We start from the raw sequence: 72,089 nt of genomic DNA on the forward strand, positions 1-72,089 counted from the left end.
GGCAAGGACACTTTCCTAAGAGTGGTCTGTTACTTCCAAAGACAGGGTGAGGCCTCAGAAAAACTGGAAGAAGGAAAAGGCAAAGTAGAGACTGGAAACCAGTGCAGTATCTGACCTCTGATAATGGAGCATCAAAGGTGAAACTCTGTTTTCCTTGGAAGCACACTCTCAAGCGGGCAGCATGCATGGGATTGAAGGTGATGTGCTGAGTATTAGCAGAGTGCACAGAAGATGCTTGGCTGACAGAACTCAAAGAAATCAGCTCAAAATATCCCCACAATTGAATCTGAGACCAACATCCGAGCTGCCAAATCTGAGCTAGCAGAGGCAGCGGAAAAAGTGGGATAGGGCTACGGATGATGGCCCTAGCAGAACTCAGGGATCTAGAGTTCATTGTGGGTTTTGGTGGGTACTTTCAAGGGAGCAAAGTGAAATGTGACCTCAGGGATACATCAAAAGCACTGGCGCGTTAGATTGAGTTTATCGATATGTCCTATGGCCACATCCACTGCATCTGCAGGACCAGGGTCCAATTTGACATTTTGCCAATAGAGCACATGTGGGGCTCAATCAGATGTATGATGCATCTGGACTGAGGGTTCCTTTGGAAGTTGGGTTTGAAATCAGTATTAAAAGTTTTAGGATTTGCTACATTCATAACGTGGATTTGGAATACAGTCAATCTTGAGGCAGACGATGCGGAACAGCTCTGTGGTTGCCTTCGTGAACCCATAAATCAAGAATGAGAGAACTAGGAAGAGTGGTCAAAGTCCACAGCATGAGAAGATGAAGCATTTCTTACAGCATTATCACCCAAAAGCAGATGCTACATTTTGGACGGCACTGACAGCGTACTGCAGCGAGGACACATAGGTCGGGCTTCGGGATCATCCCAGCAGGCCCTGAAGTATGACATCCATACATATACTTCCACTGTTGTTCCTGTAGACAGAGAAGTTCTGGGAAGTACCGGTAACATTGGGACATTCCCATGGCAGTAGAAAGTACAAGCGCACTCTATGTTGGCTGCTTTGGAGACATTTCAAAATGTCATACAGAAGAATGCAGAGCTGAAAACCTATAGAAGCTTCATTTACACTAGAGGAAGTGCCCTGTGCCCTTTCAGAATTGTGAGATTAGTGTAATAAAAATGAGGTTCTACTAACTGAAACAGTATGGTGTGTTCATCAAAACAAAGGCAACACCAGGATTTAGAGATATACCAGACAACACACACAGGAACAGGGCATGGCATCAAGGTCTAGGGAAAATTGTCCTCACAGAAATACCATGGAATTGGGTACACCAAAGAGTCTAAAATTTGCAATTAACCAAGCCCAATAAGTGTATATTACATACATGATAGTACCTGAAATGTAGAGTAAAAGAAGTATAGTAAAAGAAACAGGAAGTACCATTTTCAGTTCCAAAGAGATTGAAGGCCCAAAAAATAAGCTTTCAATCAACTAGACTGCAGAACGATACCAGAGGAAGCTCTGAAAATGGAGGTGAGGAAAACACTGATGAACCACAGTGCCTCAGAATCACAAAAGTCAGAATACCAGAAAAGGGGAAGCGAAACTCTAAAGAAGAACCAAATAGTATCAGAAAACTCAATGGATGAGATAAAAACTGGGCTAAAGTCAATCCTAAGCAGACTAAATAATGCAGAGGGACTCGTGAATGACTGTGAGGACAGGGGAACTGAAATCCCTCCATCAGAAGAAGACACAGAAAAGCAAGTGCAAACCAACGCTAACATCATTTTGAATCCTGGGTTAAGAAAATGCAGGTAAGAATAGGACTCATAGGATTTCCAAATGGAAAAGCAAGAGATAAGATAATAAATTCTGAAAAGGGATTTGTAGAAAAATCAGAATGAAACTTGCTGAAAGCCAAGAAATTATCATCTATATGTATTCAGGAAGTACACACCGTCCAAAAGAGGTGGAATACCAATAGACCAACAAGCAGCTGTAGAATTCAAATAAACAAAGTTCATGATCATCCCAGTGATGTAAAATGCACCTCGAGGAAAGCAACTTAGTCACAACAGAACCTCCAGACGGGTTTCAGCTGATATCTCGGCAGAAATTTTGCAGCACGGGGAGGAGTGCCAGGACATAGACCATATCCTGAATGAGAAAAAGCTGCAATCTAGGGTAGCCTATGCCAAATGACCGCCGTTTATAACAACGGCAGAGCTAGGGAATTTCACTGACCGGCAAACCTGAAAAGAATTCAGCAGTTTGAGACTGATAATAAAACAAAAATTGAGAATCCTACCCTGAGAAGAAAAGTAGCAAGATGAAATGGAAATAACAAAACCATTATTGCAAATGCAAGAAGAGCCTGAGTTGCAAAGAAGTAAGAAGAAGAAGGCAAGGAGGACATCAAAATCCTAAAGATGGGAGAGGGTAGCAGGAATTCATAGGTGATTTTAAGCAGTGTCTTTTGTGAATCAGCTTACATGACTATCTGAAGCAAATAGAGAGATGCATGGCCTAATGTGTTTGCAAAACAAACAATCAGACAAACAAACAAACACCAAAAGGTTACAGTTGGCTGACATATACCAAACAACCATGATTATTCAAGACAAAATACTCAAAGTGATGTCAAGGATCATTCAGCACGCATCGACCTATTATCGCTGTTAGCATGTACTCAAAACACTTGTATTCCGAAAACAGACGCGTGCATTACTATTCATAGATACTGATCCAGAAGTGCATATCGTGAGCCAAACAAAATGACGGTTTTGAATAAGAGTGGTTCATAGAACTGGATATAGACTCACAAGTCTTCCAACAGAATGAACAAATGCCTTATACTACGCTACGTAGTGAAGAAATGGCATAAGCCTATAACAAAGACAAGTAGCTCTGCAAAACTGTACTAAGTGCAAAAGAGACAGACAGGAAAGTGCACGTTGGGATTGGTTTCATTTCTAGGAATTTCAGCCCCCATGAAAAAAATGGATCCATGTTCTGAGAATGTGGGTGTTTCAGCAGAAAGCAACAGACGGATATGTAATCTGGGTGAATGGATAATACACAAACATGAGTTTCCTTGACTGGGTCTCTGTGTACTGTGAACTGTTAGAAAGTTTAAATAGGTGTGAATCCATAAACTGATCATGGACACTCTTCCCTCCGTTTGCACTGTTTATACAGAACTGAACGAAAGAAAAGTGGGAAGAGAAAAGGACCATGGGACCCTTGTGGATAGAATCACATTTCCCTTAGGAAACTCTCGTCTAATGCAGCATCACCCCCAACACTGACTTGATGCATCAACCACTGGGGATGGCAGTTACCGGATGGATTCCAAGTGGAATGTTGGTGTGTACCACGAAGCTTGTTGCGGCTGGTGGATCCAAGGTAACTGGGCAGAATTCTGTGGGTGGATCAGTTTGATGGTGGTTCTGCTGCCCTGTGTGGAGATTGGCTTAGGTTTTTGTTCGGGAAGCTGAGTAAGTTCGAGAAACTCTTGCTGCCCAAAGACCTGAGTTCACGGGTCAGTTTCCAGAATCTGAAAGGGCAGACAGTGGAAGATCTGCCTGTCATCAGCTTACTGGTGAGGCTCCGAGTTATTTTCAGACTTGCCCAGTCCTGTTGACATCGACTTTATGGGAGACACGAAGAGAAGCTGGCAGAAAAACTGGCTACATAGATTGAGGAGATGTGCGAACACATTGATGAGAGTTGTTCTGCTACAGTGGAGAATATCGGCATGGAGACATCTCTAGAGCATACCAGGCTCGAAAGACATTCATGAGACCTACTGAACCTCGGTGATACTGGCAGAAACATACGGAGAGTCAACGTGCCCTTGAGAAAGTTACTCGATTCTCTGCTCCAAGAACGGGTCCAAAATTCCTGACGTCTAAAAGAGAAGAAATGGCAGAGATGATAAAAGCGCTCATGTTCTTGGAAGAGGTCGTGAGAATCCACACATCCCAAGGGGCATTTACGAATCATTCAGACCGAAATGCACCAAGCCCAGGTAAGCCTATTCCCAGGTTTGTGCCTAGCTATCAATCACATGCTCTTCCCTCCACTCCACTCAGGCATCCATTTCAAATCATCAGAACCTGAGCTGCAATGAATCCAGAAGGAGGAGAACAAGCCCCTAATAGAATCAGAGTTCCTCCTCCTTCACACTCGGTGAACAACAGTGAAAACCTTAAAGGTCAAATACTCTCGACTATAATAGATAGGAATTGAATACTTAGCTCACACAAAGAAATGATGACCTTCCCCTAGATTCAGGAAATGTTGGGGTTATGTATTCTTTGGCTGTAAGTAGTGTGGGAAGTGAGGGGAATCTTTGAATGAACTTGAATATGTAGTAGGCCTCAGATATTCAAGACAGTACAGGAAAATATTAGAAGTCAGATAGTGAACTGAACTGTAAAATTCGCCAAACACATTAAACACACAGGTTATGTGGACAGTCATTCACTTCCGTCAAGCCCCGGGTGCACTATATCTTGGAGGTGCAGTCTTGGTTGTGTCAAATTGCTTTCCCCAACATGATCGGATGATTAAGACTTCTCAGCACTGATAGAAGAGCACCTTGTTCTCAATAGCCTAGCATAGCTGCAGCAGGTTTCTCATAGTTAAATGCCTCTAGGTGCTTTTGGAATCAAGCCTAAATTTATATATTCTGTTTAGATTTTCTTGTATATACCTAGAGAGGAATGTTACCCCTTGAAATGCCAACATTGCCTAGTATGTGTCATTGGGAGTATAGGGCACCAGGTGCACAAGGGAAAACCCAGGTTGGGGGTTATATCATGGTTCCAATAGGTATTTCATGGTTCCTTTTGTTGTTGGAGGCTTCAAGAGAAAAGAGTTGGCATGTCCCCTTCAAACTTTTGGACTGCTATTTTACATTGAGACTGTCTGTTTTTTCCTTAGAGCTGACAAAATCTTACACAAATTGTCAAGTCTGGCTTCTAGGTTGATTTAGTAATTTTCAAAAACTAACTTCACTTTCATATAAATCCCAAAACACGTAAATCGATACTATTAACCTTCTTAAAGACTGCAACTGCTTTATCAACATAATGTCAAAGCTGGGGTCTTCGGACAATCCCTCCGACCATGGCTGTAAAGAAAATGGAGCGAAACAAATATCAAATTTCTGTGAATTATTTGTGAAAAGTGTTGATTTGTTGATGCCCAGTAGGAAGAGAACCAGTGCAAACTGCTCTCACTAGCTACCATACACAAAATATTGTAAACACACACTCACCCAGCCCTTGGCACAAGACACTTGCCTAAGAGTGGTCTGTTACTTCCAAAGACAGGATGAGGCCTCAGAAAACCTGGGAGAAGGAGAAGGCAAAGTAGAGAATGGAAACCAGTGCAGGATCTGACCTCTGGTAATGGAGCATCAAAGGTGAAACTCTGTTTTACTTGGAAGCACACTCTCAAGCCGGCAGCAGGCATGGGATTGAAGGTGATGCGCTGAGTGTTAGCAGAGTGCACAGAAGATGCTTGGCTGACAGACCTCAAAGAAATCAGCTCAAAATATCCCCACAATTGAATCTGAGACCAAGATCCGAGCTGCCAAATCTGAGCTAGCAGAGGCAGCGGAAAAAGAGGTGTAGGGCTACGGATGATGGCTCTCGCAGAACTCAGGGTTCTAGAGTGCGTTGTGGGTTTTGGTGGGTACTTTCAAGAGAGCAAAGAGAACTGTGACCTCAGTGAGACAGCAACCGCACTGGCGCGTGAGGTTGAGTTTATCGATATGTCCTATGGCCACATCCACTGCATCTGCAGGACCAGGGTCCAATTTGACATTTTGACAATAGAGCACGTGTGGGGCTCAATCAGAGTTATCATGCATCTGGACTGTGTGTTCCAGGGGGCGTTGGGTTTGAAATCAGTATTAAAAGATTTAGGATCTTCTATATTCATAACCTGGATTTGGATTACAGTCTGGTTTGAGGCAGAGGATGCGGAACAGCTTTGTGGTTGCCTTCGTGAACCCATTACTCAAGAATGAGAAAACTAGGAAGAGTGGTCAAAGTCCACAGCATGAGAAGATGAAGCATTTCTTACAGCATTATCACCCAAATGCAGATGCTACATTTTGGATGGCACTGACAGGGTACTGCACCGAGGACACATAAGTCGGTCTGCGGGATCATCCCAGCAGGCCCTGAAGTATGACATCCATACATATGCTTCCACTGGTGTTTCTCTAGACAGAGAAGCTCTGGGAAGAACTGGTAACATTGGGACATTCCCATGGCAGTAGAAAGTACAAGTGCACTCTATGTTGGCTGTTTTGGAGACACTTCAAAATGACATACAGAAGAATGCAGAGCTGAAAACCTATAGAAGCTTCATTTCCACTAGAGGAAGTGTCCTGTGCCCTTTCAGAATTGTGAGATAAGTGTAATAAAATGAGGTTCTACTAACTGAAACAGTATGGTGTGTTCATCCCAACAAATGCAACACCATCAATTAGAGATATAAAAGAAAACACACACAGGAACAGGACATGGCGTCAATGTCTTGGGAAAATTGTCCTCACAGAAATATCATGGAATTGCGTACACCAAAGATTCTAAAGTTTTCACTTAACCAAGCCTTATAAGTCTATATTAGATACCTGATTTTACTTGACCAATAGAGAAAAAGAAGTATAGTAAAAGAAACAGGAAGTACCATTTCAGTTCCAAAGATATTGAAGTCCCAAACTATAAGCTTTCAAGCAACTAGATGCAAAACTCTACCAGAGCAAGCATTGATAACGGAGGTGAGAAAAACACTGTAGAACAACAGAGTCTCAGAATCACAAAAGGCAGAATACCAGAATAGGGGAAGGGAAATTCTAGAGAAGACCCAAATAATATCAGAAAACTCAATGGATGAGATAATAACTGTGCTTAAGTCAGTCCTAAGCAGACTAGATAATGCAGAGTGACTCGTGAATGACTGTGAAGACACGGGAAAAGAAATCCCTCGATCAGAAAAAGACATGGAAAAGCAAGTGCAAACGAACGCAAACATCACTGTTGAAACCTGGTGTAAGACAAAGCATGAAAGAATAGGATTCATAAGAGTCCCAAAATGAAAAGCAAGAAATAAAATAAAAAATTCTGAAAAGGTGTTTGTAGAAGAATCACAATGAATCATGCTGAAAGCCAAGAAAGGATCATCTATACAAATTCAGGAAGTACACAGCGTCCAAAGGAGGTGAAATCCCAATACACCAACAAGCAGCTGTAGAATTCAAATAAACAAAGTTCATGATCATCCCAGTGATCTAAAATGCACCCCGAGGAAAGCAACTTATTCACAATAGAACCTCCAGTGGGGTTTCAGCTCATATCTCGGCAGAAATTTTGCAGGACAGGGAGGAGTGCCAGGACATAGGCCGTACCTTCAATGAGAAAAAGCTGCAATCTAGGGTAGCCAATGCCAAATGACCGCCGTTTCTAAGAACGGCAGAGCTAGGGAATTTCACTGACCAGCAAATCTTAAAAGAATTCAGCAGTTTGAATCTGATCCTAAAACACAAGTTGAGAATCCTTCCCTGAGTAGAAAAGTAGCAAGATGAAATGGAAATAAGAAAACCACTATTGGAAATGCAAGAAGAGCATGAGTTGCAATGAAGAAACAAGAAGAAGGCAAGGAGGACATCAAAATCCTAAAGATGGGAGACGGTAGCTGGAAATCAAAGTTGATTTTAAGCACTATCTTAAATGAATCAGCTTATATGGTTGTCTGTCTGAAGCAAAAGGAGAGATGCATGGCCTAATGTGTTTGCAAAACAAACAAACAATCAAACAAACAAACAAACACCAAAAGGTTACAGTTGGCTGACATATACCAAAAACCATGATTATTCGATACAAAATACACAAAGTGATGTCAAGGATCATTCAGCACGCATCGACCCAGTATGGCGGCTATCATGTACTCAACACACTTGTATTCAGAAAACAGATGCGTGCATTCATATTCATAAAAATTGATTCATAAGTGCATATCGTGACCCAAACCAAATGACGGTTTTGAATATGATTGGTTCATAGAACGTGATATAGACTTACAAGTCTTCCAACAGAATGAACGAATGTCATATTCTACCCTACGTAGAGAAGAAACGGCATAAGCCTATAGCAAAGAAAAGTAGCTCTGCCAAGCTGTACTAAGAGCAAAATAGTAAGACTTGAAAGGGCACATTGGGATTGGTTTCACTTCGAGGAATTTCTGCCCCCATGAAACAAATGGATCCATGTTCTGAGAGTGTGGATGTTTCAGCAGAAAGCAACAGACGGATATGTATTCTGGGTGAATGGACATTACACAAACATGACTTTATTTAGTGGGTCTCCATGTACTGTGAACTGTTAGAAAGTATCAAGACGTGTGAAAACATAAACTAAAAATGGACACACTTCCCTCCGTTTGTACTGTGTATACAGTCTGGACCAAAGGAAAGCGGGAAGAAAAAAGGACGATTGGACGCCAGTGGATTGAATCACATTTCCCTTAGGAACCTCTAGTCTAATGCAGCCCCTCCCCCAACACTGAAAAAATGCAGCAACCATTGGGGATGGCAGTTACCGGATGGAATTCCAGATGGAATGTTGCTGTGTACCGCGAGGCTTGTTGTGGCTGGTGGAACCAAGGTACCTGGGCAGAATTCTATGGGTGGATCAGTGTGATGGAGGGTCTGCCGCCCTCTGTGGAGCTTGGCTTTGGTCTTTTGCTCGGGAAGCTGTGCAAGTTCTAGTTACTGCTGCTGCACAAAGACCTGAGTTCACGGGTCAGTTTCCAGAATCTGAAAGGCAGACAGTGGAAGATCTGCCTGTCATCAGCTTACTGGTGAGGCTCAGAGTTACTTCCAGACTTGCCCAGTCCTGTTGACGTCGACTTTATGGGAGACACGAAGAGAAGCTGGCAGAAAAGCTGGCTGGACGGATTGAGCTGAGATGCGAACATATTGATGAGAGTTGTTCTGCTACAATGGAGAATACCGGCATGGAGGCTTCTCTAGAGAATTCCAGGCTCGAAATTCTTTCATGAGACCTACTGAACCTCGGTGATACTGGTAGAAATATAAGGAGTGTCAACGTGCACTTGAGAAAGTTACTCAATTCCCTGCTTCAAGAATGGGTCCAAGATTTCTGACGTCTATAAGAGAAGAGATGGTGGAGATGATAAAAGCGCTCATGTTCTTGGAAGAGGTCATGAGAATCCACAGGTCCCAAGGGGCATTTACAAACCATTCAGACCAAAATGCACCAAGCCCAGGTAAGCCTTTTCCCAGGTTTGGGTATAGATATCAGGCACTTGCAATTCCCACCCCTCCACTTAGTCATCTATTTTAAAGAATCAGATCCTGAGCTGCAATGAAGCCAGTAGGAGAAGAGCAAGCCCCTCCTAGAATCAGAGTTCCTCCAACTTCACACTCTGTGAAGAATGGTGAATTCCTTAAAGGTCAAATACTCTCGACTAAAATAGATAGGAATTTAATACTCAGCTCACACAAAGAAATGATGACCTTCCCGTAGATTCAGCAAATGCTGTGGTTAAGTCTTTTTCAGGTGAAGGGAGTGTGGTAGGTGAGGGGAATCTTTGACTGAACTTGAATATGTATTAGGCCTCAGTATTTCAAGACAGTATAGTCAAATATTATAAGTCAGATAGTGAACTGAACTGTAAAAGTCGTGAAAGACATTAAAGACACAGGTTATGTGGGGCGTCTTTCCCTTCAGACAAGCCCCGGGTGCACGATATCATGGTGGTGCACACTTGGTTGTGTGAAATTTATTTACCCAATATGATCAGATGATTAAGCGTTCTCATCAATGATAGAAGAACACCTGGTTCTCAATTGCCTAGCATAGCTGCAGCAGGGTTCTCATAGCTAAAATGCCTCTAGGTGCTTTGGAATCAAGCCTAAATGTATAATTTTGTTTGGTTTTTCTTGTATTTTCCTAAAGAGGAATGTTACACATTGAAATGCCAACATTGGCCAGTATGTGTCATTGTGAGTAAAGGGAACCACATGCACAAGGGAAACCCAGGTTCTCGGTTATTTTGTGGTTCCAATAGGTACTTCATGGTTCCGGTTGGTGTTGGAGGCTTCAACAGTAAAGAGTTGACATATCACCTTCAACATATTGGACAGCGATTTTACTTTATAACCGTCTATATTTTTCTTATAGTTGACATAATGTTACAAAATTGACAGGTCTGGCATCTAGGTGGATTTGGTATGTTTCAAAATCTACCTTCATTTTCTTATAAATCCCAAAACATGTAAATCAATTCTATTAACCTTCTTAAAAACTGCAACTGAGTTATCAACACAATGTGAAAATTGGAGGCTAAGGACAAACCCTCCCACCATGGCTGCATATTAAACAGAGCTAAACAAACATCATAATTCTGTGAATTATATCTGTAAAGTGTTGTTTTATCGATGCCCAGTTGGCAGAGAACCAGTGCAACCTGCGCTCACTCCCACCCATGTACACAGCAATGTAAACATCCACTCACCCAGCCCTTGGCACAGGACACTTTCCGAAGTGTGGTCTGTTACTTCCAAAGACAGGATGAGGCCTCAGAAAACCTGGAAGCAGGAGAAGGCAAATTAGAGAATGGAAATCTGTGCAGGATCTGACCTCTGCTGATGGAGCAGCAAAGTGAAACTCTGTTTTACTTGGATGCACACTCTCAAGCGGACAGCACACATAGGATTGTAGATAATGCGCTGAGTGTTAGAAGAGTGCACAGCAGATGCTTGGCTGACATAACTCATAGAAATCAGCACAAAATATCCCCACAATTGATTCTGAGACAAAGATCCGATCTGCCAAATTTGAGCCAGCAGAGGCAGCGGAAATTAAGGTATAGAGCTACAGATAATGGCACATGCTGTGTCTCAGGGATCTGGAGTGCATTGTGGGTTGTGGTGGGTTCTATCAAGAGAGCAAACCGACCTGTTAACCCATTAAGAAAGCAACCACATTGGCGTGTGAGGTTGAGTTTTTCGATATGTGCCATGGCCACATCCACTGCATCTTGCAGGCCCAGGATCAATTTGGCATTTTGCCAATAGAGCACGTGTGGGGCTCAATCAGAGATGTCGTGCATCTGGTCTGAGGGATTCAGTGGCCCTTGGGTTTGAAATCAGTATTAAAAGCTTTAGGATCTGCTACAGTCATAACATGGACAGGGATTATGGATTGGTTTGAGGAAGAGAATTCGGTACAGCTCTGTGGTTGCATTTGTGCACCCATGACCCAAGGATGAGGGATCAAGGAAGAGTGGTCAAATTCCACAACGTGAGAAGTTGAAGCATTTCCTTCAGCATTATCTCCCAAATGCAGATGCTACATTTTGGATGGCACTGACATGGTACTGCCCAGAGGACACAAAGATCGGTCTGTGGGATCATTCCAGCAGGCCCTGATGTATGACATCCATACATATGTTTCCACTGGTGTTTCTGTAGACAGAGGAGCTCTGGGAAGAACTGGTAACGTTAGGACATTCCCATGGCAATAGAAAGCACAAGCGCACTCTCAGTTTGCTGTTTTGGAAAGACTCCAATATGACATACAGCAGAATGCCGAGCTGAAAACCTTTAAGCTTCATTTCCAGAACAGGAAGTGTACTCTGCACTTTCAGAATTGTGAGGTAAGTGCAATAAAACGAAGTTTTACTAATTGAAAAAATATTGTGTGTTCATCACAACAAAGGCAACAGCAGCAATTAGAGGTATACCAGACAACACACACAGGAACAGGACATGGTATCAATGCCTAGGGAAAATTGTCCTCACAGAAATATCATGGAACTTTGTACACCGAATGGTCTAAAATTTTCACTTAACAAAGCCCTATAAATCTATATTAGATACCTGATATTACTTGACCAGTAGAGATAAAGAAGTATAGTAAAAGAAACAGGAAGTACCATTTTCAGTTCCAAAGAGTTTGAAGGCCCAAAAAATAAGCTTTCAAACATCTAGACTGCAAAACGCTACCAGAGCATGTATTGAAAATGGAGGTGAGGAAAACATGAAGTACAACAGTGTCTCAGAATCACAAAAGGTAGTTATCCAGGAAAGGGGAAGAGAAACTCTAAAAAAGAGCCAAATAATATCAGGAAACTCAAGGATGAGATAATATCAGTGCTAAAGTCAGTCCATAGCAGACTTGATAATGCAGACGGACTCGTGAAATACTGTGAAGACAGGGGAACAGAAATCCTTCGATCAGAAGAAGACATAGAAAAAGAAGTGCAACCCAATGCAAACATTGCTGTTGAAGCCTGGGGTAAGACAAAGCATGAAAGAGTAAGATTCTTAAGAGTCCCAGATGGAAAAGCAAGATTAACAAAAAAAGTCTGAAAAGATATTTGTAGAAAAATCAGACTGTAACTTGCTGAAACACAAGAAAGAATGAGGTATACGAAATCAGAAAGTACACATACCAAAGTAGTTGGAAACCCAATACACCTACATTCAGCAGTATTATTCAAATCAACAAAGTTCATGATCAACCGAGTGATTTTAAATGCATCTAGAGGAAAACAACTTAGTCACAACACTACCTCCAGAGGGGTTTCAGCTTATATTTCGAGAGGAATATTGCAGGATAGAAGGAGTGACAGGACATAGACCAAATCCTGAATAAGAAAAAGCTGCAATCTATGGTAGCCTATGCTACAAGACTGCCATTCCTATTAAAGGCAGATCTAGATCATTTCACAGACCGGCAAAACTTAGAAGAATTCAGCAGTTAGGAACTTATCCTTAAAGGAAGATTGAGAATTCCACCCTGAATCAAAAAGTAGCAAGTAGAAATGTAAATAAGAAAACCATTATTGGAAATGCAAGAAGAGCAATGAGTTGCAAAGAATAAACAAGAAGGCAATGAGGAAATCAAAATCCTGAAGTTGGAAGTGGGGAGCAGGAAATCATAGGTGATTTTCAGCACTATACTAAGTAAATCAGCTTACATAACTCTCTGAAGCAAACGGAGAGATTCATGGCGTAATGTGTTTGCAAAACAAACAACAAGCAAACAATCAAACAAATAAACACAAAAAGTGTACGGTTGGCTGACATCTATCCAAAGGAAACATGATAATTCAAAATAAATTACTCAAAGTGATGTCAAGGATAATTCAGCCTGCATTGACCCAGTATCGAGGCTTGCATGTAATCAACACACATGTATTCAGAACACAGACGCGTGCATTAATATTCATAAATATTGATTCAAAATAGCATATCGTGACCTAACCCAAATGCCGATTTTGAATAAGATGGAGTCATAGTCCGTGATATAGGATTACAAGTCTTCCAACAGGATCAATGAATGGCATATTCAACCCTACGTAGAGAATAAATGGCATACACCTATAACAAAGACAAGTAGCTCTGCAAAACTGTACTAAGAGCAAAAGAGACAGACAGGAAAGTGCACATTGGGATTGGTTTCACTTCTAGGAATTTCAGCCCCCATGAAACAAATGGATCCATGTTCTGAGAGAGTGTGTATTTCAGCAGAAAAGCAACAGACGGATATGCATTGTGGGTGAATGGATATTACACAAACAAAAGATTCTTATAGTGGGTCTCTGTGTACTGTGAACTGTTAGAAAGTTTAAATAGGTGTGAATCCATAAACTTAACATGGACAGAATTCCCTCCGTTTGTACTGTGTATACAGATCTATACAAAAGGATAGAGGGAAGAAAAAACTGATCATGGGACGCTAATGGAGAGAATCACATTTATCTTTGGAACCTCTCGTCTGATGCAGCCCCTCCCCCAACACTGACAAATGCAGCAACCATTGGGGATGGCAGTTACCGGTTGGATTCCAGGTGGAATCTTGGTGTGTTCCACCAGGATTGTTGTGGCTGGTGGATCCAATGTAACTGGGCAGAATTCTGTGGGTGGATCAGTGTCATGGAGGCGGTACCGCCCTCTATGGAGCTTGGCTTAAGTCTCTTTTTCTGGAATCTGTGTAAGTTCGAGATACTCGTGCTGCGCAATGGCCTGAGTTCACGGGTCAGTTTCCAGAATCTGAAAGGGCAGATAGTGGAAGATCTGCCTGTCATCAGCTTACAGGTGAGGCTCCGAGGTACTTTCAGACTTGCCCTGTCCTTTAGAATTTGACTTTATAGGAGACATGAAGGAAGTTGGCAGAAAAGCTGGCTGCACGAATTGAGGTGAGATGCGAACACATTGATGAGAGTTGTTCTGCTACAATGGAGAATACCGGCATGGAGGCATCTCTAGAGAATACCAGGCTCAAAAGACATTCATGAGACATATTGAACCTCGCTGATACTGGCAGAAACATATGGAGTGTCAACGTGCACTTTAGGAAGGTACTCAATTCTCTGCTCCAAGAACGGGTCCAAGATTACTGACGTCTAAAAGAGAAGAGATGGCAGAGATGATAAAAGCGCTCATGTTCTTGGAAGAGGTCGTGAGAATCCACACGTCCCAAGGGGCATTTATAAACCACTCAGACGACCAAGCACGAAGCCCAGGTAAGCCTTTTCCCAGGGTTGGCCCTTGGTACCAAGCACTTGCTCTTCCCTCCCCTCCCCTCATGTATCCATTTCAAAGAATCAGCACTTGAGTTGCAATGAAGCCAGTAGGAGCTGAGCAAGCCCCTCCTTGTATCAGAGTTCCTCTTCCTTCACATTCTGTGCACAACAGTGAACTCCTCCATTGTCAACTACTCTCGACTAAAATAGATTGGTATTGAATTCTACGCTCACACCTTGAAATGATGATCTTCCCCTAGATTCAGCAAATGCTGGGCTTATATCTACTTTGGTGTGAAGGGAGTTTTGTAAGTGAGTGAATTTTTTGCCTGAATTTGGATATTTATTTATCCTCATTTTTTCAAAACAGTATTTGTAACTATTATAATTCAGTTATTGAAATGAAGTGTAATTGTTGGGATAGATATGTAGTGACACTTCTTTTGTGGACCGTCTTTTCCCTTTTGTCAAGTCCCAGGAGCAGGATATAATGTGATTGCTGTATTTTTTGGGTTAAATTGCTTTTCTCAACATAATTAGTCGATTAAACATTCTCATCTTTGATAGAAGAGCACATGATTGTCAATAGCCTAGCAAAGCTGCGGCAGTGTTCTCATATCTATAATATCTCTAAGTGCTATTGAAACCAAGCCTATGTAAAAATACATTGTTTGGGTTTCTTTGTGGTTTCCTAAATAATAATTTTTCCCCTTGAATCGCCAACATTGACCAGTATGTGTCATTATTCGGAAAGGGCACCACATGCACAATGGAAACCAAGGGTTGTGGTTGTTAATGGTTCTAAGAATTATTTCATTGTTTCTGTTAGTGCTGGAGGCACCAAGAGAAAACTGTTGACCTGCCTCCTTCATGACTTTTGGCTGCTAATTTATATTTTCTGTGCATTTTTCTTATTTGGATATTTCAAGCTGGTACCTAAATTTGGCAACTCTGTCTTATAGTTAGATATAGTATGTTTCTAAAACTGTATTTATTTTGATACATTTCCCATGTATGTAATTTAATTCTGTTTATTATTTGAAAGTCTGCAATGAGGTATGAACACATTGTCAGACCTGGAGTTTTCGGACACATCCTCCCACAATTGATAGACAGAAAAATAGCTAAACAAGAATCAAGTGTCTGTGAGTTATGACTAAATTGTGTTAATTTATCCATGCCAAACTGGCAGAGTACCAGTGCAAACTTTGCTCACTCTCTCCCATGTATACAGCAAAATAAACATACACTCTCCCAGCCCTTGGCTCAGGAACCCTGCTGAATAATGCCCAAACATCTCTTACTTCAAAAGTCAGAAAGAATTCTCACATAACCTGGAAAGAGTAGAAGGCAAATTAGAGAATGGAAATCAGTGCAGGACCTGACCTTTGGTGAGGGAGCAGTAAAGGGGAAACTGTGTTTTACTGGAATGCACACTCTAAAGTGGACAGGTCATTTGAGATGGAAGAAAATGTGCTGAGGGTTAAAAGAGTGCATAGTGGACGTTTGGTTGACATATCTGAAAGCAATAATCACAAAATTTCTCTGCAATTCATTCCCAGACCAATACTCCACCTGTTAATTTTGAGCTAGGAGTGCCTGTGGAATCTGTGTGTTAGGGCTGTGGCTGATGTCACAAATTTATTCCCAGGTGTTTGGAGATTGTTTTGGGCTGTGGTTGGTACTATCTAGAGAACAGATCTGCCTGGGTCGTCTCTTAATATTAAATCTGCTGGCATATGTGTTGTGGATTAGCTTAGTAACCCAGGGCCTTAGTCACAGTCTTTCCACATCCACGGTATAATTGCTCATTTTCTCCATAAAGGAGAAATGGGTCTCATTCAGAGCCATCTTCATCTAGTTTCTAGAATCCAGGGCAATTTATTGTTGAAATCAGATTCTATAGCCCAAGTATCTGCAACTTTCATAGGCAGGATTGAAATTTCTTATTGTCCAAAGCAGAGGTTTTTGAAATGCCCCATGCTTGCCTTTGAGTTCCAATGCCTTATTGCAAGAGTTCTTGGAGCAGAGATCTGCTGAACAATATGTGAATTTGAAGCCTTTCCATCAGACTTGACTACCACATGCTAATGCAACAATAGTTGTGGTGCTGACCCAGTACTACACTAAGGACCCAACTGTGGCACTGCACGCTTCAACAGGTTCTAATGTGTGACGTCATTAGATTTGTTTCCACTTTTGTTTTTGTTTGCAGAGAACCTGAGGGAACCCATTATAAAATTTTGACTTTTCCGTGGCAATAGTAAGGATGAATGCACTTTCATGAGAGTGTATTGGAACAATTCCCTATCCACATATCCAGCTGGCAGCCCAGAAACCATTTGGAAGCCTCTATTCCAGCAAAAATTACTAGTTCCAGCACTGTCAGAGCTATGATAAGCATTTAAGCAAAATGACACTCTGCTAACTTTACTAGAATAGGTTGATTCACCACAACAAAAACCACACTAGCAATCATAGATATAACAGGCAACAGACACAGAAGGAATGCATGGCATCATTACATACCAAAAACAATCCTCACAGCATTAATACTAAATGTGCACAGAAATGATTTCACTTACAAAAGCTGTTCAAGTCTATAATAGATAACTGATAATCCTTAACCCATAGCGATAGAGAGATATAATAAAGTTAAAAGAACCATTGCAAATTTTCAAAAGACAGGAGTCTCCTGAAAGAACATCCAATGTATTAGACCACCAAAATTTACTAGAACATGACTTGAAAAGGGAGGACATAAAAACACTGAAGGAAATCTTGAGTCAATGAATACAAATGCAGGCTAGTATAAATGGAAAGAGAAACACTTTAGATGAGCCAAATACAATCAGAAAACTCAACGGTGAGAATAGCTAAGCTAAAGACAGTCCAAATCGGACTAGATAATGCAGAGGAACAAATAAGTGACTTCGAAAGCAGGATAACCGCAATCACTCAGTCAGAACACGACATAGAAAAGCAAGTGAAAACCAATGCAAGCAATGCAACTGAAACCTGGGATAAGAGAAAACATACCAGTCTATGACTCATAGGGATCCCACATGGAAAAGAAGAAAGACAAATGGTTTGAAGAGATATTTGAAGAAATCAGACTGAAATTTTCTTAAACCAAAGATAGAACCAGCTATCTTAACACAGGAAGCACAGAGGGTCCAAGCATAATGAACCCCAGTAGGCCTACAACAATATATATTCTAATTTAAATGGCCAAAGTTGATAATAAAGAAATGATTCTAAATGCACCAAAATAGAAACAAGTGCATTGCAAGAGAACTTTCTAATGTCTTCAGCTGATTTCTTAATAGATAGATTGGTAATTTTTTCTTCCCTCTTTCATTTTGTGTTGATCTCTATTCCAAGAACTGATGAAAGGCAGATTCCTTCAGTCTAAACAAGATGAGTTGGCAGAGATTCTATAAGTGTTCAAGTTCTTGGAAGAGGTCATCAGAATCAACACATCTCAAGGGGCTATTTCAGACAATACAAGAGACCATGCACCAAGCCATGTTTATACTTTTCCCAGGAGTGGGCCAATGTATTAAGACTTGCTGTTCCTTCACACTAAACCAGCCATGCACGTATACCTTCAGTCTGCTACTGCAGTTGAATTGGAGCCAGGTCCAATTTTACCAACACTGTAGGGAGAACCTGAGCCTGCTACTGCAGGAGACACAGCACTGTGTCCCATTTCACCAATCTTTCAAGGAGGCCCTGAGCCTACTCCTGCAGGAGACTCAGAGCCAAATCACATTCCACCAGCTGTGTAGGAAGAACCCCAAGCCATCACTTGCAATGGATCCAGGAATGTGTCCAATTCCACAAGCCTTGTAGGGAGACCTTGAGCCTATTCCTGCAGGAGAACCAGATCTCTGTCATATTCCACCATCCCTCCAGGAAGATGCAGGGCCTCCTCCTGCAGGAGACTCAGGAATGGGTCCAATTTCACCAGTCTTGCAGGGAGACTCTAAGCCAATTCCTGCAGGAGACCCAGGACTGTGTCCCATTCCATCAACCCTGCACTAAGACCTTGAAGTGGGTCCAATTCCACTAGCCTTGCTGGGTGACCCACAAGCCTGATCCTGCAGGAAAATTAGAGATATGTCATATTCCAGAAGCCCTGCAGGAAGACTGAAAACCTGCTCCTGCAGGAGACCCAGGAATAGGTCCAAATCCACCAGCCTTGCTGGGAGAGCACAAACCTGATCCTGCAGGTGATACAGAGCGAGGTACAATTCCAACAGCCCTGCAGGGATATCCTGAGGCCACTTCAGCAGGAAACACATGACTGGGTCACATTCCAATATCCCAGAAGGGAGACTGTAAGCCTGCTACTCCAGGAAACCCAGGACTTCGTCCCATTCCACCAAACCTGCAAACACTGAGACTGCATCTGCAGAAAACAGAGTGGGTCACAAAACACCAGCCCTGTAGTGAGACTACAAACCTGCTCCTGTGGGAGACCAAGCCCTTCACAGAGAACATGAGCCAGCTTCTGCAGAAGAACAATAGTTGTGTGACATTCTACCAGCTCTGCAGGTAATCCCTAGGCTTGCTCCTGCAGGAGACAGACATCCCAGTCCAATTCCATCAGCCTTTCCAGGGAGAATCCCAGCTTCCTCTTGTAGGAGAGCCAGAACTAGATCTCATTCCACCAACCCTGCACGGAAAAACTGAGCTTGCTCCTACAGGATACCCACAGCCAAGTCATATTCCACAAACCCTGCAGGGAGACACTGAGTCTGCAATTGCAAGAGACCGAGGACTGGGACGAATTCCACCAGCTCTGCAGGGAATCCCTCACCTGCTCCCATAGGAGACTAAGAGCCATCAGTTCTGGTGGGGTCCCTAAGCCTGCATCTGCAAAAAATACTACAGAGTGGAGTCACATTCCACCAGCCCTGCAAAGAGAACAGAACCTGCTGCTGCAGGAGACACAGGACTAGGTCCCATTCCACCAAAATTGCAGGGATACCCTGAGCCTTGGAACAAGGAATGGGACAAATTCTGCTAACCTTCTAGGGAGACCATGAGCCTCTCCTGCAAGAGAACCAGAGATGGGTCATATTACAGTATTCTTCCAGGAAGACCCAAGGCCTGTTCCTGCAGGAAATGCAAGAACAGGCCCAATTCCTCCAGCCTGAAGGTAGAGTCCAAATCTGTTCTGGCAGGTGACCCAGAGATGGGTCCCATTCCACCAGCCCTGCAGGGAGACTCTGAGCCTACTTCTACAGGAGATCCAGGAATGGGTCCCATTAAACCAACCCTGAAGGGAGACACAGAACCTACACTTGCAGAAACCACAGAGCCAGGTAACATTCCATCAGCCCTGTAGTGACCCCTGAGCTGGGTCCAATTACACTATCCTTGCAAGGAGACCATGTGCCTATTCCTGAAGCAGAACAAGTGATGGGGTCATGTTCCAACAGCCCTGCAGGAAGACCTGGAGCCTGCTTCTGCAGAAGACCCAGGACAGGGTCTGATTCCACCATCCCAGCAGGGAGAAAACTAGCCGGCTCCTGCAAGTGACCAAGGTCTGAGTCATATTCCACTAGCCCTGTAGGAAGAACATAAGACTGCTGTTACAGGAAATTCAGAGCCATGTGCCATTCCAGAAACACTGCAAGGAGACTCTGAACCTGCCCCTGCAGGAAACAGAAACCCAGTCACATTCCACAAGCCCTGCAGGGATACCTGAGCCTGCACATGCAGGAGACCCAGGCCTTGGACCAATTCTACCAGCCCTGTGGAAAGACCCTGAATCAGCTCTGGCAGGAGACTAAGAGCCATGTCACATTCCACCAGCCCTACAGGTAATTTATCAGCCTGCTCCTGCAGAAGACCCAGAGCCAGGTCACATTCCATGAGCAATGCAGGGAAACTTAGAATCTACACCTTCAAAAGATCCAAGATTTGGACCAATTCCAATGGCACTGCACGGAGACCATGAGCCGTGTCCAATTCCACTAGCCCTGCAGGAAGGCCCCAAGCCTACTCCTACAGGAGAACCTGAGATTGGTCATATTGCAACAGCTCTAGAATGACCCAGAGCCTGCTCCTCCAGGAGACACAGGACTATGTCCCATCCACCAGCCCTGCAGGGAAACCCTGAGACTGTTCCTTCAGGAGAACCACAACTGGCTCACATTTCACCAGCAATGCAGGGAGACTTAGAGCCTGCACCTTCAAGACACCCAAGAATTGGACCAATTCCAACAGCACTGCAGGGAGACCATTAGCCAGGTCCAATTCCACTAGCCATGCCTAGAGACCCCGAGCATGCTCCTGTAGGAGACCCAGCACTGGGTCTCATTCCACAAGGCTTGCAGGGAGAAACTCTGCCTGTTTCTGCAGGAGACCAACAGCTGAGTCACATTTCACCAGCCCTGAAAGAAGACCCCAATCCTGCACCTGCAAGGGACCTAGGACTGGAACAAAATTGACTAGCCCTGTAGAGGGACCCTGAGCCTGCTTCTGCAAGAGAATAAGAGATGGGTCATATTCCAATAACCCAGCAGGGACAGTCTGAGCCTGCTCCTGCAGGTGATACAGAGTAGGGTGAAATTGCAAAACCTTGCAGGGACACCATGAATCTGCTGCTGCAGGAGAAAAAGGATGCGGTCCCATTCCACAAGCCTTACAAGGAGACCCTGAGCCTGGTCTTGCATGAGATCCTGAGCTGGATCCTGCAGGAGACACAGGACTGGGTCCCATTCTACCAACCCTGCAGGGGAACCCGAACCTGCACCTGCAAAAAACACAGAACCGTATCACATCCCACCAGCTCTGCAGGGAGACTGTAAGACTAGCCCTACAGGAGACCTAGAGCCAGGTTACATTACCAGTCCTGCAGGGAGACCCTGAGCCTGATCTTGTAGCTCCTCCTGCACCTACACACACACTTCTATGAGACCCAGAGCCAATTCAGGCATCACCACCCCTACGGGCTGAGATGCCTCTGCAAACACCAACACTGTCATCTAATTCTCAGAATCAACCCACTCCCAGACTCGAACTTTACTTCCCTTCTCCTGGAATCATTTTTGTTTGTTTTTTTCTGTAATTTCCTTGTTTTCTTTCATGTCATTTAGAGTATCATCTATTTTTATGTTTTAAGTTTACAATAATAAAATTTAGATGTTTTTCCATTTTAAATTGTGCAATTCAGGAGTATTAAGTGCATTCACAATGCTGTGTAACCATCATCACTGCCTAGTTTCAGACTGTTTTTTTCCTCATAATAAAACCCTGTATCCAAAGCACACATTCTCTTTTCTCCCTCCCCTAGCCCCTGACAAGCCCTAATCCTCTTTCTCTCTGTGTGTCTTTCCCTACCCTGGATGTTCCCTATCAATGAAATCATACAAAAGGTGGCTGTTTGTATCTGCTCTCATATTTTAACAAGGGACTGGTGTTTTTTTTTTTTTTTACTTGAAGTAGCATTTTGGTTATTTGAAAGGGAAACCCAGGTGGATTAAACATGAGATGTACAAAATGAAAAATTGTAGTAACTATGTGCATAATCTCGAGATAGGCACTGCTATTCTATGTGTGAAACCAGAGCCAGAAGGGAGATGCTTAGCTCTTCCTGTGGCAAAACATAACCTACAAAATAAAAAATAATAATATTCAAAAGCCTTGAAAGTCAAACCACAACCTGGAAAAATCATTTTTCATAACCTAAAGTCAGAGAAATGTTTCACATCACTGTGGTCCAAAAACTTCTTGAAACACTGTGTTCTAAACAGAAACAGAACAAACACATGCAATTCCAACAAGAGGAAATGCAGGTGGCCAGTGTATATTAGAGGTGCTTGACCTCTCAAGTGAGGATGCACACAGATGTACACACTTTGGAGACAGCATTGGTCACCATCACACTGGCAGGACTTTAGCCTGGTGACAACCAGCTCTAGTGACAACATAAGGAGGCAGAGGCCACAGTAGATCCCCTGGAGGGAAGAGTGAGCAGACACTCCTCTCTGGGAGAACAGTATGCAGGGTGAATTACAGTTCCACAAGTTCACCCCTTTCCGAGTAGTGCTGATGCTTAGTGTTGATCATACTAAAATTCTTGCACAATTTTTCAAAGATGTCTTTTCAAGGATGTTCATCACAGTTCTGGTTTAACTAGTAGGAGATTGGAAGCAACACTAATATTCATGGAGAGGGGGTGGGATTCATCAGTTCTGGTTCACATGGAGGAATGATTGTTGTGCAGCTGGAAAAATGAGTGCTAGGTCTTTACCTGATGTCAAGGAAGCCCTCAGCTTGGATGCTTGTTAATCCATCATCTACATCCCAGATGCCATCTATGACTACATATGTGTCAAATCATCATAGATTTAAGTGAATCTTGTGGTGTGTGAGAGACAGAGGCAGAGAGAATAAGAGAGATAGAGACTGAGAGATGTTCACCAAGCCATTCATGACGGTCACTTCTGGGGGTGGGATTTGCAAATCTCTGCACTTTTCCTTTAGGCAACATTTCAAGTGTTCATAATGTATCTATATTGCTTTACTAATTCTAAGGTATTTAAAGCATATGTTACTTGAGATTCATTCATATTGAATCCACAGCATAAAGTTTATTATTTTTATTTTAAAGTATTTGTTACAAGTACAATCAGCATTTATGAGAGTAAAATGATAAATTCTAAAGAATGAAGAATCAGATAAAGAACAAAACCTTTTGGTGACTCAGACACAGGCCAGCTAGTTGGCAGCAAATGGCAGGGTGGGACAGGTTTCTCTAGAAGGTTGTGTATGTTCTGAATCAGCATCCAATAGAGGCAAGGAAAAATTACAAGACATGTACGCTGGAAACTACAACAGCTTGTTGAGAGTAATTAAGAAAGACCTAGCCCTATTTTAAAATTTGAAGGAGCCAAAGTGACAGAGTAGACAGACTCACAGCTTGACCTCTCCCACAAATACACAAAGAATTACATCTACAAAAACATTGAATTGCACAGAAACCTCCTGAACTCTGGCACAGTGTCTCTCATTTTGAAATACAGGAAGATTCTCACAAAATATGGTAAGGAATAAAAAGAAAAAAGACAAATTCAGTGCAGGACTGATCCTGCAGGGAAAAAGTAGCATAGGAAGAAAGGCACCCTCACACTGGGACACAACCTCTCTAGCTGGGAGATCAGCTAGGAAAGAAGCAGAGCTTCCAAGGTTTGGAGGAGACAGTGGCAACTGCATGGCAGGCAGAACTGGGGAATACTGACACAGAGGGTCCCTGTGATGACCAGCCCTAGACATGAACTAGCAGGGATGAGCCAGGACTGGCTACTGGAGTCAGTGAAGAGCCCAGGCAGAGGGCTGGGTCACACGGCAGAGAGGCAGCATCAAGAAAATAGAGGGCAGTGTGAGCTCTGGCTGTGTGTGTGTGTGTGTGTGTGGAACAGAACAGACTGAAACTCTCATAAAAAAGCACCAATGTTGGTATAATGGGGGAGGAATGATGCATGGCTGTGCCAAAGTCACTTTCTCCACTTGGCTCCATTGTTGGTGTGTTCTCATGAGAAGAGAAATGGGGCTTGGTCATAGCCAACACTGCTGCACAAAGGCAGAGCTGAATGTTGAATCCATATCCTGTGCCATTGCAACTTCACAGGCGGGACTGAGATTACAGCCCCAGGCAGAGAGGGTGGATTTGCTCTCTCTGGTCACTTTGTGGATCCACACCTCTGGGACTTACAGGCAGTGAGTGGAGTTCTGACTCAAGAAGGGTGGCCAGTGAGGGTATTTACAACAGGGTGGTGTATGGTTCCATATGTGGATGTGGGATTGGGGTTTGAGTTGAACCTGTAGTGGACCATAAATTCATGTGTGTGACTACACACTTGCTAAGGCAGGTCCAAGGGACTGACACTGCTGGATCTGCACTGATGTTTCCTGGGGCTCAGAACCTGAGGGGCACCAGAGTAGGTGGCTGACATTCCCATAGCTAAAGCAGGGATAAAGCCAACATCAACAAATAGTACTTTGTAAGTCTGCATAACAAGTGACAGAAAACACCACAGAGGGAACTCCCCAGTGGAAATCTCCTGCTTATTTTTCTTCAAAACTGAAGTGCTCCCACCCTGCCTACTACACACCACAGCTCAGAAACGGGTCTAGAAGAAATACATAGAGCCAGAGAAATATAAGTAAATAAAGAAGCCGAGGAACCACTTTCAATTAAAAGAACAAGAGAAATCCCCTGAAAGAACAAACAGTAAAATAGACTGATAGTCTACTATACTTCAAAAAGGGAATGATCAACACACTGAAAGAACTAAAAGAGACTATCAATAGAGACAGAAAACTTTGAAAAGAAAATTTAAACTATAAAGAAGAGCTAGTTAAAAATAGAAAATTCAACTACAGGCAATCAAAAACAGACTAGATAATGCAGAGGAATGAATAAATGACTTAGGAGACAAGATAAAAGAAATAACCCAATACAGCAGATATAAAAGCCAATAAAAACCAATTAAAGCAAGATAATATAAAGTGCGCCAGCCTATGCATAATAGTGGGTCCCAGAAGGAGAAGAAAGAGAAAAGGGGATTGAAAATATAGTTAAAGAAATCATGACTGAAAACTTTCCAAACCTTAAGAAGGAAAGAATTATCCAAGCACAGGAGGCACAGAGGGTCCCAAACAAGAAGAAACCAAACAGACCTACACCAAGACATATTATAATTGAAGTGGTTAAAGTTAAAGATAAAGAAAATATTCTAAAGGCAGTGAGAGAAAAACAAAATGTTAGTTACAAGGGAGCCCCATAAGCATTCAGCAGATTTCTCTACATAAAAACTTCTGGCCAGAAGGGAGTGGCAAGATATTTTCAAAGTCCTGAATGAGAAAAGGCTGCAAACTAGGATATTCTATCTAGAAAGACTCTCCTTTAGAACAGAAAGAGAGAGAAAGAATTTCACAGACAAGCAAAACTAAAAGAAGTCAGCAGTACTAAATCTATGCTAAAAAAAAAATTGAAAGTTCTAATCTAAATAAAACATAAACAGGAAGCTATAGAAATTAGGAAACCATAATTGGAAATGCAATAAATACAGTGAATTGCAAGGGAAAACATGAAGATATAAATAAGTCAGTAAGTCAATAAAGAAAGCAAGCAAGAAAGAGAGAATAGCAAAATCATAAAAGGTGAAAGAGGAGAGCAAGAGAATATAGATTTTGTTCCCTTTCTTTTTTTTTTTTCTTCTTTCTTTTTGTCTTCTTTCTTTTTAGGATGCACTTGAGCCTACATGACTATCAACTAAAACCAAACAGATGAAGTAAGGGGTTACCAGACTTGAAAGACAAGATAACCACAAATCAGAAGTATATAAAGAGTCATAAAACCCAAAAAGAAACCAAGCTTATAGAAAAGAAATTTATCATATGACAAAAATGAAAAAAAAATTAAAAGAAAGAAACAAATAAGAAATACCAAATCAACTGGAAAACAAATTTCAAAATGGCAATAAAACCACATCTATAAAATAACTACTATAAATGTCAATGGACTAAGTGTTCCAATCAAAAGAAAAAGTGAAGGAGGAGGAAAGATGGTGGAGTAAAAAAGATGCTCAGAGCTCACCCTCTCCCACAAATTCACCAAGAGTGACATCCACAGACACACCCACCACCCAGAACACCTGCTGAACTTTGACAGAATATTGCCTTCTTCAAAAGATAAAATTTTCCACAAATCTGGTAGGAGAAAAGAAGAAAAAGGAACATAGTTCAGGACCATTCCAATGAGGAGGGAGCTGCAAAGGAGTAATAGCATTAATACACTGGGTCTACCCAACTCCAATGGCGAGTTCAGCAAGATGGAGAGGGAACATCTGCGGCTCGTATCTGTACAGAATAGCCTTTGACTGACAGAACTAAGTTAATTGGGCACAAAGAGTCCCAATGATCCCCAGCCCTAGACGTGAACCAGCAGAGGTGGGATGGGACAGGCTGTCTGAGTTGAGCAGAGGATTCGGGCTGACTGTACAGAGGAAACCTTGGGGGACTACAATGTTCTGTGTTCCATGGCTGGGAGAGTATAAAGATTAGAACAGCCTGGGTCCCCAATAAAATCCAAAAAAAAAAAAAAAAGGCAAAGCAACACTGCTGGTGTGCCCTGGGGGGAAGGGGATCCGTAGCCTTTGTGTCCACAGACCCACAGTGCCATTATTGGAGACTTCTTGGGAGAAGAGTGTCAAGGCTCAGCCATAGCCACCATATTTTCTGGTTCATGGTTCCCAGGTGAAGGAGGGGTCAAAAGCCGAATCCCTACCTAGGGGCTCCACAACCTCATAGGTGGGACTGAGATTTGTTTACAGTCCCAAGCAGAGGGGACCATTACACACCGATGCCTCTCTGAATTGGCTTTTCTAAGACAAATGGACAAGAAGCAGTGTTCTGGAACAGAGCAGGGGTGACGGCTAGTGCAGCTGTTTTCTCTGAGTCCACCTATGAAGCATGGACCTAATGCGGCAGGGGAGCTACCTGCCAACTACCTTGCACAAGTGTGGTGCTGGGACCAGGCATCTGGTGGGGGTGCAGACCACCCACAAACTGATGCTGGGACACAGACCAGGAGCACGACTGGAGGGCCTCTGGAACCAGCAAATGGAGTTTTCACAGCAGGATATGGGCAGGAGTGTGACAACCACAGGAAAAAAAGGAGCTCCTGCTCAATAGCCAGGGCAGACTCAGGCCACCAGAACACCAGCTACACCACCAACAAAGGGGATAACAGGCAAAAGGCATGGAAGGAAGACTTGGCAACCACCCATAATTAAAAACAACCTTATGACAAAATTATTAAGAGTGCATATTCTTGGAAAAAGGCCAAGATAGTTGAGTAGAAGGATACTTGTATCTTATCCTCTCCAATAAATACACCAAGACTGACATTCACAGACACACCCATCCACTCAGAACATCTGCTGAACTTTGATAAAACATTGCCATCTTCAAAAGACAAAATGTGCCACCAATCTGGTAGGAGAAATGGAAAAAAGAAGGAAGAAAATGCAAAATGGCTTGGGGTTGGTCCTTTGAAGAGGGAGCAGCAAAGGAGGGATAGTGCTGGTTGACTGGGTATCCCCCTTTCCAATGGAGAGGTCAGCAGGATGGACAGGGAACCTCTGAGGCTCAGATGTGTACAGAACCGCCCTTGACTGACAGAATTAAGTTATATGGGCACAAAGTGTGTCAACAACCCCCAAACCTAGAAGTGAATCAGGGATGGGAAGGGACAGGCTGCTGGATCCAGGCAGACTCTGGTTGACTGTACAGAGGTAACCCTGGGGGACTACAGTGTGCTGTGGACAACTGCTTGGATTGTATACAGATCAGAACAGCCTGGGAACCCCATAAAATAAAAAAAAAATAAAGCAAAGCAACATTGCTGGCTTGCCTGAGGGAAGGGGAGTTTTGTCCTTTGTCTCTGCTGACCCACAGCAACATAACTGGTGATTTCTCAGAAGAAGAGAGATGAGGCTCAGCCACAGCCATCATACCCACCCAGGCAGAGGCAGGGTTGAAACCTGAATATGTACCTGGCAGTTCTGCAGCCTCATAGGTGGGACTGAGACTTGTTTACATCCCCAGACATATAGGAAGGTTCTGTCCTGGTGCGTCTATGAACTCGCACCTCTAAGACAAATGAACAAGGAGCAGAGTTCTGGCAAAGAGCAGGGACTAGGGCTGGTGTGGCCATTTGCCTCAAGCCCACCTACAGAGTGTGGAACAGATGTGGAGTGGGGAGTAGCACTGAACAGGGGAGCAACCAACCCAACTACTGTGCAGGACTGCTGCACCTGGACACCGCATTGGGAAGGGGCACACCCTGCCCACCTACCATGCAGGGGAGCAGCACCAAGATGCAGCATTGGGAGGAGATGTGACATGTCTACCTACAGGCACTGGGAGCAGCACAGACCAAGGGTGTGACCAGAGGGTCTCTGGAACCAATGAGCTGAGTTCATGAAACAAGGCAGAGGCAGGAGCTGTGACAACCACAAAACAAATAGGAGTCCCCATTCAATAGCCAGGGTAGGCTCTGGTTAACAGGTTAACGGCCACATCTGTAACCAAAGGGATAACAGACAAAAGGCACAGAAGTAAGACTTGGCAACCACACTTATTTAAGAAAGAACTCTTGATAAAATTATTAAGGGCACACAATCTCCACGGGAACATCCTCTCTTCTTTTTCTGTTCCATTTTCTTTTACTTTTTAAATGTTAATTCTTAAATAATTTTTATATTTCTATTTTTAATCCCTTTTAAAATTTTCTTTTAAAATACTAATATTATTATCTTTCAATTTGTCCAATTTCATTTTTATCTTTGTTTTGTTCTTCTGTTATGATGATACTCTGTTCTCAAATACTTTTCTTCCTTTAATGTTTTAAAAATTCATCCCAACTCAATTGTTATCTTGTTTCAATATGTTCTTCTGTTATTGATTATACTGCTTTTAAAACTAATTTCTTTGTGCTTAGTTTTATTTCTGCATCCACTTTATATAAATAAATAAACTCCTAAAGGACGACAGTAGATAACTGATACTCCATAAGCCATAGTGCCAGAGAGATATAAGCAAGATGAAGAAGCAGAGCCACCTCTCTCAATTAAAAGAACAAGATAAATCCCCTGAAAGAACAATCAATGAAATAGACAATGATAGTCTACTAGATGATTTCAAGAAAGGAGTGATCAAAGTACTGAAGAAACTAAAAGAGATTGTCTATAGAGACAGAGAATATGTCAAAAAACAAAATTGAAACTCTAAAGAGGAGCCAGTGAAAATTGGAAAACTCATTTGCTGAGATGAGAGTTGAGCTAAAGGCTGTAAAATGTAGGCTAGATAATTGAGAGGAATGAATATGTGACTTAGAAGACAGGACAACAGAACAGCTGAGAGAAAACAAATAAAAACCAATGAAAGCAATATAAGGGACCTATGGAATAACATAAAGCATGCCAACCTACTCATAATGGGGGTCCCAGAAGGAGAAGAAAGAACAAAGGGGATTGAAAAGGTATTTGAAGAAATCATGACTGAAAACTTCCAAACCTAAAGAAGGAATCAGATATCCAAGTACAGGAAGCACAGAGCGTCCCAAACAAGGAGGTCCCAAACAGACCCACACCAAGACATATTACAATTAGGATGACCAGGGTTGAGAATAGGAAATGATTCTAAAGGCAGCAAGAGAAAAAAAAAGAATGAGATACAAGGGAACCCCCATAAGATTTTCAGCTGATTTCTCTACACAAACAGTACAGGCCAGAAGGGAGGGGCAAGGAATATTCAAAGTCCTGAATGAAAAAATAATGCAGCCTACGATACTTTATCCAGCAAGGCTATCCTTTAGAATAGAAGGAGAGATAAAGAACTTCACAGACAAGCAAAAACTAAAAGAATTTAGCAACACTAAACCTATGCTAAAGGAAATATTGAAAGACCTACTCTAAACAGAAAAGAAGCAGGATGCTACAAAAAGGAGAAAACCATGATTGGAAAGGTGATTGCTACAATGAATTACAACAGAATAAACATGAAATCATAAAAGAGGACATCTAAATCATTAAGGGTGGGGGAGGCGAACAAGAAAATGTACAGGTTTCTCTCTCTCTCTCTCTTTTGTTCTTGGTAGGATGAGTTTGAGCTTATATTACTATCTGTTTAAAACAAACAGATACAGTAATGGGTTAATATATGTACAAAGTAGGGTAACCACAAGCCAAAAAGTTACAATAGAGTCACAAAACTAAGAAGACACCAAGATAATAAAAAGGAAAATTATCAAACCACAAAAAGAAAATGAAAGGAACAAAGAGGAAATACAAAATCAACTGCAAAACAAAGTTCAAAATATAATAAACACATATCTATCAATAATTATTATAAATGTCAATGGACTAAATGCTTTAATCAAAGGATATAGAGTGCAGAGTGGATAATAAAGCAAGTATCTACAATACACTGTATACAAGAGACCCACGTTAGGGAGAAGGACACACATAGATTGAAAGTGAGAGGATTGAAAAAGATATTCCACAAAAATGGAAATGACAAGAAAGCAGGAATATCAACAGTGATTTCAAATAAAACAGACTTTAAAACAAAGATTATAAAGAAAGATTAAGAAGGACATTTTATAATGATTAAAGGAGACATAGATGAAGATATTACACTCATTAACATATATGAACCCAACATAGGAGCACCTAAATACATAACAGATAAAAAGGGAAAATTTGATCGGAATACAGTCATGGTAGAAGACTTTAACTATCCATTAACATCACTGGACAGATCTTCCATACATAAAATTAATAAGACAACATAGAAATTAAATGATAAAATAGAACAATTTGTCTTGGTTAATATTTTCAGAACATTATATTTCCCTAAAATAGAATATACATTCTTCCCAAGTGCACGTACCACATTTTCTAGGATAGATCATATACTTTGGCACAAAAGAAGCATTAACAATTTGAAGAAGATAGAAAATATTTGAAGCAACTTTTTCTGAACACAATACCATAAAAGTAGAAATTAACTACAGAAAAATAAAGGAGAAATAAATGACAGCATGGAGATTAAACAACATACTACTTAAAAAAAAATGGGTGGATGATGAAATCAAAGAAGAAATAAAAAAACACAGTGAGACAAAAGATGATGAAAACACAACCACACAGAACCTATGGGATCCAGAAAAGGCAGTGCTTAGAGGGAAGTTTATAGCGAGAGAATCAGGTCTACCTCAAAAAAGAGGAAAAACTGCAATAAACAATCAAACTTACCACCTAAAAGAATTAGAAAAAGAAGAGCAAAAAATAACAAAAGTAAGCAGAAGGAAGGAAATAATAAAGATCAGGGAGGAAATAAATAAAATAGAGATATTAGAAACATTTGAAAAAATCAAGCCAAGAGATGGTTTCTTGAAAGGGTAAACACAATTGACAAAATTATGCTCTATGCTGGAAATTGACACAACAATGCAAACTGACTATAACTCAATAAAATAAAAATTAAAAAATAAATATATTAACAAAAGAAAAAAGAAAAGGTAGTTTCTACTCACCAGACTGGAGGAGGGGACTGCACCCATGCGGGGTCACACCCCATGGGAAAGCCTGGGGTCAGGATCGGAGGAGCAGGGTGCTGTGGACAGGATCTGTCACAGGGTTTCTGCAGGAGGGGAGGGTGAGGCATGTGAGCAGGCTGAGGACTGGCCATTTGAGTAAGTTCATGGGCTCTAGGGAGGAGGGGCTCCCCCAAGTGTCTGGACTTGACTCTGGGTGAGTTGGGCAGGTGGACAGTGGCTCAGTGTGAGTCCAAGTCCAGTGAAGGGGTAGTGCGTTAGATCTAGAAGGACTCCTTCTGGGGTGGGAAGGCCCATAATGGAGGCAGGAGGCCAAGCCCAGGTGACTGAGAACAGGGTGTGTCCTGCATAGGCCTGCAGGGCAGACGAAAGCATCCAGTCTACAGAAGGTGGAAACATGGTCCATACAAGGGCTCAGCTCAGATGTCACCCCCTCAGAGGAGCCTTCCTTGCCTGCACAGTCTACAGGGACAGCCTCCTCCACGCACATCTCCAAAGCAGACACATGCTCCATCTCCTGCTTAGCATTCAGGAACCGGGCCCCTGCTCCACGCCCAGCCATGGTTCCGCTGCCCTGAGGAAAAGCCCTCACAGGAGCCATCAAGCCCTGCACGACCTGGGCCCCACCTCTCTGTCTCTTCTGCCACCACTGTCTCCACCTGGCCCTCTTCTCCTCCACTCCTGCACTCCCCCAGCCCTGTGTGCTCTCCAGAGCACGTGTCCCTCCTAACATGCTGTGTGTGCTCACTGTGTCTCATCCACTGCATGCCTCCCACCCAGGTCAGTATCCAGTGCACAGTAGGGCTCAGTAAGTAGAGAATGAATGACTCTTACCATCACTGCTGGGAAGACCTTTGTCTGTGGCCTACAGTGATCACACACCCGTCACACATTCGCTGAGGTCCTACTGTGTGTTGGGCGGGTTCCATATACCGGGCACAGCAGGTAGTGAAGCAGGCAGGTGTCCATTCTCATGCAGCAGACAGCCTGGTGGGGACACAGAGAAAATTAAGTATAATATACACAATGTCCGGAGGTGATATGTTCCATGGAGAAAAATTAGGTCAGGGAGGACATTTGAGCAGATTCCTGGAGGTGTTCAAGAAGCAGGCGGAGAGAGATCCTGGCTGAAAGAGCAGCCAGTGCAAAGGCCCTGAGGCCACAGTGGGATGCGCGTGGAGGGTCTTAGTTATCCGTGTGAGTTCTTAGTCCTGCCTTGAGTACGTATGTTGCTTTTATTTGTAAACCTTGATTTCACCTTTAAAGCAAATTAAACTGCATCATCAATCTGCATAATTTAGCCAATTCTGTTTCAGGTGTTGTGGGCACAATGGCGGGCTAGTTACTTGGGTTGGTAAAGAATTACCAGCGTCTGAGAAGGGTCTAGGAAAGTTTAATAGGGACACTGCTATAGGCAACATCAGGCCACACAGGCAAGAGGTGCCTACACGAGCGCCAAGGTTGAGTGTGTGGGGTCTGTTATTGGGGGGGTGCTGTTCACACAAGGAGGAGGGGGCTGCATGATCAATTCATGCACAGGTACCTGGTTGGTTGTGAGATCTGTCAGGGGCTTCTCTGAACAACAGGCTTTACCACTTTAATAAGGGCAGGATGTGAGGCCTCTCTTCCTGGGGCAATGAGTTTTCATAGGGTAAACACACAGCAAGAGAAGATGTTTTATAGCTTGTGGAAATGCAGGTGTGCAAAGGGTCCTGCAGTGGGGAGTGGGAGGTAAGGTGCCACTGGGCTCTAGGCACACAGAGAGCCCAGGGGTTAGGGTGTATGACTCTAAAGAGTGCCACCTGGCTTCACACCAGGGACTTTATGTGAAAACAGGAGAATCTAGGTTGTCAGCACGTGTCTACTCAGTGACCTCCCTAAGCCTAGCTCTGTCAGGCATCAGGTGGCTGTGAAATGAACATGAAGGTCCCCACCCTGAGGACCCCAATGAATGAACATCTTGACATCCTCACCCCCTTCCCCTGCACCACCACCCCACCTAATCTGGGTCTCAGGCTCTGACCCTGATATCAGTGGCACCTTTGTTCCCTATATCCAGCTCCTCTGGACGTCTCTGTGATGAGCTGTTCCATGTCAGCGAGCCCCAAACTGAGCTCTGCCTTTACCCCATGAATGCTTCCTCCCTGTGAAGCCCCTTGTGAAGGAGCCACCACTAGCAGGATCCTTCAGCCCTGAGTCTCTTCCTTCCCCACCCCTCCGATTTCCCCCAGCCCATGATCCCCTCTGGAGGTCCCTATTATCCTCTCCCTCCCACTTCAGTCTTGGGCTGCACACCAAATCCCTCTTCACAATCTCCCACAAGACAGGTCCAGGTCCACTTGGGGACACTGAGGTGACACAGGCGGGTGTTGCTGGGAATGAAGAGCAGGATACTGTAGCAGAGGAGAGGCAAGGGCTCCCAATCCACCAGAACACAGGCTAAAGTGGGGGCAAGACACCCATACAGGGTGAGGCAGGCATCACACTGCAGCCCCACCCTCTGCTCCCCCAGGGTGCCCTGTGTTTCCTGCTTTGGCCTGGGGGACTTCCCCCCTCACTCTCTGTTAGAGAGGTGCCCATTCATTCATTCACACCCTCATTCACCATGTACATGGGTCCTGCTCAGTGCCAGGCCTCAGCTGGATGACAGCTCATCCTTGGGGACACAGCTCAGATCTCACCTCCTCCATGAAGCACTTCTGGATTCCCACCCCTCCTGAAGTTCCTCTGGCCTCAGTTGGGACCACTAGGGCTGAGACCACACTCTGATTACCTCCCAAGTCTGTGATCTCTGTGAAAGCCCTGGGCCCAATGTGGAAAGAGACTCAGAAAAATGGGGCCAAAAGGGGCTAAGAAAAATGTTACTAATTCTCTATTACAGAGAAGGACACTGAGCAGAGGGAGGGCAGTGTCTAACCAAAGCTACAGAGGAGGGTCTCAGTGAGCCCTCCCTTGGCCCTGTTACTTGTTCTCTGTTACAGATGAGGACACTGAGCCACAGAGAGGGAGCAGAGCCCTGCTATAGCCTTGGCCCCACGGCCTGTGTCCTTTATTACTAGCTCAATGCTGCCAGCAGGGGTGTGGGCCTGGAATGGAGGTTGAAAGCAGCCTGACCCCCAGGACCCCTTCATACACAAAGTCAGTCTCAGGAAACACCCCTCAAGACCTACTCTACACCCCTGGGATTGAGACCTGATTGCTGTTCCTGGAAGCTGGCTGGGCTTCCCTGTGAATTGGCCCAGGAGATGTTTGGGACAGACACAGGGCCCCTGAGGCTCCCTGTCCCCAGATGAGCAGCTCTGGTCCCCTTGACTGTCCCTGGCAGAGGCCTGATGACACGAGGTGTTGGTCGGGTAGCCAGCTGTGGAGATGAGGAAATGGGAGCAACATGCAGGTACATGCAGAGGTTCAGGTATTCACTCAACAATCATTGATTCAGGCCTTGCAGTGTGGCTGGCCTGGGCCCAGGCCTGGGTGTACTGTAGTGAATACAGTCAACCCCTTGAGCCTTCTGGGAAAGCAGTGCTCGGAGAAACGGGCCCTCAGAGCCCCCATCTTGCTCCCCATGAACAATCACACTGAGATGAGGCTGCAGCCATGGGTCCCAGTGGAGGGTGAAGGGAGGAAGGAAACCCAGAGTGGGCACTGACCATGAGCCTGGACACTGGAAACAGATTGCCTGGGCTCTGTAATCTGGGGTGGTCACCTCCCCTGTTCTCTCTGTGCCTCAGTTACTTCTGCAGAATGGGTGATAACGCCTGTCCCTGCCCCACAGATTTTCATGAGGAGTCAGTGATCTCTTATGCGTGTAGGACAGTGCCTGGCTATGGGTCAGGATCCTGCTCACCTCACAATAATCTGTCCCACTTTAAAGATGAGAAAGCCAAGGCTAAGGGGGTTATGAGACCAGCCTGGGCTAGCCCCCTTCTCATGCTCTGCTGTCCAGGTCTCCTGCTTTTACATCATCCCTCTGCCCCCATATCCACCCAGCAAAGTAGGTGCTAAGAATCTGAGCAAATCAGAGTATGAATGGAGACACACCCTCTCCCCAACTTGGGCTCTTGGGGCGGTGGGCAGGATGGGGATATCGGGCTCCCCCAGACTGTCCAGGAGGACCAGCATGTCCGTCACCTCATTTCCACTCAACACGGAGGTGTGTGTCCAAGGGCCAGAGGGCGATGGAGTAACCCAGGGTGGGTGGATGCTAGGTAGGTGTGGGAGGCACAGAGTGGCCCCTGGAAGACAGTGTCCAGGCAGCCAAAGTGTGGGGAATGAGGGTGCCCAGAAGGGGCAGAGGACAGAGTCCAGCCTGGACACCACCCCCTGCTGGACCCTGATCTGGGGTGAGAATTGGGACAAGCCAGGGCCCCGCTAGGACTCCTCATCCAGCAAAGAGGTGAGGAAAAGTTAAGGAGACAATGGAGGCTGACCCCACCGTGCTCCCTGTGTGAAGGCGCTGCTTCCAGGATCCTGGAGTTTCCTTAGACCTTTTTGAAGTGGCTGCTGTTTCCAGCCCCATGTGGGCAGAAGGACTGAGGCAGGGAGGACAGAGTGACTCAGGACAGAGCTAGGATTCATCCAAGAGTGTGTGCTGGGCCTCTCGCTGAGAGCAGCCTCTGGGCATCATGGACTCAGGAAGTGTCTTGTCCTCCCTCTTAAGGCTCCTGGCATGTTAGGCAGGAAAGGTCCCAGCGCCCATACCTGGGCCTCTCTGGGTGATGCTGACATGTGGGATCATGATGGTCCTGGGAAAGGAGAGAGAATGTAGGCTGGGCGTCAGGTCTGCATCAGACCCTAATGATGCCCCTAATGTTGTGTGAACTGGAAACTCCCTGACCTCTCTGTGCCTGGCTTTCCAGCTCTGACTCAGAGGACTGCTGTGCTTGGCACACAGTAGGACCTCAATCAGAGGAAAAAGCCAGCCCTTCCCCAGGAACCTCTCCTCTTACATGCCCAAAGCTAAGCCCATGTGCCACACATCACCAGAGCTGATACTTGACAAACAGGGCAAGTGAAATCCAGCAACCCCTCCCTCCTGCCTGAGGCCCTTCCTTCCTCAGTGAGTGGCTCAGAGCAGGTCTCTGCATCCCAGAAGCCTGAACTGAGCCTTGTGACCTGGAGGAGTCCCTGTTCCACACAACTTTTTTTCCAGGTGCTTCCAACAAGACACAAGAACACCTGGTCAGTCTCTTAGCTGCAAGGTCCTACCTTTGCAAATTCCCCCATCACATCCGGGCTAGAAGATGTGAGTTCCAGGGCACATGACCATCCAAATGATGACTTCAGGGAAACATCCCTGCCCACACTGCACTCTTCAGAGCCCACCTTCTAAAAGAAGGGGTAGTGACCCACGGTTGTGCACAGTTTTATCACAACACAGCCCTCACCCACCCACCATTGGAAACATGTGAGAAGCAGAGATTCCCAAGTGCCTGGACCCCTGTCATCCAGAAAGCAGAGGTTAGGGTAACAGACAGAAGGGGAGAAAGTACTTTCATACTATGTATCTGATAAGGGGTTAACACCCAAAACATATAAATAACTCTTACAATTCAACAGCAAAAAAACAAGCAATCTGATTTAAAAAGTGGGCAGAGGAACTGAATAGACATTTTTCCAAAGAAGGCACACAGATGTCTAACAGGTACATGAAAAGGTGCTCAACATCACTCACCATCAGGGAAATGCAAATCAAAACCACAATGAGATATCCCCTCCCACCTGTCAGGGTGGGTGTCATCAAAATACAAGAGATAACAAGTGATGGTGGTGGTGTGAAGAAAAGGGAAACTTCTGCAATGTTGGTGGGAATGTAAATTGGTGCCATCACTCTGGAAAAGAGTAAGAAGACTCCCCCAAAATTTAAAATTAGAACTTCCGTATGATCCAGCAAGTCCACTGCTGGGAATATATCCAAAGGAAATGAAATTACTATGTCAATGAGACAACTGCACCCTCACGTTCACTGTATCATTATTTACAATAACCAAGATATGTAAACAACCTAAGTGTCCATCAACAGATGAATGGATACAGAAAACGTGACACATATATATGTATATATAATGGAATCTTATTCAGACATTAAAAAAATGAAATCCTGCGATTTGTGACAACTTGGATGGACCTTCAGGGTATTATGCTAAGTGAAATAAATAAGACAGAGAAAGACAAATACCTATGATCTCATTTATATGTGGAATCTACAAAATAAACCAAAACCCATAGAAACAGAGATCAGGTTGGTGGTTGCCAGAGGTGAGTCAGGGGGTGATTGAAATTCGGGAAGATAATCAAAATGTACAAACTTCCAGTTAGAAGATAAACAAGTCCTGGGGACATAATGTACTGCAAGGTGACTGTAGTTAACAATACTGCGCTGTGCATTTGATAGTTGTTAAGAGAGTACCTCTTAAAATTTCTGATCACAAGGAAAATAGTGTGTGACTATGGGTGAAGACTGAAGACAGACGTCAAGTAAACTTAATGCAGTGATCATTTCACAATATGCACATGTAACAAGTCATTATGCTGCACACCTAAAGCCAACAAAGTTATGTGACAATTGTATCTCAGGAATACTTATCCCAGGAAGCGGGGGTGCGAGCCTGGATTACATACTGCAGGAGCTGCCGTTGTCCTCCAACAGCAGAGGGTGGTAGTTGTGACAGGGACTGTAGGTCCCTCAAAGCCTAGAATATTTACTGTCTGGACCTTCACAGGGAGAGTGTGCAGACCCTGCCCTGGAAGACGGTGGCCATGGCAGCAACAACGGCCTGCCTGTGTGCAGGCTCAGCCCAGACATCTCCTGTGCTCTGCTGTCACCGCATTTACTTCCCTCCACACACTCAGAGGGAGAGGCTTCAATGTTCCGATTTTACACATGAGAAAACTGAGGCTCATTTGCTTTGAATTATTGACCAAGTGGTGGGGGAAGCTTTGAACCCCAGTGTTCTGATTTCAAAGCCACATCTCAGTCCTGATTTTTAGAAGGTGGAGGTCCAGGCACTGGGGACCCTCCACCTTCCTCACTTGTAGTCTTACTCTAGGGCTGCCATCCCCGAGGCGTCTGGGTGAACACATTTAATCCGCTTACTCTGCACCAGCTGAGCCCTTGGCTGCCAGTCTGTTGTCGCTGCCTGACACCAGCTGAGTTTTACAAGTGAACCATCACCCCCTGCCAACCCACCTGCCCTGCTATGTGGGGCAGACCCCTCCTAGCCTGGTCATTCTAAACCCTTAGCTGACACATTTGCACAACTGCATCGAAAGGGCCCTACTCCCTGTGTGGAGGTATCGACAAGGGGAAGGGAGGGGAGTTTTGGGTGGCCCCTTACTCTGAAGGTGACACATGACAGGGACATGTTCATGTCCATAATGGCACTCAATTTGAAGCTAAGAACATGGTCACAACGAGGGGTAAAAGCTGAGAGGCTACAAGGCTGCTGAGAAGGGGGCTTGACTATTGAATTGTAAATGTGTAATTTAATTTAAAAATTAGCCCCCTGGGTGATAAGAATTTGCCCCTAAGGCCAGAATTGGCCACCTGACCCCTGGGAACCCCTCAATTCCAGGATGTAATCATCTGAGCATGGAGAGGGCTTAAATTGGGGTGCTGTCCTCTCAGTCATGGTGCACCTGCCCACGTATGCACCCATGAACTGCAGTTCTCATACATCAAGGCACCTCTCATGCCCTGCCAAGGAGGTCCATGTCATAAGGAAGGGATGACAGACTGTGAGGTCACACGTGTGCCCCTGCAGGGGTGAATGTTGTATAGGGAAGAGCCACCCCCCACTCTCACCTCCAGGAGGGGTGCTGGAGGGAGCAGGACTCCTGAGCCCCTAGGCTTAGCAAGCATCCTGGCTGTGGGGAGGCTGTCCACTCTGAAGTCATAGGTCAGATGGTAGATTGGGATCCCACCCCCACAGCTCACCAGTGAGACCGTCTAGTCTGTTTTCTCTGTAAACTGGAACCCAGTCACCCTCACCCTCAGAAGTGGGGGCAACCTGTGTAAATTAAAACACAAAGCCCTGGGCTGTTTCAGGTGCCCGGGGGTGTCCAGCCCCCCTAGGCCGGGCAGGTGGGAGAGGAGATGTATGAGTTAGCAGGTGTGAGAGCAGAGCTGAGACTTGGCTGAGTGCATGCACTCTAATATCCAGGAACTGCGAGCTACCACTAGCAAATCTGTTCACTGAGGCCATGTGTACTCTCCCTTGTCATTTACAATCCCCTGTTTGAACAGAGGCCTCTGGAGTCTATTAGCCACATTGTTGCCTGTCACCACACTGTTGCAGTTCCAGGGTCTCCATTTAGCCAGCTTGAAGGAATAGTCAAACTTTTTCTTAAAACCAGTGACAGAAAACCAAAGTGGCTTAAAGAAGCAAACAGGGCAGGAGAGAATGACTTACCTAACTGAGACATCCACAAGGAGATTGCTTCAGGCAGGGCTGTACCTGGTGCTCAGTGACATCAGCAGAAGTCATCCTTCCCCACCTCTGGGCTCTGCCACTGGTGTCATCTTCACATGGCTCTGCCTTTATGAGAGCAAGATAGTCACCAACTGCAACAGGCTGACATCATCACCCCTCAACTCCCAACTGAAATAGAACTTCTCTGCTCCCAGGATTCCAGTAACTAGGCCTGACCTCCGTGGAGCCTGATTGGGCTGGTGCCCAGCCCTGAGCCAATCACAGTGGCCAGGGAGGATGGAAAATGCTGATTGGCCAGATCAAGGCCATGTGACCATCCTCTCCAGGAAACCTGTGAGCTGTTCACCTGTTTTCAGGTTGGGAGAGTGTGATGTCTCCCAGAGGATCCTGCTACTAGTACAACCTGCAGGTGGCACAATGAGCTGAAATGAGCCTGTCTGCTTGGTGACAAGTGACAGGTCACTTAGTGGTTCCCTGCTCCAGGGAGGGAGGCATGTCCAAACAGTATTGGGGCTTCAGAGCCAGAATGTAGTAGAAAAGCCTCCCAGTCTCCCAAAAGGTGGGAAAGTGAGCAGTGACACTGGAAAGGCACTCCTCTCTGTGGCCCTTGGCTTTCTCCTTGTTACAGTGGAGAGTGCAGTGTTGCCCCTGACAGCCCACTTCCCTGCAGGGAGGCCTTTGCAACAGGTGGAGAGTGCTTGGAAAAGCCCACTTATTCTGAGGAACTGTTATTGCTCCTGGTGGCATTATTATTTTCATGTCACTTGTGAGGTGGGCCCTGAGGGGTCCCTGATCTGGGGGCACAGACACCCACAGAAACTTGGCCCAGTATTGCTGTTCATTCAACAATGACTTACCGAGCACCTACTGTGTGTCAGATTCCCAGGGTAGAGCAGTGGTGTTGACAGCAAAAGCCCCTGCCTCACCTCATCTCTGCATCCCAGGTGGGGTCACCAGAATGGGAGTTCAGGAAGCAGAGGACATGGCCGAAGCCTTGTGGGAACCCCTGGGTTTTTCTCTGTGCTGAGGGCACTAGCAGCACACCGATTGTGGGACTCAGTACCAGCAGGACCTAGCATTGATGGTTAAAGGAGAGAGGCATTTCTACAAGCCCATCCTCACTAACCCCAGGCTCTGGAGGGCAGCTCCAGTCTGCTCAACCTCAGGGGGCATCTTCCACCATCCTGATCACCCTCTTGTATTACTCCCCGCTCAGATACACTTTTCCCTGTGGCAGCTACACTCAGAATATGTGTTTGTTTCTCTCCCATGTGGTTAAGTGGACTTCAGACACATGATAGTAATGGAGTGGCTAAGCTTCTGGGCAGATTGCTGGGTGACCCGAGGAAATTGCTGCACAAGGTGAGCTCCCTTCTGCCAACCAATGGGCCAGGCCTCACCACTGTTCTGTCTGTTCTACCTTACTTAATCTGCACAGACACTCTGTGCAGGACATCCTGTTATCCCCCATCTCTGATGAACTTGGGTGGACAAAGCTTGGGTTTGAGAAAGTTGCCCAGGTCACATTGTTGACAAGTGGGGAGCTGGGGATTTGCACCCTGGTCCCAGGAGTCTGGATCATGGAAAGGCCTGGGTGGGGCAGCTTATTGCCAAGGGAAGTCCTGCCCAAGCCTCTCCCATGAGAGCCCACCCAACAGCACATCTAGCAGAGTCAGCATTTCCTGGACCAGATGGACAGAACCTCAAAACTTCTTTGCAAACAGATTGTTTCCATGTTCTTTTGCAAACACAGAAAGGCCACAGGCCAGGGAAGGATAAGGCCAAGAGTGTTTTCATTGGGGAGAGTGAAGGACAAGTGTGAAGACACACAGCACTCCCAGCAGCCTTCTCGGCAGAGCCTGCCACTGGGTGAGCAGCTACCATGACTACCTATCATAACACTGTGAGGTTCATGCCTGTACAACCCTGCCTGTGAGAAGAGCAAAGTGAAGCTCAGAGAGGTGTGGGGACACTCCAAAGACAAACAGATAAGGTGGGATCATCACCACCATGCTGTGCTGGGACAGGCAGTCACCTGTCACACTGCTCATGCATGGCCTGCTGGGAGTAGTGAAGGCCTGATAGGAGCACAGGAACACTGTGGTGAAGGTGATGTTTCTACCTGGGACAGCTGGTACCGGGGGCTCTAGCTGATTCTTCATTGTGCCTGCTTTGAGTGTAAGAATGTTGCAGCCTCATGTAGGGGAAGGTCTGTCTCCTTTCCACACCGGTGCACATGGAAGAGCATGCACACACTGGCATCACCATAGACCACCGGAAGGATCAGGATCTGGAGCTCAGAGCAGAAACTGCCAACATCAGGAACTGGTGCAAGAGGAGGACCTGAGTGCTCCCTGAAACATTTCTAATTTTAAAAACATAATTAGGGGGAAGTGATAAAAAGTTGATCCCTTCAAAATATTCTGTTTTCCAAGGAAAAATAGCACCTCAGCATTGTAAGAGGATTAACTCAGTCGTCAATATCCATCACTATAGGTATGAGAAAACAGTGTTAGGAGTTACAAAAGGGTCTCAAAATCATGCAGGTCAGAACTGAGAACCGTCCAAAGCATGTGCTGCATGATAGCCTCTCTAAGCTACCTGAGGCTTGGTCTGCTCCTGACACAGGGCAGATGGTTCTGAGAAAACCACACTCCTCAGGGGACCCCAGGGAGTTGACAGAGTTGAGTTTGGGTTCCTGATCACCTTCTAAGTCTGGAATTTTGAGATTCTTCTGCACCTGTCCTTCCTCCAGAACAGAATCTGATTCAGGCGGGATTCCAAAGACTGAGGCATGTGCCAGGCAAGAGAGCAGGCATGGCTGGATGAGCGCATCGCCAGTGCCATCAACAAAGAGGCCAGGGCACTGAGATTTCCAGTGATTTAGCATCCTGGCTGGGAGGGGTCATGTGTTCTACAGTGAGTTCTGAGTATACTGCACCGCCCTCGAGGACCTGCAGGGGGCGCGCGAAGCCAGCGTGTCTTAGGTGGCGGTGCGCATACCCAGTCCGCGTCAGCAGCCAGCATCTTCCCTGGGGGCGGAGCTTGTTTTCCTCAGGACTGAGCGGGCGGCGCCATGGAGGCTCCAGGACAGCGCTGCCTGCGTGTCCGCGGGAGGAGGACGCTCCCCGCCCGCTGTCTGAAGTTACGCCGGTTTCCCACTGCCTGCGCCCGCTTCCTGCCGGGGTGTGTGTGGACCTGACCGAGCTGGGGCCCCGGCCGGCTGGGCAGGAGGGGACGGGTGCGCTGGCGGGCCCGCTTCGACTATTCTCCTTGCCCGCCGGGAGCGGGTGAGTGTCCGCGTCCATCCGGGCCGCTGGAGTGTCCGCGCCCCTGGTCCTCACCGCCCGGGTCCCCCTCCCCCGTGTGAACAGGGGTGTGTACACCGCGCGGGTCAGGAGCGGGGACGCAGGTGTAATGGGAAAGGGGCTGAGAAAGTACTGAAAGAGTTAAAGAGAAGTGTGTAAATCACATTATGTTAATTTTTATATTTTAAGTGTGTCAAAGTCAGAGTTTATCGTGCTTTTACTTTCTTGTCTTTAAAGGCATGCAATCATTTATTTTATACTTAAAATATGCTTCTCAGCTTATCTCGTTTTCAAGTCAAAATACTGCCATGGTTGACATTTTCTCATAATATAGTGACAATCTTCAACATGTGTGAATATAAACTCATCGAAAAAATCTTGCACCATTCCATGGTGAGTAGTCTTGTTAAAAATAATACCCGGGCCATTACTAAATTATTACAAAAATATAAATTTTTTGAATCACTTTTAGAAGTTCCACACACAGTGGTATTTTTAAAACACCAACCACTGCATAGTGCTTAAGACCATTTAAGATGAAATATATTCAAACCTAAAACTTTAGAATGCTCAAAAGGCAGGATAATGGCTGTTTTTTCATTGCAAATACATTTTTTCTTCGTAAGTGCAAAATACCAAGGTATTCAGCTAAATTTTGTATATCTTTATTCAAAAGGTGAAATTAGAATATAATCTCATTTTTTAAGGCTATATTTCCCATAAAAATTGGTATTTTTATCTGTAGGATCTTAATTGTCCATTCATTTGTTTTTTCTTTTGGTTTATTTTCTTTAACAGAGAGTGCATTTTTGTGTCTTGTTAAGAGTTTTTAATTCTCCTAACTTATTCCAAGAGACTTTCTCACACTGATAGTAAATAAGGGGAGAGGCCTTATAGTAACTGTGCATCTTTTCATGTAGTCAGGATTTTTTTTTTTTTTTTGGATGACTTTTTTTTACAACTTCCACTTGGTTCATAATATTCCCATTATGACAACTCAATAAAAAATTGTAATCTATTTACACCAAGATACTTATGTCAGCACAGTGCTTTTGCTGATATGATTTTACATTAGATTATAATATTTTATTTGATTTACATATATACTAATACATATTTTACATATGTACACACATATATGAATATCTCCTAAATGCCATTAATTTGCATGGGGTGGTAGCTGGTAACATGTGATCTTTCTGACCATTGGTTATTCTTATGTGTGTCTAACGTACTCCTTAGAACAGATACTAGAACATCACACCTCTCATTATACAGTATTTTAAAGGTTATAATTTATTTTACTTATTTTTAAACATTTTTTATTGAGTAATAGTCATTTTACAATGTTATGACAAATTCCAGTGTAGAGCACAATTTTTCATTTATACATGAACGTACATACATTCGTCACTTTTTTTTTTGCTGTGAGTTACCACAAGACATTGCATATATTTAAGATTCCACACATGAGTGATCTCATATGGTATTCCTCTTTCTCTTTCTGTTCTGCTCCACCTAGAATAACATTCTCCAGGAGCATCCATGTCTCTGCAAATGGCGTTATGTTGTCAGTTTTCGTGGCTGAATAGTATCCCATCATATAAATATCCCACATCTTTATCCAGTCATCTGTTGATGGACATTTTAGGTCGTTTCCATGTCTTAGCTGTTGTAAATAGTGTAGAGAAATCAGCTGAAAACCTTATGGGGGTTCCCTTGTAACTCACTCTGTTTTTCTCTTGCTTCCTTTAGGATCATTTCTTTATCCTTGACTCTGGCTATCTTGATTAGGATGTGCCTTGGTGTGGGTCTGTTTGGGTTCTTCCTGTTTGGGACCCTCTGAGCCTCCTGTGCTTGGATATGATTCCTTCTTTAGGTTTGGGAAGTTTTCAGTCATGAGTCCTTCCCATACCTTTTCAATCCCCTTTGTTCTTTTTCCCCTTCTGGAACTCCTATTATGCATAGATTGGCACACTTTATATTACCCCATAGGTCCCGTATATTGTTTTCATTGTTTTTTATTTGCTTTTCTCTCAGCTGTTCTGATTGGGTGCTTCCTGTTGTCCTGTCTTCTAGATCACATACTTGTTCTTCTGTATTTTCTAGTCTGCTTTGCACAGCCTTTAGGTCAGCTCTCATCTCAGACAATGAGTTTACTAATTCTACTTGGTTCTTCTCTATAGTTTCTATTTCATTTTTGACATATTTTATATCCCTAAACACTATTTTTTTTAGTTCCTTCAGTACTTTGATCACTCTTTTTTTGAAACCTTGATCTAGTAGGCCATCAATGTCTATTTCCTTGATCATGCTTTCAGGGGATTTCTCATGATCTTTTAATTGGGAGTGGTTTCTCTGCTTCTTCACATTGCTCATATCTCTCTGGCACCGTGGCTTAAGGAGTATCAGTTACCTACTTAACCTGGAGATGGTGTGCCCTTAATGATTTGATCGACAGGTCTTTGTATCTTCACCCTGCTTCGCGAACTCAGCTTGCTGTTTCATAGGCCTTCTGTTGGAGCCCTCATCTGTGCTGCTCTCAGTGGCTGTTGGCTAGCAGATTGTGTCCCCTCCTAACACAAGGTCAGGAGCTGAGCTCTTACCCGGTGGGCGGGCAGGTCACTCCCCCTCCTGATGCCACAGTCAGATGCTGTGATCAGGGGGAGGCAGGTGGGCAGATCACACCCAGTCCCAGCACCGTGGTCAGGTGCTGTGTTCCTGCCAGGAAGGTGGGTGGCTGCCCACCTGCCCTCTCCTCGTGCTGGTCACTCTGCTGCTCTGTGCAGCTGCCTGCTCTGCCTTGGGTAGGCGTTCTGTAGGTGGGCTCAGGGAAGACTGCAGAACAGCCCCACCTATGCTCTGTGCCAAATCTTAGCTCCTTGTTTCTCTTGGCAGCACAAGTTCTCTGAGGTGTCAGGGTAGAAAGATCCTCTCTGCCTCGGGCTATAAAAAAGTCTCAGTCCTGCCTAGGAGGTTGTGGAGCCCCCACGTGCAGATTCAGGCCTCAGCCCCACCCCCGCCCAGGCACTATGCACAGGAGGAGATGGTAGCTGTGGCTGAGCCCTGCCTCTCTTCTTGCGAGATGTGCCAGTAATGGCACAGGTATGAGGAGACAAAGGCTACAGCACCCCTCCCCCCAGGGCACATGCCTGTTTACAGTTTTGTTTACCTTCTGAGTTAAAATTTACCTGACAATGAAATGTATAAATTAGGCTTTTGAGGTTCATCCTTGTATCAGTAGTTGATTCTTCTTTATTGTTGAGTAGTATACCATTGTTTGAATATGCTATCATTTGTTTTATCCAGTCTCCTACTGATAAATACTTGGGCTTTGGATATCTTTTTTTGCAAACTTTTTTTTAAAAAAATGCAAATATAATATACATGCTTAAATGTGAACACATCTTAAGTATACAGCTCAATGATTTTTCAAAAAGTAAACACATCTATGTAACCTTCATCCAGTCAAGAAACAGGACATTGCTGTTCCAATTTGGGTTTCTTCCCAGTTACTACGGCACCCCTTTGATGGATTCACCATCCTAAATTCAGCCACCATGGATTGGTTTTTTTGCTTTTGAAATTTTTGGTCCCGTACTTTCCCCTCAACATTATGTAAGATTCATCCACTAGTGTTTTCTGTAAACTAGTATATTTTTTATTGCTTTAAAGTATACAACTTGTATGCATATGCCACCACTTATGGTTATGTATTTATTGTTGACAAGTGTTTGGGTCATTTTCTATTTGGGGGTATAACAAATAGTGATTATGAGAATTTTCTGGATGTCCTTTGGTGCTCAGATGTAGAAGTTTCTGAAGGGTACACATATGGGTTACCCTTGGTAATAGGGTGTGGGTGTGTGTGTATGTGTATGTATGTGTGTGTACATATACACACACACACACACACACACACATATAACTTTCATTCAAAAAGCCTATTTCCAAAGTATTTGTAAGAATTTATATTCCCACTGGCCATGTGTAAGAGTCCCCATTGCTTGTTGCCCTCACCAATGCTTCATATCACTTAACAACTAACTATTCTAGTGGATGTCTAATGGTGTTCCAAGTGTGGTTTTAGTACGTATTTCCATTATTACTAAAGAGGTCAGCCCCTTTTCATAGCTTATGTGGAATTTTTTGTGTGTGTGTGAAGCACCTGTTCAATTATTTTGCATATTTTGATATTGAGGTTCTGCCTTTTTCTCCACTGGTTTTTGTTCTTTATATGCCCTAGATACAAGTCTTTTGTTGGATATAGGTATAGCAAATATATTTTCCCACCGTGTGGCTTAGCTTTTCACTTTCTTAATGGTATCTCTTGATAAAAATAATTCTTAATTTTACTGAAGTCCAACTTAAAACTCTTCTTTTATGTTTCATGCTTTGTCCGGTTTAAGAACTCTTTGCCACTTCAAAGTCATTAAAATATCTCCTACACTATTTTCTAGATGCTTTATTTTGGTGGGGGATTAGGTTATTTATTTTAATGGAGGTACTGGGAGTTGAACCCAAGACCTTATGCATGCTAAGCACACATTCCACCTGAGCTTTACCCTCCCCCAGATGCTTTGCTTTATGTTTCAAATATATTAGATTTATAATCTATCTAAAGTTACTGTTCATGTATGGTACAGGGTTTAATTCAATGCTGTTCCATTGGTCTATATGTCTAACTTTAGGTAGTTATCACATAGACTTAATATTGTTTTATAAGTCCTTTAACATTGTTCTTTAATATCATCTTGGCTATTGTTGGCCCTTCACGCTTCTCTATGTATTTAGAATCAGCTTGTCAAGTTCTACAAAAAAACAGTAACAACAGTTAACTGTTGGGGATTTTGATGTGCACATATAAATCTTTGAATCAGTTGAAGGGGAACTGACATCTTTAAAATGCTGAGCCCTCCAATCCATAAATTTGGATTACCTCCCCTATATTTATTTTTATCACTGCTGTAACAAATTATCACAAATTTTGCAGCTTAAAGCAACACAAACTTATTATTTTATGGTTCTGTAGGTCAAGTCAGGAACAGGTATCATTTGGCTAAAAATCAAGATGTCAGCAGGGCTGTATGCCCTGTAGGTCAAAGGAAGAATATATTTCCTTGTCTTTTCCAGCTTCTAGAGTTCACCCACATTTCTTTACCCATGGCCCTTCCTCTATCTTCAAAGCTAACAGCTTTACAGCTTTCTAATCCTTCTTCCAAAGTCTTATCTTTCTGACCACAGCTGGGAAAGATTTTCAATTTTTAAGGACTCCTGTTGTTAGACTAGGCCCATGTAGATAATCCAGGCTAATCTCCCTGTCTCAGAGTCCTTAACCTGATACATCTGCAAAATCCCCTTTGCCATGTAAAATAACATATTCACAGATTTCAGGATTAGAACATGGATATAGGTAGGGGTCAGTGTGGTGCACTATTCTGTTTATCAAACTGTTTAACATTTGACGCTTTCTGACAAACGTACAAGATAGAAGATCCTGATCATGTTTAGAATGCTTCCTCTGCAAAATATTGGGCACTGAGTTTATTTGAAAGGACTGAAAATAATATTACCACAGGAATGGTTTCCTAATTCTACTGACATTTACTTACTTTATACTTAAATACCCAAAATGGTCAGCCAGGAGTGGGATCTTGGCAAATAAAATAAAAGTATAATTCAAGCTTTTATCACTGAATTTACTAGCTAATTCTATTTTAGAAACAGACAGAAAATAAAACAATTTAGAGTAAGTCTGATTACTTATATATTGTGACAATTAAGTTTTAAAAGCATGTCTGAATATGGGATAAAGTAAGCATCATAAAATGTAATGTTAATATTTAGTACCTGCAAATCTCAAACTCCCAATTTATAAACAAGTTCATACTGTATAGCACAGGGAACTATATCCAATACTGTTTTGTAGTAACTTATGGTGAAAAAGTATGAAAATTAATATATGTATGTTCATGTATGACTGAAGCATTGTGCTGTACACCAGAAATTGACACATTGTAAACTGACTACATATATATATATTTGAAAGGGCTGAAAGGACTATATATACCAAGAAAAAAAATTAGATTGATAACCAACAAAAAAATCTGTCAGTAATATAATGCTAGAAACACAGACACAAAAGAAAATCTCAGGCATACATCTGTTTGTAGAGTCCTAGAAAAAATAGTGCCTATGCAAGTCCCTGATAAACATGAGAAAATAGGAAAGGCAATATAAAAGTTCAAAATGCTTTGCTATGTAAGAGCTGCAAGGTGACTCAGACACAAACTTAAGTGGTCAAAATGTTTATATAATTAATGATAACAAAGTAATTGAGGACATCATTTTAAATGAGATAAAAATAGCTGCTCAATTTTCATATTACTAAGCAAGTCATTTCTGTTTATAGTAGGTTTATATTATTTTTATATGTATTTATATTTTATAAAGACATCAACTTAGATCCTGGCTGATAACTGACAGTGGAGCAACTGATTGATTTAAATGGGTACCATAGACTTATCAGATTTCATATGCTTTAAATATACATTAATTATTAGCTGTCAGGAAGAGTTCAATTTTCATTTATTCTAACATAGCTGTGTCACAGGCAGGTTACTCTGTATTTACAATGGAGGATCATGATAGATATAAAGATATCAAGCCTTATTGATCTTCATAGGGGTGCTTTTATAAGAAAAGGAGAATAAAATAAGAAAAATCTAAAATACTACTTTTTTATAGTGTTCTAACAGTTTTATCTTGTTTTTATTTTTTTACTGAGTTATAGTCTGTTTACAATGTTGTGTCAATTTCTGGTGTACAGCACAATTTTTCAGTACTTTACGAATATACGTGTATTTGTTTTCATATTTTTTCCCCATGAGCTACTACAAAATTTTGAATATATTTCCCTGTGCTATACAGTATAAACTTGTTTATCTATTCTATATATACCTGTCAGTATTTACAAATCTTGAACTTCCAGTCTGTCCCTACTCACACCCTGTAAAATACTATTAAATCAACATATATTTATGAAGAACTATGAAAAATGGGAAACTATAAGTTTTTTCTTTAAATTGGAGCAAAGAGAACTACTTTAACTGGAAAATAGTTAAAATCTGGCAAGTTTTATGATTTCATGTTCACCCCTGACAGCTTTTTTTCCTCCTTTCTCCTTCAATCTTTTTTGGACCTTCTAAAGAATTAAATTAAATAAAAGAAAAAAAAAAAGAAAGAAAGAAAGAATAAAAGAAAATTAAGAAACAGATTTGCATCTAAAATAACCTCCTAACTGGAAAGATTGTATACTTTGTGAAAAATTTACAGCTGCCGACTTATGATCTATGTCTCTGTCCACACTGCCTTACTTGTTAGGAAGGGTCTTAAAAAAAAAAAAAAAAAGTAAAGAAAAATAGCAAATTATAATGGCTTTTACATTTTAAATTCTTTTCTATGTGTCTACAATCTGCTCTATCATGAGTTATTAAGATAAACATTATCAGCTATACTCTACTTTCCTATCATGCACATTGTGACTCTGAGAAGCATGCACGCTCTAACTTACCATCTGCAGGTGGTGTACAGGTTAATGCAGTTCTTTTGACAATATATGGTTTTGTAGTCTAGTTGTCTAACTACTACATAATGGAAAAGATGTAGAACTACTGGTACCACTGCCCTCGGTCTCTGTCATTTACCTTAAACATACCTGGAAAAGTAGATTCAAAAACTCATTGGCAAGAACATTTTTCACACTCCAGATATGATATTCCTCTAGAGTTAAGATGGCCATTCTGAAAGAGAAACAATATTTAAGAATATCTTGTCTTCATCTTCTTATATTATTTGAATAAAATCTGTTTTATTAAACTTGCAATGGTCATTTGTCTGAAAGAAAACTAATGATTTAACGTAGATGCTATGTGTTCATCTGAAAGTAGGCCAGCAAGAATAAGTTCAAAAGTAACCAAACTCTGAAGTAGTCAGTCACAACGTGGGCAATTTATCACCAAAAATCTTCATCCTCCAGTAAGACCTGGGAAATAACTCACAGTATCTTCTGGTTCAAGGTGAAGTTTACTAACAGAACCCACAAAAGGTTCTGGTTAGAGAAAAAGGACTATTTACTAACTTTGAAAGCATCTTTCCAAACTCTCTGGATTATGCCCTTTGACCCTAACAATTTTCTAAGATCTTCTTTAAAACATCTGGCAATATTATTAGACTTCTTAAGAGATTTTAAAAAACTAAATATATATAATAAATGAGTATCTATAGTAACATTTCCTCAAAATAAAATTTAACATTACTTTCACAAGTTGAATAAAGCAGTATTTTTTATTTTTTGGTGTCAAAGTGTACCAAAAATTACATTTATATACAGTAGACAATATTTCTTGGCAGGCAAAAATATAACCAAATGCTTCTTACTTCATGTTTTGAACAATCACCTTAACAATCCTAGATGAATAATAATGTCCTTAGCTTTTATTACTTAATTATATTTTTATTATCTAATGATTTATTATTTAATGATATTTAATATTTATTATTAATGATATTCATGTATTCATTCAATATATAATACCATGTATTATAAGAAAAGATTTTAAAGCACTATGATGGTAATTATTGGCTTTCATGATGCAACTTCCATAAAAGTATATTAATACCAATGTAATGGTACAAAATAATGGGTAATATTGTCACAGTCTATTCACCAGTGAATATGGGTAATAGGTTTGGTTGAAAGGTCCAAATTCTATTCTAAATTTTTACCATTTCATTATTATGGTTACACGGAGATGGAGCAGCTAAATGATCTTTTTTTTTTAATGTTCAAAAGTACAGCCATAGGAAGAAACACGGTCTTACATAAAAATAGACAGCGATGATAACCTCCATACTTATCAAACACCCAGAAAAAAGGCAATGGAAATTGTATCTCTACATAAGGTATTTCCTAACAGAAACTTTCCTATGTTTCTGTTTTCATATATACCAAATAGAAATGGCTACCTTAGTTTTGGGCAGAAAAGTAAATGAAGACGGTTATCTGAGTTGCCAAACAAAGATCAAGCCCTGAAAAATTCATTTCTATTATTTATTTCTGTTGAGTGTCAGTTAATAAGACTATGATGATTTCTTCTGGATTTGTGATTGAAAAAAAAAGTTACTTATTTTTTTAAGCCTGTATAAGACCACTATGGTCTACATCCTACCATCTGCTACTTGGTACATGTCAACATTTGAATAGAAAGGGTCAAATTAACTCATATGTGTCTCACATATATGGATTATCTTCAGTTTCACAGGGATACATAGACATTAAGGCAAACCTATTATAATATCTTTAATAAATGTTGTGAAACTAAAAAAAATTCAAGGCTTTATTCTTTGTAAAGTACATGCTTGTTTCTGCTATTATACACTTATTCTGGCTGCTATTAAAAAACTTAGAACAGACCCTCACCAATATTATTGAAAAAAAAATTTTAAAACTATATACACCACCCAGATTGAGATTAAAAAATAATTTCCATCATCCCAGATATCCTATGGTCCTTCCCAGTTAAATGACCCATCTCCAAAATCACTATTGTAACAATTATTAACATGAGTTGTCTCTGTTCTAGAACTTCATATAAATTGAATTGTACAATGTTTTCTTTTATTCTGTGGCTTCTTTTGCTCAATATAAGCTTTGTCTTACCATAATGTATTAAAATGGGAGAAGTAAAGATTATAAACTACAGGTGTCAAGGGCTGTCTCTACTTAATTTTTATAAAATGCCTAGGTTATAAAATATAATGTTTTTATGTAAATAACACTTAATGGAGTTGTTTAAAGGTGGAATGGGATTTCCTTAGGGACAACTTGGAGGTATTGTAACCACAGGTCCAAATAAGCATTTAGCAGGGATGATGTAGAAGAGATTCAAGTATGTATACGTAAGGTATGTATAGCAATTCAGAATATAATGTATTTCTAGAAAAGAATAAATTAGTCTCTGCTAGACTCACCTTTGTGGTGTCATGTGCATTCTATGTGTCTTCTACAATGTTGGATACATCCACATGTAATTCTTTAAAACCAGAAACCCAAATCAGTAGTTAGGATAGAGAAGGTATCATTTTTATTAGCCAGTAGCTGAAGTATAAAGTATTTTCGGTCAACTTTTTTTTTCTTTTTTTAATTACAGAAATAGATTGCTTGTTTGCCTTAAAAATTTATGACAATTTTCCAGTGGTTTCATTTTTTTAATATAATACATTCAGCTTATTAAATTTTCTAAGGCAAATTCTCTTCCCAATTTTGCATCTTTGGCTATGAATATTTTGAGTAGCATAATATAGAACCTAGAAGTAGTAAGAAATCTTTTTCTCAACCTGTTTTAAAAAATTCTTCACTCTATGTTCCTGTTGGAAGTTTACATTCAAGAAGATGTATACAATCAGACTTTACCAGGGTATCATCGGTGCAGTTGTCCTTCCAGACCTCTAAATGTGCAACCACGTGTCTCTCAGTTCAACCCTAGAGAGAACTCCATCACCGTCAACATCAAATACCTTGAAGCAAACTAAAGAAAAGAAACTCTTATGGAGGGAAATTACTTTCATATTCTGAAGTATAATACATTTTATTACAAGCTGCCCTAGTAAAATTACTTAGTTCCTCAAACAATTACATTCTGGATTAAGTTCTTATTTGGAGGAGATTGTGTCATTAAAGTCCTTTGAACTTGTAGGAATTCCTGTACACTTCACAAGTCTCTCTCCTTATATCATTAGCCAGCTTAGAGAACTCTATCCTTCACCTAAATCTAAAGTTAAATTTCTTGCAAACTGAAAAAGAAGGGCCAAGTTACTATACAATATCTCACAGATTTTGAGAAGGTAATTCAAGCTTTTAAATTAATTTCTAATATTTAAAACTGATCACTTCAGAGTTGATTCTTACAATGTTGAAAATATTCCATCTACATTAAGAATCAACAAAAAGCTGGTACAGTCAGCCCCCTGTATCCATTGGTTCTGCATTCACAGGTATAAACAATAGGTCAAAAATTATATAAATATATATATATAAATTTTCTCAGAAAGTTCTCAAAAGCAAAACTTGAATTTGCTATTCACTGACAACTATTTACATATCATTTACATTGTATTTACAAATAATTACATTGTATTAGGTATTACAAGTAACCTAGAGATGATTGAAAGTATACAGGAGGATGTGCATAGGTTATATGCAAACACTATGCCATTTTACATAAGGACTTGAGCATCCATGGATTTGGTATCTGAGGGGGTCTCAGAACCAATCCTTAGCAGATAATGAGAGATGACTGTATAAAGATTTTGCCTCTCCAGTGTAATTAATGTGCACCCAATATTTTTGCCTAAGAACAATCTCAAATCTTCAATGAAGTTTATATACAACAAGCTAAAAATCCGAAATATCAGCACTTTGCTAATTAACATCAATATCAGCAAAATTGCTAGTTAGTCTAGTTGGTTAACTTCCACTAGTCCACTGGCAAAAAATAAATTAAAAAAAAATTTAAGACAATAATTAACCTCAATTGAGAAACAAAGACTTCAGCCTCTTTAATACCAGAACTTTAATGTGAACAAATAATCTATCACAAAGCCAGGTTAGAGTAATGGTATACTATCAGGGAAGATAAAAGAAATCTAAATTTTTAAGATTAAATAATTATCTACTTCACACACCCTTGTGTGTAATAATTATGTATTAATTATGCTATTAAATTAACTGAGTACATCACAGTACATTACTAAAGAATATTGAACTAATAAGTACCATACCCAAAATACGCAGTATTTGTGAAGCTGTATTTTAGAAATATGCAGAGATAATGACCCTAGTGAATATATAAGAATTAGGTTCCAATTAAATGTAAACTGCTGCATTTTCCTAACCAAATATGGTTAAGATTTATTAATGTAATATCCTTATAAATTACGCTATAATATTTTAGCTAGGTTTAAAAGATAAATTTAGTATTTAATAAAATTGTTTTATCATAAATTTAATTTTGCTAATATCAATATACACAGTGCTAGAAAATAAGTTGGAATTCAAGTTAAGCAAGACAAATTTTCTATATAGACTACCAGAAAATATTTTCTATATGCTTAACATTTTCAAACACATCATGAATGATGTAGTTAATTTATCATGAATTGTACATTCATCTGGAAAATCAACCATTATTAATAACAAAGATCTTAAATTACTCCACAGTAAAAAAGAATAGATGACTGAACCTTTACACTGACCTCAGTAAAACCTCAGCAAGAGATTGCTATTTGCCAAAGGGATGAAAATTCAAGCCTTAATCAGATGATTTTTTTACATGAATGGATGCTAATTTTTTTCTCTGTATAGCTTCCAAATTTTGTGATGTTTAACACACTTACATTTCTGTCTTTCAGCCAGAGGTCCTCTGCAACAAGCTGATAACCCACAGGATATCTCCTTAAAATCTATGTGGCTGTCATGATTTTCACCAAAAGCATTAAATAAACCTGTAAAATAGGAACACAGAATAAATCACAGCCAACAAACTTCCTGTTAATAATGACATGCTTATGAAAGGAGGCATGACTCGCATAAACTGACTTAGTTTTTAAAAGTTATCAGTAGTTTCCACTGTCTTAGGAAGTTTTTTTTTTTCCCTGGAATAATTATAACCAAAATTTAACTTCCTAGAAGAAAATACTATCATTTAGTGTTTGGTTTTGTCTGCCTACCTGTCTCTATCTTATATTAATTCCAAAAGTCAAAAGCGATTGTAGAATGTAAAAAATAAAAATATATTTTAAAAATTTAACTGGAAAAAAGTCAGAGACCACAATTATCCTAATTTGGAAAGACTAAGAAGAAAAAAGAAAAAAGAAGAAGAAAAGTTGAACTCTATCAAAGATATACTGTGTTGTTATTAACAAGCTTCATACAACTCCTTCATGAAGCAAAGAAAACTAACACACTATATTATAAGAGAAAGAAATTCTGTACTGCAGTCTTCATTGTACCACTTAATCTGTATAAATAAATATATTAAATTTCAGAAATAAAGGGCAATTTATAATCTAATCTTGTGGTTTTTAAACTTTTCATAAAAAATAAATGGAATCATTTTGTTTTCAAATGAAATGATTTCTCAATCTCTAATTCTAAAAAGGTAAAAACATAACTGCACTGCTGAAGTGGAAGCCCTGTCTGTTCTAGCTCCCCTAACAAATATTACTAAAACACACTAGAAACCTGAAGAATAGACTGTCTATTTCAAGAATCTAATTCTGTGCCCTCAAAGAGCAGAAAATTGAAGCTAAGAAGTAGTTAAATGACTTGCTAAAAGTAAGAATTTTTTTTAAAAAGGTCTGAATCAGAAGCAGAACCCAAGCTTTCAGATTTCAAATACAGTTTTTGTGATTATCAGCCACAACTACTCCTTGTAAACCTCATTTAATATATATATATATATATAGTAGTGAAAAGTTTAGAGCTAAGTGGGGACCTTAGAGATGGTCTAGTCCAGTGGTTTCTTAATTTTTTAAGGGTGGGGGAAGGATACAGCAGTGGAACCTTCTTCTATATAAAAGAAATACAATAGACACTACTCAGCTGAGGAAGAGGTGAGGTCACGTGTGGAAGCTAGAGCTTTGCCTATTCAGTGTCCACCACCCTGACCTTGCACCAGATGCTGAGGCACCGCACTGGAGCACAGTTTCATAATGATTGTCTTGGTCAAACTGATTTTATATATGAGAATATTCAGGTGCAGAAAGGTAAACCGACTTACACAAGGCTCCAAAGGTGGAACAAGACTCACGTGTTTACCAAAGAACATTTGTAGAAAATAGAAGGATTCCCACCTTCACTCAGAGATTGACAAATTGGTGGTGAAGCCAATGGGCCAAATGTCTCTAAGTCAAATCATCCAGTTCGGGATTGAGCCCTCAGCAACCAACAGCATTTCTCCAGATGAATGATGTCTGATTCCTCCACTGACAATCAAATCAAAAGAGATTATAAAATCTCACTCTTCTCTTCTGGACAATTAATTAGTTCATCCTGATAATGTAACTTCTAAAGATACATTTTAATTTCCCAGTTAAACTGTTAAAAAACTACCTAAAACAAAAACTCTGAAAGACAAATATATTGTATCTAATACAAGTGGCATGCAAATTAAATTCAAATTAACATAAAAGAGGCTTTAAAATTGGAAAAAAATTTGCAATTTCCCATTAAGCAGGCTGTTTAATTCCAACATGTAAAATAATAAACTAAGATATTTATTTTTTGCTTCCCACACTTTTATCTGTATTCACTTTGGTGATTTTAATCTCTATCTTGGATTTGAAAATTCTTGATCATAGTCTCTCCTGGCTACACAGGTAACACACTAATAGCAGAATCTCTGATTTATCCTGTCATTATGGTAACCACTTACACATTTAATACTTATTAAATAAATGTACAAAGGGGATAGACCTAAGCTTCTCCTTCTTGGTCCTAAAATTCTTACTACCCCTCCTATAAAGGCAGGAGCCTCCTCTGTAGGACAGAGTGTAAATGTATCTCCTGAGAAGGATTCCCCAACAAGGGCTGTCTTTACAGCGTGTTTTTAGATAAGATGTTTTTATGGGACATTTCAATAAAAGGATCAAGGACCTAAGCTTCCCAGTATGGTGGGAGTTGTGATGGGCATGGGAGGATGCTCACTTGGGAGGATGAGATGTTAAAGACACTAACAGTGAAAAGGACAGGGCAAGATGAAGGGCGATTGGGAAACAGGACCACAGAGATGTGACATCTACTTCCCACTGTCATCTAAGTGATACCTACTTGAAAGAAACATTTCTACAGTTAAATTCTATAATGGGGGGTTATTTAAATGAAGCACACATATTCTCAATGAGTAGATCACATAATTTTTAGAGATTTAGAGTGCATTAGCATTTTCAGAGTACTTTTTACATCAATAACAAGTATTTATAAATTCCTGTGTGCTAAATAAGTATGTGGAATTATTTCCATTTTGCTTTTAGACTTACTACAGCTTAACCTATTCACTGCACTGATACAGAGTAATTTTTCTAATGAATAAAAATGATAATGTACAAACTTGTTAAAGATTCTTTAATTTCTCCATCACCAGATTTATGAACATTTAGGCCTATGTGTCAGGCCCCGTTTCTTACCAGCTTTTTCACCAACACCTTACATTTAGGTTATATTGCATTACCCAGAGGTCGGGAAATGTTCTTTCACACATCCATGTCTTTATTAGGTCCTGTGTCCTCTGAGGAGAAACCTTCTCCCCACTTTCACATCCTTCCATTTTACAGCCTAACCACTAATCCTTCTGTAAACACCTTCTAATGCTTTCCAACCTCACCAGCTACCCCAGGGTTTTAACTTCTCTCTTCCACAACTGTCCTCCACTGTATATAGTATCCAATATTCAAGTGAAGTATGAGTCCTCATTTACAGGTCTGTGGCCTCTCTAGATTATAAAGTATTTGGATTCAGAAACCTTGTGCTTTTATCACTGTAGCTGCTAGAATTCATTTCATAGGACCTGATACATAGTAACCACACAATAAATACTTGCTGAATGAATGAATGAATGAATGAATGAATAGCCAAGGCAATCTTCACAGCCAAGGCTTCCCCATCCCAGCTCAGTATTCTTTCTGTTATATCAAAGAGACTCTGCCCCATGAAACAATAGACCCTGCACATTTTAACAAATGTATACAATTATTAGGAACTATTATTAGAACAGAGACTAGCACTACTGTTCTCATAGTTATGTCACATAAGTAGTGTATTAAAGCTCATTCTGATTTGTTATTTATACAAATCAGCTATGTCTGTCACCAGTTTAAATATTAGTAATTTAGAAAACAAAAGTTATTGATTTATCCACTCATCAAAAAACATTATGACAGATCTACTTACATACCTCTTTTGTCAGTTTATATACCAACTGGAAAAGAAGGGGTGTACAGTCAACTCTGAGAGTATAATTGCCTGCAAAATAAATGAGAGTATTTTAATACCTCCAAATGGACTTCAAACCTGTATTTAATTCTAACTTTATTTTCTAATTATAAACAAGATATAACAGATTTCAAATTGAAGGCATCATTCCTGGAGAATTAAAAATAGGGTGGACCCTACAGATTATCATATTCAGTGAAGTATGTCAGACAGAGAAAGGCAAATATCAAATTATATCACTTATATGTGGAATGTAAACAAACAAAAAAATGATACAAATGAACTTATTTACAAACCAGAAATAGATTCACGACATAGAAAAGAAACTATGGTTACCCAAGGGGAAAGGGGGAAGGGAAGAGAGATGTTAGGAGTTCAGGACTAACAGATATACACTATTATATATGAAACAGATAAACAACAAGGACCTACTGTATAGCACAAGGAATTATATTCAGTATCTTATTATAACCTATAATGGAAAAGAATCTAAAAATGTATATGTATATGTATATGTATATGTATATGTATATGTATATAACTGTGTAACTTTGCTGTACACCTGAAACTAATATTATAAATCAAATGTACTTCAATAAAAACAAATAAATAAGATTTTAGAATAGATAGATAGGTAGGTAAATAAATAGACAGACAGACAAACCGTCTGGCTAAAACTAAAACACAAGGTGGAAATAACTCTTCAGGAGCCAGAGAGGCTGCAGCACACACTCGGGATAGGAGACTGCAGAGGCGGACTCTGCTGCTAAGGCCGCATCTCCTGCAGTAACAGTAAGGGCCATTGCTCATTACGGCAGCAACACCTAGGGGTCTTTGGCAAAGGAAGTGGTAAGGCCATAATGTTCATGTTTTTATTCATTCATTCAATTCAATATCAAGACTTTAGACTAGAGCATGTCAGTAACTAACATGTGTCCTGTGACACTTACCTAGAAATAACCATAATATGATGAAAGCCTACAGATGCACATGCCACATGTCAGGGTCAAAAGGAAGTCTGTAGTGGGTGCTTATTTCAGAGTTGGTCCAATACATACAGGAACTATTTCTGTATGAAATATTTTACCCCAACTTTTAAAAATAGCTCCACAGGAAGAATGTCAAAAGTACTAAAGTTTTAAGTAGTAATCCAAGATAGGCAAATGGTAAATATTCTAAAGAAATTAGGATCAATAGCTTAGTTATGAATCATATTGATTCATTTGAATCATAATAATGTTCTCTCTGGTAAAATGGAGAAATGGAGGTATTATTGAGGCATCTCATAGAGGATAATCCTAGTTTATGAGTTGGAGTTGATAGACTTAAATACTGGTATACTATTTAATGACAATCTGAAATAAAATTTACCTTCTGTGTATGAGTCTGCATTGATATATGCAACCTCTCTCTCCTGGAGTGTTTTCACATTCTCCTGTAGTTGAAGCAAAGCAGTCACTTAACTCACAGCATTTACAATTGTGGAAATACAAGCAAAACAAACAAATTAATTCAGTAAAAGAGTGGTTTGCAGATACCATTATAAATCAAACGCCTATGCCTTTGACCATAATTTTAAGAAAATGCTATTAACTGCTTGATAATATTAATGCAATTAAAACAAGAAAAATATTAGTGATGCTGTAGCCACTTTTCATAGCAACAGCACGGAGACCCAGAGGAAAACTGCCCCTGATCCCCTGCACCATAATATGAAGGGGGAAGGCTCAGAGATGCTCAGCCTCACCCTGGATGTACTGGAAGAGAACTGCTCAAAGTAAGGCCTGGAAATCTGTACTTTTAAAAGGTGTCCCTGGTAATCCTTACAGACATTAAAGTATGAGATCCCTTGACGTTGGGGATCCAAGTAACTTTACCATATTAAAAGTGAGGAAGTTGGAAATTTGATTTATCAAGAATTTTTTGAAAGAGAAGATATTGATGAAAAAGAAAAAGAAAGGAGGGGAGGATAGAGAAAAAACTAGAGGGAGAGAAGAGTGGCTATTAGGACAAAGACAAGACATTTCTCTCTCACACATACATGCACACACGCACACACATTCTAGAAAAATACAGCAGAAGAAGACTAATGCCATCACACACATGGGAATATGCAGAGAGAACTCTTTTCTTCTCTCTGTTTCTCTCTCTCTCTCTCTCTAGCTTGCTACCTTATAAGAGCAGTTACAGTAAAAACATTTAAAGCTGTGAGTGGTCATCCCACAAATGAGAATTCTCACCTCTGCACTTGGACACACGGGATAGATGACAGCTGATTCTGCTGCAGAGTTTCCATTATGACAGAGCTACAGTAGAAATAAAAAAGATTCCTTAAATATATGTAAAAGTAAATGTGCTGCTGAATATGATCAAGAAGCTAGTAGAAAATGGGAAACAATATTCAAATTGTCTTTTAACTCACATGAATTTAAATTAATGTAAGGCATATTATCTTGTATCTTGGATTTATTTTATCTGTATTCTAAGCTGCTTAAATTATAGAAAGACACATGTATTTCTATATACATGTATTCACAAGAAATTACATATTTCTAAAAGTAAATGACCTTAATGAATAAGATCTGATTCATCTAAATAAGTGTATTATGAAATGCATGTTCATAACACCAACATAATAATAAGACTTTGCAATATAAATGGAATCAAATGTGATACAAGTAACTGTGATTTTATTCCCATACTTATTTGATTCATATTATTATTTTAAAGTATGCAGAAATGAGTCAGAAGGAAAGCATTTTAAAAACCAGACACAATGATAAGAAAGATATGACATTCTTCAAATCAATTCTATAAAATTTGGACTCATAAATGATGAACAAAACAGAGGATAGTCACAGGAAAGTGCTTTTTGGTGCACCTGCCTTTAAAAAAAACACACAAGCCTACCACGAACATGTAAGAACTTAGAGTTACTGGACAGAGAGCCTAAGGGAAGAAGACGAAAGAAGGGGGCCTATGAAAGACACTTTAAAATAAAGCATTAAGAGCCAGTGACAAATGAAAATTAATCATAATTGAATTAAAAATAAATCCTTGAAATTTTAGAGTAATTCAATTTACAAAATCATTGTATTATACTTCCCAATCAGGCACTTTTGTAAATGGTAAAATATACCTATGGTTACAATTTAGTACGGAATCCATAAAGGAGAGACTATAATCAGAGTATAGTCATCTTAAAAGAGCATGTTGTTTTCCTAGATAGAAGAAATCCAAGGAAACTGTAAAAACTTGAAAATTAATGACAAGGATCTATATCAGATTTTCAATAAGCTAATTCACTTGTCAGAAGCAGCTTCCTAGGTTTGACTATTTTCTGAGCTTACAGATTTTACTTACTTATCACAAAACAAATACAAATAGAAACTAAAATATTTTTAAAATAATGAAAAACTTGGTTTGTACTTAGTAATTAAGAGGTTGTTCTGTTTTACCAAACTGATGTAAAAGCAAAAGCAAACTCTATTTCTTAAATTTTCTTGAGTATTTATCCAAATTAAAACAATATCAGGTAATGGAACACATCTGTGATTACCCTGAGATACATGTTGACCAAGAAGATACGTTTTCTGTCTTAGTTACCTCAGCCCATTTATGGAACCCAGAAGTCCAAATTTTTCTGCATCCCAGCTGGCAAAAATGGTAGTTCTTCTCGGTCTCCAGCCTGTAATCATTGTTAACATACATGGTTAGGTACATCTGCCTAAAAACAAAGGAAAATTCACTCAAGTCACTTTCTGTCATCACTTGCCAAGGAAACATTATTTACCTCTACTAATCAGTTTTCCAAAATTCTGGACAACTTCTTATAAATCAGCAGTTCCACTGGTTAGGTCAGTACCTCCAAATACCCAGAAGTCCTGATGATCTCCCAGAATAACACACCTGTTTGGAAAGGAAGGAATTCAAAAGAATGACAACTTAGAATGTATTATAAAGAGCAGTAATTTATGTTTTTAAATTAAACTTCCTCCTGCTTGAGTTTCCTCCATAGAAAACCATCAAGGTAGTATCTCCTTTTAGAATTTACCTTTTTTCCCCACATTTAATTATATCACATCAACCAGGAAAAAAATATTGAGTTGATTAAAATTTATCTTCTCTTACTCCTGTAATCTTTGTAAAAACAAAATGTTTTAAGACATTTTAAAAAATCCACCAACTCACCAAGTTTCACAGATCCTCAGGTAGTTCTGATTACATCGTAAATGCTTGTGATTTTCTTGATGTTATGAACATGCAATTTAACCTTCCTAGAATTTCACAAAGGGAACAAATTACTTCACATAGAGCATTATGTCTAACAGGTTCCTTCCAATGTTTTATTCTAAGTCTCAGAAGTACAGAAAACTGTTTAATAGGATGATAAATTCCCATATGCCCACCATCTAAATTCAATCATTGTTAATACTGTTGAACTATTTGCAAGCGAGTTGCGCAAATCATGACAGTTCTCTCCTATGTATTTAAGAATGCACCTTACGGTGAGATTAAAAAAAAAATCAGTATTTTATATTTTTCCTCCCTCATAGCTCTATTGTTGGTATTTATTTAAACTCCAAAATCATTATTCAACGTGAAAAAGAATCTTGTTCTTAGCAATTAAAAAAAAAAATTGTGTATTTGTCCATTTAGAGCTCAAATCAATTAAAGGATATAAGCCCCAGATGCTTTTTTTGATATTTTGACCAGGGAAAATTTCTGTTTCTGACTTTTCTCTTAAACTGTTACTGAAGCTACATACTCTGTTTTCCTTGTGTCTGTATGTGTCTGTTTATAAATCACATTTTTCATTGTGTACCTCTAGAGGGTATTAATACATGAGATAATAAAGTCTATGTTAAAGGAACTCAGTTCTAATTGAGTTAAATAAACACTTTTTAAAAAATTCTTATAAAATAAAACTGAACTTCTAATATCTTAAGAGTTTTGAAATTTTAAAACAAGCTTCTTACAGAACTTATACAATACTTGCAGAATCCAAATTCACATTGCTAAGGCAAATCATTAACCAACAAGGCTCATTTAACCATTTTAGTTTAATAAAAACAGCTATCTCCTCTCTGATTCATCAGTGTGAAGTTTCCCTTTCCCTCTACATTTCAAGCCAGTCAAACTAAAGTTCTGATCATGTCATGCTGTTCCCCAACCCTGCACAAGCTGTCCTCTGCAGCTGGCATTTACTGCCTGTCTTGATTCTGTGGAAATCTTAGTTTGTGTAAAATTAAGCTCAATGAGCACACGGTCCGTGGTCATGCCTCCTTAACACCAGTGCTGTCCGGGGTTAGTAACAGTAACGACTATGCTGGTAAGCGCACGGGGCCATGTAGCAGTTAAGCGTTCACCACTGTGACCATCTAACCCACCCCCACAGAAGTGACCAGTGAACTTCGCTCCTTCCCCTCTTCTCTCCTACTCCTTCCCTTAAGTTAACCTAGGGTTTTGCATGCATAGCGTTTTGACAGTTATCTGAAACACTGTTTTAAACCCTCAGTTGAAAAGGGAAGACAAAATGTTACACCTGGCCCGGAGAAGGAGAGGGGTGGGGAGTGGCCCAGAAGAAGCCGAACGGGACGCGCGGCCTCGGATCGCAACACAGCCCCGTTCCTTCCCGAGTTTCGCAGCCGGGAAAGCAGAGGCCTGGGGCCCGGACCGCCTCGGGGCCTTCGGGGGAGGCCGAGGGAGGGACGGAGACCCGCGCAGGGCTGGGGAGGGACCCGCAGGGACTCACCGTCTGTGCAGCGGCTCCTGACCCACGGTGGACGGGCGGCGGTGGCGGTTGAGGCTGCGGTGCCAGCTGAGGGGGCTGAGGCGGCGGCAGCTGCGGTGCCGGCTGAGGGGGCTGAAGCGGCGGCGGCGGCGGTGCTGGCAGAGGGGGCTGAGGCGGCGGCGGCGGCGGCGGTTGAGGCTGCGGTGCCGGCTGAAGCGGCGGCGGCTGCGGTGCCGGCTGAGGGGGCTGAGGCGGCGGCGGTACCGGCTGAGGCGGCGGCGGCGGCGGTTGAGGCTGCGGTGCCGGCTGAGGCGGCGGCGGCGGCGGTGGTACCGGCTTAGGGGGCTGAGGCGGCGGCGGCGGTTGAGGCTGCGGTGCCGGCTGAGGCGGCGGCGGCGGCGGCGGCGGCTGCGGTGCTGGCTGAGGGGGCTGAAGCGGCGGCGGCGGCGGCGGTACCGGCTGAGGGGGCTGAGGCGGCGGCGGCTGCGGTGCCGGCTGAGAGAGCTGAGGCGGCGGCAGCTGCGGTGCCGGCTGAGGGGGCTGAAGCGGCGGCGGCTGCGGTGCCGGCTGAGGGGGCTGAGGCGGCGGCGGCGGCGGTGGAGGCTGCGGTGCCGGCTGAGGCGGCGGCGGCGGCGGTACCGGCTGAAGCGGCGGCGGCTGCGGTGCCGGCTGAGGGGGCTGAGGCGGCGGCGGCTGCGGTGCCGGCTGAGGGGGCTGAGGCGGCGGCGGTACCGGCTGAGGCGGCGGCGGCTGCGGTGCTGGCTGAGGGGGCTGAGGGGGCTGAGGCGGCGGAGGCGGCGGCGGCGGCGGCGGCGGCGGTTGAGGCTGCGGTGCCGGCTGAGGGGGCTGAGGCGGCGGCGGCACCGGGTGAGGCGGCGGCGGCTGCGGTGCCGGCTGAGGGGGCTGAGGCGGCGGCGGTACCGGGTGAGGCGGCGGCGGCTGCGGTGCCGGCTGAGGGGGCTGAGGCGGCGGCCGCTGGAAGGACTTGAGGGACTCGAAGGCCTTCGCCAGCTTTTCCAGGGTCGCCATGGCGGCCTCCCGCCCCGCGGGGACAGCCCACGGGGTCGCCAGGCCGACTGGCGGCTCCGGTCAGCAGCGGTGGCAGTTAACGGGGCTCGAGGCCGCCAGCAGGTGCGGACACCAAGCGCGCGGCCATCTTGGAGCCGTCCCGACAGCCCCCGCGGCCCTGCGTCCTGCCATGCTCCGCCGGTGGGGCGGGGCCGGGCCGCGGGATTGACAGCCGGAGGCAGCGGCCTCCGCCAATGGCTGCCGCGCCCGCCCCTTGGGCCCAAAGAGCCGCCACGGCTGCTGGAGTCACTTCTTCCCCGCGAGGGGCGAGGGGTACTGCAGGGAGATCGGGAGGGCGGTTCGGGGGCGGGGTTGCGTGGCACGGCGAGGAGGGTGGGGAGGGAGGGGTGACTTGTGATTGAGGGTCTCTCTCGGCAGGGGGCGTCCCCGGACGACGCCTAGCGGGTGGCGGGGAGGCGGGGCAGTGGGCTGGGAGCCCGAGACCCCCGCGGGGCGCTAGCCCACCCCGCGGCGCGGGCGGAGGGCCGGCTCGCCGGACAGCCTGCTGTAATATGCTGACTGTTATATATTTGGCCTTACCCTTGTTAGTTGCCTCAAATCACTCCTTGTTCACCTTCATGGTCATTACCATAGATATACGTCTTACAATCCTCGTACTTACTATGTTCCCTCATGCTACAGGGCCATACACATGCTATTCTCACTCTCAGAAATAATCTTTTACACATCAATGCCCTACTCCCCTCAAGAGATTTGCCTATCTAATTCCAATCACTCTCAGTGCTCAGCTAATTTGTGAATTCATAAAGCCCATTACATTAACATAATTTCTTAACACCATGTCATTCTCCTTTATCACATTATTAAAGTATACGTTATAATAACATAAAAACTCTTCCATGCATGAAGGTAGATATTAAACAATTAAGTTCACAGTATAAAGTTGTAAGTACATATACTGTATATTATGAAAAATGTTAAGGAATAACATACTATAGTTAAATGCATTCATAATTTTTCATAGAAATATGGGAATATTTATTCCAAGTTGGATCATCACTATATGTGTGTGTGTATATATGTATATATCTCTCATCCTTCATTCACATTAAAAATTCTGATAAAATATTGCCAACAATTAACTTCTATACCCCAAATTACCAATAAAGGAATAGGAAAGAAGGGAGAAAAGAAGAAAGGAAAGAAGGAAAGAGGAAGGAAGGAAAGAAGGAAATTGAGGGGTTTTAGAACTCTTGAGATTGAGACATATTAGATACAGACTCAGATGTGTACATTTATATATGATAATTATTTTCCTGAAATTATATAAAAACACATAAAGAAAACTGAAAGCTAAATATAAAATTATTTACAACCCAAATTTGAGGTTAATTTATATCTTCAATTGATATGCATTTTTTAAAATTTAATATTACACTGTTCCATTGCTATAATATAATCAAATTCATAAACAGAAAACTATATATGATATATACATCCTCTCACCATTTATAACATCTCTGAAAGCATTTTTGAAGTAGAATATTTTATGTTTAAAGTTTTTATCATTAGAAAGGCTTAGAATGTTTTCACACTACTAGATTTAATTTACTTCATCGTATAATTTTTTTCCAATACATGAGAAATAATATCTTATATGGTTTTGATTCATTCTTTAAGCAGTTTGTTAATATTGTGTAATAAGTGAATTCATGGAATATTGTTATAGAGTTAGACATTTTTTGTTTGAAGATGTCATCTTTTGTAGTATAATAATAAGGCCATTATTGTAGGAATGTGAAGGAGTCAGACATTGCTTTTAGTAAAAACATCACTCTAAAGGGCATATTGGCAATAGCAGCATGTGGTTAAGATCATGTCAATTTTTTGTAAATCTTTAACAAATTCTGAAATCACTCTGGTTGCTTACAAATTTATAAAACACAATTACTTACAGGAAGAACAAGGCTATAGTCACTGCATGACAAAGGAATGCTGCTTAATAAATAAGTGAGGAGAAGAATTAAGTTTAATTCAAGGAAAGCAGCATTCTTAAAATATTTTGAATTGATTTGAGAAACAGGGATTTTATGATTATTTATTTAGTAGAGTTTATATAGACATTTATGTGTGTGTGTGTGTATCCTTCATCTCTGTATCAATTCAAATAAGATTTTGCCAAAAAAATAAACTTTAGAGCAAAAAATACCAATCAAAAAGAAAGAAAAGAGGAGGGAAGGAAAGCAGGAAGGCAACTTAACATCAAAAAATTTCATCATTATTTAGAGTAAAGATCTATATCAACTAAACATGTGCATTGTGACCTCCACATTCCACTAAAACTTATGCCATTTACCTATAAATATAAGCTTTTATTTGCTTCTACAATAAATAATACATAAATTTAATGAAACTGCAGCTCAAAAGAAGGAAATAACATTAGAAATTCAGTCATCCAGTGCAGTTGCTAAAGTATGGGTATGACCTGACTCTTAGCAATCAGAGAACAACCAAGAAAATGTGCCAAACTGTTGGATACCCAGATCTGTTCCCAGGGCAGGGAAATAGGCATATCAACATAAGTAAAAGAATATACCATGTTTAAAGCTTAATTATAATGCAAAATAGATATTTATCTATATCTATTTCAAAATGTTAAATTTAAAAGTGGACCAGAAAAAAATATAAACAAAATTACTTCTCTAGAGAAAACAAAGAATAGCCTTGTCTTCTTCTATTAAAGACTGACTAGCCACAATATATTATGGAAATAGCTATAAAGCTTTGAGGAAACTATTATAATTCTATAATTGTGTTACCACTAAGGTTGTTATGTTTGTAGTTAAGCCAAAGTAATACTAAGACATTCAAAGAATCAGAAGGAATGGTAACTATATATTTATCCTAAAAAAATAATAGTAAGTACTAAGAAAAGGATACATTTTTTAAAATGTAAGAAGTAAGACAAGATTATATAAATGCTATGTTAAAGGGTATTGAATCTACAGGTAGACAAAGTGAGGATCACGTCTATTTTGAAAATATTTCAAAATAAATGCCAATAAATAAAAATAATTCTTAAAATGATATTTCAGTCTAACTTGTTTGATTTTGTAAATGCATGTTACTTTATATCAATTTGCATTATTGATTATTATATGGTTAATAACACAGATACAATTAAAAGAAAATGTATAAAAAAGTTGAGATAGCAAAAATAACTTTCTTTTCTAATATTTACAAATAAAAGATTTAACAGTGAATTTTTATCAATCATAAGTCTTTATATTTTCAAGTAAAATATAAAATTATAATGTAGAAAAAAGTAATCAAAAATAATTCAAATAAAAATGTTAAGGAGAATAATCATTTATACCATTTGCCATCTACCTCTGCTTGCTACTGTAACCAATCACGAGCCACTGTAGCCGCTGACCTCCAACACTCCCTGAAAGTTCACGGTGGAGATTAGGAATGGGGCACTTTGTGCTGTGGGAAAACTGACAAAATAGAGATTCAGATAGATGTTTTCAGGAGAAAATTTTATGAGCCCCAATTCTTGCATCTCCTTATATCTAGAAGAGCACTAAATTCATTAACAGTGATGTCTGCTCCTCATAACTGGCAAAAGAACTCAATGTGTGTTTGACTGCACATACTCCCCTTCACTAAAATTACATATATAATACTGAGTTTCCCCCTGCCTCTTCAGAAAAGTTCCTCAGAGCCACCTGAGGTGCTGTCTCCTAGATTATAGTCCTCATTTAGCCCCAAATAAAACTTAACCCACAACTCTTATGTTATACAATTTTATTTCAGTAAACAGCATGTATATTAAAATTGTTCAAAACATTGATGTCACAATTGATGAAAAGATACCTCTGCCTATATAATTTCGAATTGAAATAAAAAAAAAAAACTGGGCCACCGTGATAATGAATCTGTGTAAGGAGAGACATTTTCATCATGATGAATGGAAGATAAATCACTCTAAGCTTAAAACTATGCATCTGGACAAATTAGCAGTTGTGAGAGTGATAACCAAATATACTTCTAGAAATAAAAAGGATGCCAAAAAATTTACACCCAGACGTCTTCACAGAGAGAATTGCTGGAGGATGTACTTCAGCCCAGTCTGCTTGATGATCCACGAACTGGTCCAACACAGAGGGGAAGGAGAGACCAAAGAAGCAGAGCACTGCAGTTTAGTGGGTGGCAGGTGTTTTCAGCAAGATAACTTACTTATGAGACTTGTCTTGAGCAGCCACAAGAGTCTCCTCGCAACCCCACCAGAATCTTAAAAGTTTATATAAAAGCCTTAAAATACTGTCCAGGTAGTCTTGGCAACAAGCACATTACTGTCACAAGGCTGAGTACTTGGTGGGGCTTCTTCAGAGAAGGCAAGTGAAACACATTCCAGCAGTCATGTCCTCTTGATGATCCCTTCAAGACTGATCCATATCAGGTATAAGTAGTGGGGAAAAAGAAGAAAAGGAAAACAGAGTTAATGACTTCTTGGATATATAAAACATTTTAAAATTTCTGTGCAAAATTTATGATTACAATATTGAGTATATTTTTAATGATTCCGTTCTGGAAGTCTCTATATCAAAGATTAAATTTAGTTAATTATGGGCTTGTGAGTAATAATTTTTCTGTCTCTAAATTTCATAACCTATATTATTCACTAAAGATTTTTGAGAATTTAATTACAAAGTTAAAGTCGTTTCAAATGCATAAATAAAGAGATATTAGAATGGTTATTTTAATAGAAAAATGCCAGTGTGAAGCATTAAAAACAATGTAACAGCATCAGTAAAGCTGAGTAATTATATTTCTTATGGTTTTCACAAATAAAAATTTACTTTGTTATTAATTATATTTAAAGTCTTTTAAAACCATAAGGGATTCTCAATATAGAATGTCTAATGTTCATAGAGCAAAATTGTGTGCATAATTTGATTCTAGGACAAAAACATTCATATATATAACATACACACACATAACTAATACCCAGGAATTACATGCAAAAAAATGTTTAATTGTTACATTACAGTAAGATTTGATTATATTTTTTATTTGCATTTCTAAATTATGAAACATTTGATACATACAGGTTATGATTATAAAATATATATCCATTACTCTACCACCCAAACTGAGAAATAAAACATGACATTTCCAATATATTTACCCTTGCTCTTTTATGTTGCTTAAATCTAAAACTGATATAACTACTTTTTATAGTAATAGGTATTTCTTTCTGGTGTTTCTTTTTCCATATTTTATTTTCAATAATTTTTGTAGCATGTTTAAGTGTTCCTCTTGCAAATATCATAGAGATTCCCCCCAAATATCTGAGAATCTATGCATTTTAATGTCTTTTAATAGGAAAATTGACTCAATTTAGGCTTATCCATATGTATTATTGACTAATTTATTTATGACTGTCTATTTTGTTTTCCACATAAAACTTTGTTCATTTATTTTCATTTTTTTGTGTGACTTTCTTTTGTTTTTCCTTCAGATGTGTTTTTCAGACACTGAACCCCTCATTCTTTATATCACTGAAGATAACTTCATTTATTTCATACTTGTATAATATTTTGGCTATTTCTAGAATATAAAATTCAGGATGACTTTTCTACAAAACATAAATTTCAAGAAGCTGTCTTCTTTAATCCAGTTTTGCCAATATTATATAAAAAACAACCTGTTTGTTGTTTTTTCCTGATAGTTATTATTCTGTAGTTAAATTTTTTCTAATTATATATTTTTATGTATTTTCTACTTTATATCAAGAAACTAGTCATTTTAACTGGTTTTTATATTATAGGTAC

General features: G+C 41.2%; 2 long non-coding RNA genes across 3 annotated transcripts; both read right to left on the reverse strand.

The window, feature by feature from the left end:
- Positions 1 to 3,788: 3,788 nt before the first annotated feature.
- LOC135320776 (uncharacterized) lies at positions 3,789 to 10,611 on the reverse strand. 2 transcript variants are annotated; one of them, XR_010380106.1, is made up of 3 exons: positions 10,536 to 10,611; positions 8,595 to 9,164; positions 3,789 to 3,888 (listed from the first exon to the last, which is right to left on the reverse strand). It is a non-coding gene; the product is annotated as an uncharacterized LOC135320776 (long non-coding RNA). The 2 variants fall into 2 exon arrangements; XR_010380107.1 differs by lacking the exon at positions 3,789 to 3,888 and adding an exon at positions 5,297 to 5,335.
- Positions 10,612 to 13,898: 3,287 nt separating this feature from the next.
- LOC135320793 (uncharacterized) lies at positions 13,899 to 40,786 on the reverse strand. Its single transcript, XR_010380124.1, has 4 exons — positions 40,107 to 40,786; positions 32,530 to 32,682; positions 31,675 to 31,781; positions 13,899 to 14,432 (listed from the first exon to the last, which is right to left on the reverse strand). It is a non-coding gene; the product is annotated as an uncharacterized LOC135320793 (long non-coding RNA).
- Positions 40,787 to 72,089: the final 31,303 nt, after the last annotated feature.

The sequence above is a fragment of the Camelus dromedarius genome, unplaced genomic scaffold, assembly GCF_036321535.1.
Source record: "Camelus dromedarius isolate mCamDro1 unplaced genomic scaffold, mCamDro1.pat HAP1_SCAFFOLD_121, whole genome shotgun sequence".
Lineage (NCBI taxonomy): Eukaryota > Metazoa > Chordata > Mammalia > Artiodactyla > Camelidae > Camelus > Camelus dromedarius.